At 50.7% G+C, this 69,804-nt stretch overlaps 2 protein-coding genes and 1 long non-coding RNA gene across 6 annotated transcripts; 1 reads left to right on the top strand and 2 right to left on the bottom strand.

The window, feature by feature from the left end:
- Nucleotides 1-1,719: 1,719 nt before the first annotated feature.
- CNDP2 (carnosine dipeptidase 2) lies at nt 1,720-19,693 on the bottom strand. Of its 4 annotated transcripts, none has more exons than XM_060029225.1 (12): nt 19,675-19,693; nt 16,064-16,153; nt 14,824-14,967; nt 11,302-11,464; nt 9,089-9,177; nt 7,402-7,602; nt 7,086-7,170; nt 6,171-6,331; nt 4,197-4,361; nt 3,105-3,246; nt 2,745-2,892; nt 1,720-2,352 (listed from the first exon to the last, which is right to left on the bottom strand). In XM_060029225.1, the coding sequence occupies exons 2-12, from the start codon at nt 16,121-16,123 to the stop codon at nt 2,283-2,285; spliced, it is 1,428 nt and encodes a 475-aa protein (XP_059885208.1). In that variant the 5' UTR covers nt 16,124-16,153; nt 19,675-19,693; the 3' UTR covers nt 1,720-2,282. The 4 variants fall into 4 exon arrangements, with proteins under 4 accessions (XP_059885208.1, XP_059885206.1, XP_059885207.1 ...); XM_060029223.1 differs by lacking the exon at nt 19,675-19,693 and adding an exon at nt 19,150-19,198; XM_060029224.1 differs by lacking the exon at nt 19,675-19,693 and adding an exon at nt 17,871-17,898.
- Nucleotides 19,694-40,867: 21,174 nt separating this feature from the next.
- LOC132436672 (uncharacterized) lies at nt 40,868-46,525 on the bottom strand. Its single transcript, XR_009521832.1, has 3 exons — nt 46,426-46,525; nt 45,298-45,358; nt 40,868-41,046 (listed from the first exon to the last, which is right to left on the bottom strand). It is a non-coding gene; the product is annotated as an uncharacterized lncRNA (long non-coding RNA).
- A 711-nt stretch (nt 46,526-47,236) lies between these two features.
- On the top strand, nt 47,237-66,296 carry DIPK1C (divergent protein kinase domain 1C). Its single transcript, XM_060027790.1, has 4 exons — nt 47,237-47,422; nt 56,183-56,857; nt 59,579-59,743; nt 64,026-66,296. Exons 1-4 carry the CDS (start codon nt 47,237-47,239, stop codon nt 64,224-64,226), a joined length of 1,227 nt encoding a protein of 408 aa, XP_059883773.1. The 3' UTR covers nt 64,227-66,296.
- Nucleotides 66,297-69,804: the final 3,508 nt, after the last annotated feature.

Raw genomic sequence — 69,804 nt, 5'->3', positions numbered from 1 at the left:
AAGGGTGGGGGAAGAATCTCTGCCTGGCCTCTCTCCAAGGGCTGCAGGTAATCGTCCACGTTCCCTGTCTTGCAAACGCATGGCCCAGCCTCTGCCTTCGCCTCCACGTGGTCCTCTCCCTGGGTACATTCCTGTCCACACGTTCCCCCTTCATGAGGACACCAGTCATACTGGACTACGGCCCACCCACATGACCTCTGCAAAGACCCCATCTCCAAATCCGGTCCCACTCTGAGGTACTGGGCGTTAGGATTTTAATACGGATTTTGAAGGGATGCAATTCAACCACTAACAGGCTGTGAGTCTCCAAAACACTTAGACTGTGCTGGGGAGGACTTTCAAATCACCCCAGGCCTGGGAGCCAGAGTTATCCCTGGGCGGGGTTAGTCCCTGGTCTCTCCCACATGAATGGCTGGGGCCATGGGACCAAATCCATGCAACGTCTGGGTCCCCGTCCACACTGTTGGCTCCCCAGTATGTCTTTCCTCTCCTGCAGCGATAGAAACGTCATCCACACGTTTCCTGCCTCTTGTGCAGTTAGGAGTTGCTGTGTGACTACCTGAGAAAGATGCGAACTCTGCATGGTGCCCAGAAGCGAGGAAGCCTGTCTTCCCCCATCCCTCCTTCCTACAGGCTGGGGCTGCAGGCTGGAGCAGAGGCCACGACCTTGACGTTGAAGCCGGGGAGCCCCGCCTGCCCGAGAAAACTGTCATCACCTTGAAGACTGTGTCGTCGCGGTCATAGCGGCCTCACTAATACACGTGGTTTAAGGATCCTGACAGGTCTACCACGCTTTCCTGATGCCATGGCCAAAAAGCAAGAGCAAAGGAACTATGACTTTCCCTTGGGCACGCGGAGACGCTCAGCTTTCCTTCAGGTCGGGACTCCTCTCAGCTCCTTCTCTTCTGGGTCAAGAACGCAGCCCAGTAAGTTCTCTTTTTCTAAATAAGACCAGGCAGGGTATTCTTGTTAGCGGTCAGCTTCCTGCCATGGAGTAACACCATTCAGGGTCACAGCTGGGGAATGCCTCTCCTCCCACGGAACAGTGGGATGAATGCATTTCACGAGCACCGAGTAAAGCTTCTGCCCCTAACTTGAAACTAGAGTTAAAGTGCACTGACCCTGAGCAGGTAGCTCCAAGGACTCAGTCCCCGGAGGGCGCAGGGTGACTGGTACCAGACCGTTTTCCTGGACAAGCCTCCCCAAGGCCTAGCAGCATGAGTGGTAAGGATGGAGATAAGGAGGCTGCAGCTCACAACGCTGCTGAGGACACTGTGGAGGTGACTCCACGGCTGAGGAGGACCCAGGCAGTGAAGGAGAGATCCAGGGGCGGAAAGCATGGCTTCCACTCCATCCCGTTAAGTGTCAGGTGTGACAGGGCCCAACAAACAGCACCCCAGTCCCCCATGCCAGTCCCGGCCTATGAGTCAGGAGGGTCAGCAAAGTAGACAAAACACAGACTTCACGATAAACAAGGGCCCGGTTCCTTCGGGGGAGTTTAGTGTGGCCTCCTCCATCAGCTGGGCCGGGGGACTCTGCTGTTTAAACCAGTCTGATAGGCTCTTCTGTGGCTCGGCAGCACCAGGAGTGGGGACAGGAGAGGACGAGCGAGACGGGCACTGGCGTTCTGAGCCCGAACCTCAACCCCGCCAGCCCGCACCGCATACCTCACCGCGCACAGGCACGGGGCTGCGCAGAGAAAGGCACACAGGCAGCAGCTCCTCCAGAGGCTCAGTTTTTATTTTTATTTAGCAACTCAGATTGAGATCAGATAACCCTCCCAGCAGGTTTAGGTTTTGAGGGATCGTAGTAAAGAGAAGATGTGGAACACCAGTAACAGTTAAGGTCTCGAGAAAAGGACAGAATGTGCCCAAGACAGCAGCGGACAGAAAGGATGGCCCTCGAGGCACCAGGTGCCCGCGACTCAATGCTCCAGGTGTGTGCGACCCTGGCTCTGGGGGCAGAGGTGGGACCAGGAAGCACCAAGGCCTCTCTTCAGCCCAGGAGACATCGACCAGAACTTTCTACAGAAGAACCTGTGCTTTTAGGCCTCGGCTATTTTCTGGAGACACCACTGAGAATTCAGCTGTCACCCAGGGTCGTTTACAAGCCCCCAGGACTGAACATTGATCGCTGCCGGGATAGGTTAACTCCATCCTGAGATGTGGTCTTGTGTCCACTGCCAGATGCCTGGAGAATCTGACGAGAGGGAAAGGAGAGAGACGGGCTTCCACGTTCCTGAGCGACAGGAAGAGTGCGAGGTGATGGGAGGAGGGCGGTGCTCAGTTCTTCAGCTGGGACACTTCGTACAGGTACGCAGCCAGCATCTTGGTGCCTTCAATGTAGTTGTGCCTGACAGGGAGGAACAGTCACCACGCTGGCTGGTGTCCCGAGGGCCGGGCACACATGCTGCATTCCTCCCGGAAGTGGACGTCCCACCGTCCCGGCGTGCTGGCCCTGAGTGCTGCTTGCCTTGGTTCTCAAGTCCAGTCCGACTGCCCCACCAGGGACCATCCCTGGTCCTGGTCTAAGGGAACGTGCGGCTCTCACCTGGTACTTAGTGTGAAGGGCCTTACTGGACCACAGCTGCTCCCTGTCTGTCTGGATGCAAAGTCTCCACCTTGTGTCCTAACACCCAGGGCTCTGTGCTCTCCCCCTGCCCTCCAAGCAGGGCCTTTCTTTGCCTCAGTCCCTGACTGGCCCACCCCAGTCACCCCAAGACGGCCCCTCTTTTCTGCCCTCACCTGTTGAGCTTCTCATTCTGGGAGTGGGCTCCATCATCTGCTGACCCCACGGGCAACAGCATGACATTCTTCCCCGTGGCCTCCTGAAATGTCAAAGTCACAGGAATACTGCCGCCTTCCCTGGTCAAGTCCGGCTCAACACCAAAAACTGAGGGAGAATGGAATAAAAGACACTGAGCTTTAGGGCTGCGAGGCCAGGGATCCACCACAGATCTACTGGCCCGCAACCCCAAGTCCAGACCAGCAGCCCCGCTCTCAAGGTTGGAGGTGGCACAGCCCAGCCCGCACAGAGACAGAGCCAACACAGCCACACGCCCACAATCCACCAGCGCCTATCAGCCCCCAAAGAGGACGTCTGACCTGTCTTCAGGGCTCTTCTCCCAGCCAAGTAATGAGGGTGGTTGAAGTCGGATACCCAGGGCTTCCCACCGTGGCCCAGGTACACCTTGAACTTGTTGGGACTGTCCAGTTCAGCAAACTTCTTGGTCAAGTAGCTCGTAACCTGAAGCACAGGCAGGAGAGACAGCGTCTTACAAGCCTGGCCTCTGATCTAGTGCTGGGGATCTACTCCACAGCAGTCTCTGGGGGTGAGCCCACAGTCGTCTACAATGGGTCTATAAGGGGTCTACAGTGAGTCTATGGGTCTACAATGAGTCTCATTTGCTGCTGCTAAACACTGATCTGCATAACTACGATAGCAGAAAAAGGGATTTTATCATGAAACAAACTTCAGTTATTTAAGGTAAAAGGTAATGTTTTAATTTCAAGCAATTCACCCTTTACGTAGATATCCCCATATGATGTTAATATTTAAATCCCATATAATGATAACACTTAAATCAAGTTTAAAGAAAACGCCCCTTAACTTGCTTTACAAAAATGATTACATCTAAAGCAAAAACAGAGCCAGGTGCTGACCCAGGGTCACCTCATGATGAGAAAATCTCAGTCCTAGGCTTGGAGAGTGGCCCTCAGTTTCCCCTCCCAACAGGGAAGGTCCTGACTCCGTCTCTCCATGAAACCTTCCCAGGTGAGGACGAGGGACTGCTCCCCCGCAAGCCTGGCTGACTTTCAGATACCAGACGCTGCCCCACTCTGGATTCTCCCCCTCTGGACTCTTCCCCCTCTGCCGCTCACCAGGGACCAAAGGCCCGTGGACTCCCACCAGAACACATGCAGTCCAAAGTCAGCAACTGCCTTGAGCCTCTGGATGAGGTCAGAGGTGAGATTTTAGCACGCCTCAGCAGTGACAGAGGCCAATCGCACAGGATGCCTTTTCATACAACCTTTACCTCTGATTAGCTCTGAACTGCTTATCCCAGCAATCGCTGAGCTGGCGAGAGCCAAGGACAGGGCTGCGCGGGCGGAGGCGCACTCTCCTGCTGCCCAGAGCCCCGGCGGCAGGCGCTGCACGCACGGCACGCCCTCCCTGCGCCCCCGCGCCCCACGTGCCTGCTCGGTGACCACTTCAGGAGTCATGTCTGGCACAAGCCTGATGGAGAACTTGCCGACCACCTTGCGAGGAATCACGGTCTTGGCCCCCGACCCAGAGAAGGCACCTTCGATCCCGTGGAAGGAGAGGGACGGGTACCGCCATCTGTGCATCAGGATGTCTTTCTGCAGAAAAACGACAAAGTGGGTTGGAGACGGCACCGCCTGCTCATGGAGGAGCCCGGCCGGCCTGTGGTCCACACACCGTCAGGAAGGCAAGAGCGACCCAGCAGCCGCTACAACAGCCCCCCAAGCGGGGGCCCTGCGCATCCAGGATGGCTGCAAGCGTGTCCTCTCCGCGCCTCCCAGTGAGTCCGCACCGCCCGGGTCAACAGAACTGACCACACAGGAGCCACGGTGTTCTGGCCGGCCCCACGCATATGAGGGCTGTTGCAGAGCCAGGGGCACCAGGAGGGGGAGGGAGGCATGACCCTGGCCATCCTAGGTCCTGGGCTTACAGGACACCGAGGGTGGGGCGAGCTCCCCGAGGAGGGCAAGCCAGGCCGTGTACCATGTCCTAGGCCAGTGCCCACGGACAAGCCCGGCAGTTTCTGCCGTGGGGACTGGCACAAGGCAGCCCCCCGTCTCGCGAGCGTCTACTTGACACAGCCCCTCTCGTCCCAGCGGTGGCACGCGACGTTATCAGAAGAGGACACGCCGCCGCCCGAACCCCTGGGCTTCCTCTGCGACTCAGCACGTAACTCTGGACACGTCTGTGAACCAAAGAGCCCAGTGACAGCTGGAAGGAGCAGACACGGCCCTTAAGCAGGCACCTCACGCAAAGCCAAACGTTACCGGAAGGCAGCGGGGCAGGAGGAAATACAAATGTGTCCATAGCCCAACCTTCCCCAGACTCGTCCCTACCCCGGGACTAGTCTCTCTTGGTCACGGCGTCAGGACCTAACCAACTACCGTCCGCGAGGGACCCGTCTCGGCTCTGCCTGTGAAATCCTTACTCTGCTCGGTCCTCTCCAATGTGTCCTGAGCCGGAGGGGTCCCAAGTCCTGCCTCCCCGTCCCCCCAGCGCCCCTGCAGCCTCACGGCCCCCCAGCCCCAGTGCCTCAGCCCCTATGCTGCCACACCCCCTGCCCACAGTCTGTCCCCAGAGAGGTCTCATCAGCACGTCCCTCTACTCAACACCAGTCACACCGCCGTCGTCCAGGGCAGCGCACGAGCTCCTTGGCAGACCAGAGGCCTTCCGTCAGGCACCTTCACTCCGAACCCCGGGCCTCACTGGCCGCCCACGAGCGGGATAGCTGAGCCCGCTCTGCCGCTCGGCCCCGCCTGTCTCCTGCAGGCCCCGTGGCACTCCTGTCTAAGGAGGCCTCCCCCCTGCCCCCAGGCACCAGGCCAGACCACCGTGGCCTCCGCACACCCCCTAAGCTTCTCTGCCCGTCTGTCACCTGGAGAGGTGACACTCAAGGGCCAAGCCCGGTTGTGCCCCTCCTGCCTGCCCAGGGCCTGCCGCTGCGGCTCAATGAAAGCTTAGTTAACCACGTGAACTTACATTCACACCTTAGAAACCAGAAACTAAGCTAATTAAGAGAAAAATCACAACATGATTTTCTCCTGACAGTTAAGTAAACGTTTTGTGCAAATGGTTTCCACCTCAGCACCCAGCTCCATCAGGAACGGCTTAAATCATCTCTGGGCCGGGTGGTAAAGCGACTTCCCCGCGCGTGCAAATGAGGAAAAGCCCCCGCCTCTCTGCAGACGTGCCCCAGCTCCGAGCTCTCCACAGTCGACATCTGACACGTTAAAGAGCTCCCAGCTCCCAGCCTGGTGCGTGGTGCCTTCCGGCGCCTGCACCATCCGGCTGCTCCCGTGCCCGGGATGCGCCCGAGTCCGCCCAGCCCTCAGCCTCCTCCCCGGGGCCCCAGGACCGGGGACGCTGCCAGCCCGGCGGGGGCAGGCCTCGCGGCGCCCAGGCAGCACCTTGCAGTCATGCAGCAGGGTCTCTGTCCCCACATCCCGGGCGTACTCCTCCAGGTCGAAGTCGATCTTGTCGTAGAGCTCCAGCTCCTCGTCCGTCACGGAGGCCACTGCCTCACTGATGCCGGGGACGAGGATCCTCCCCTTCCGGTCCATCAAGGAGCCTGGAGGAGCGGAGAGGATGGGCACTCGGCGTGCACGCACTTCTTAAGCCGTTTTGTTACCGTAACAACCCAGGGAGGAGAGCGGGGTCACCTTCCGTGTAAGATAAAGGGATGGAGACACGGAAGGTAGGTGAGCCGTCCATGGTCGCGGAGCAGGATACACACGGAGCAAACGAGCTCCCACAGGCCCGCCCTGAAAACCACTCCTCTGTCCATCATGTCCTGTTTAAGGCACGTCCCACGAGAAACTACCTGCTCCCACGCTGAGGACAGAAAACCGAGTAGGGCAGGGTAGACTCCAGTCCCAGAAAAGTCGACTCCATGCAGGGCAGCCGCCGCCCGCCAGGGAAGGAAACAGGACTGAGCACACGGCGGGCCGAGGCCGTGCACCAGGGGGACACCGGGCAAGGCAGCCGTGGCCTCGCTCTCAAAAGGGCTGAGTGCACAGGAGACCGCTGCGGCCAGTCACAGTGTCAACTAGACCGAGCAGACGCCCTCCAGGGACGTAAGACACAATGGCGTCCAGAGGAAGGACGGCCGTGATGCCAGGTGACAGGGCAGGCGGGGTGCCCAAGTCGGGCCACGGAGACGACGTGGGGGAGAGGGGAGGCAGAAATGAAGCATGGGGGTCTTTTAAAGGGAACAGTCAGTCGGGGCGTGGGGAGGGAGGGACAGAAGGCATGAAGCAGCCTGGAAGCAGTGCCCGCACCAACCTCCTGCCCAACTGCCACGCGGTGACGGAGCCCACGCTCACCCATCAGCATGATGAGGTCAGTCATGGCCTCGTGCACCGAGCCGCCGTACACGCCGGAGTGCAGGTCCCTGTTGCTGCATTCCACCTGCGGACACACGGCCACCCTGCTTGGCTGCTCATGGGAGCCCGTTCTTACCACGCGACAGTAAAGTGAGCAAAGAACATTCACACGACCATTTTCGAAATCAAAATCTGCTCCCTCAACAAGCAAAGCAAGGTGCTTCCTAAATGCCAGAACTCTGGAAACGCCAACCACAGGAGAAAGCGTGGGCACCCAGAGCCCTCCCAGCTGCTCCCTGCACGACTCGGCACAGACCTCGATGAAGAAGTAGCAGATGCCCCGGAGCCCGTAGGTGATGCAGGGCTTGTTCTTCCCCAGCCAGTAGTTGTCGGAGATGCAGACGTAGTCCACATCCTTAAAGAACGCGTCCTTCTGGGCAAAGATCAGCGCGTCCAGGCCTTCGGAGCCAGACTCCTCCATGCCCTCCAGACAGAAGCGGACGTTGACGGGGACTTCCTGGGCAGGAGACCGGTGAAGGAAGGTACTCAGCACGCACGGACTTAGAAGCAACAGCCAGGAAGCCACCCAATGTTGTGAAGTCACGAATTTCAAATAACCGACTTCCTCCAGACCCACCACTGGGCAGGCTGTGTGTGGCCCACACAGACCCTCAGTACCCAGGCACTGGGCCACCAGGGGACAAGCGTGGCTTCGGCCGGTCACCCTTAGAAGGACTCCTTCCAAGGAGCTCCCAGCCCGACCACATGTGCCACTCGTTGGGGTCTCTGCGCTCACCCAGCGCGAATCTGCGTCTCCAGCAAAGCTGAGCCGCTCCCTCTAAAACAAAGGCCACGACACAGACAGCCAGAGCCTCATCTGCGTGGCCACCAGCAGCGCACGCAAGAGCGAGAGAGCGCTTCCCCCAGTTCAGAAGGCGCTCCACGCACTGCAGGCCCTTTTCCTCCAGAGCTGACAGTGACCCTAAGATGCCACCTGGCTCCTGCTCGGTGGCCTTCCAGGTCTCCCCAAGGCTGTGCTGTGAGGCACGTGGCCCTTCCACAGGAGAGAACGTGAAGCCACACTTGAGCGAGGCGATGCCAAAGGCCACGGAAGGCTGGGCCTGTATGGACTCAGGTCTGCGGGGTCCTAGCTCAGAGCTGCCCCCAGACAGTGCTGCTCACCACATGGTGCACCGCCCCCCTGCCACTCCAGTGGAACAGGGGTGAGGGGAGGTGCGCTGGGCAGCTCTGCCCTGCACACGGCCACCCCTCTGCTTGGCCACGCGCTGATCCCAGGGGCCCTGGAGGAGAGGGGCCTTCCCAGCCCGAGCCCAGCTCCCTCGAACCCTTTTCAGATCTACCACCGCACGTCCTGACAAAAACGCTTGTCTCATCATTCTTATCGCAACACAAGATAAAAGCAAGATGCAGAAACTGCCTATACGTTATGGTCACAATTAGATTAAAAAGAATTCTCGAGAAGATTGGTCAGTAACAAAATGTTAAGTCTCTGAGGCCTGGATTCTAGGCACCTCTTTTTTCTCTCTACTTTTCTGTATTTTACAAACTTTCAACAAGGAGCAGATGTTTCACCTAAGGAAATATATTTTTAAAAATCAAATTTACTTTTAGGAGGATGAAAACCACACAGAGAAAGTAAGGGTTTGTCGGCTCCACAGGGCCTGGGTCACGCCCTGGCAAGCACCCACTTCCCAGGCGCGGTCAGAGCCCAGAACTCTCACCTGCCTGGGTCCCTGCTGAGTCACCAACAGGGTGACCTTGGGACAACTGTAAAACCAATGCACCTTCAATGTTTCCTCAAACTAGAAAACAACCTATAAACTGGAAGATGACCCAGCTGTGCTGATACAGCTTGGCGGGGGAAGCCTGCTGTCTCCTGGCCCGTGCTCTTTGATCTTTACGGGCTGTTCTGGGAACAGAAAGTCCCACTCTGCATCCCCAGGTGGAGCAGGTGAATCGGGCGCTAGATGTGGGCAGCGTACCTGACACGTTTTCTGGAAGGCTTCCAGGGCGTTCATCCAGCCGGCCACTGGCCCCTTATCATCGGTGGCTCCTCTCCCGTACAGTTTGCCTGGAACAGCAACCAGCAAGTTCATCAGGTGATGGTCGCAGCGCACAGAAAGGAGCACCTCTCAGTGAATATCTGACGACATTCCAGCGCGACCCCACGCAGCCGTCCTAAGCCTCTTCCTCGCGTCAGAAGCCCCGTTTCCATTCTATCAGAAGCCCCGAGTCTCCACCCAACACGACTGTTAGGATCTTCCAGAGAACTCGCCCGATCTAAGAGCAGCGCGGGAGTGCAGCCAAGGTCCCCGCCGCCTCAGGGCACGAGCTGCAAACCCAGCTCCGCGGGACCACTGCCACTTGGCTAGGGTGTTAAAATCCAGTCCACAGCCAGCCGGCAGCAGCGGGTGAGGGAAACCTGGCTGGATGCAGGTGCACCGACCAAGGAGAACCACAGTCTCACCCACACCACAGCCCAGTTTGATGAAGAACAGAACTGACGTTCGTCACGTACCTCTCTAGGTTATCACTAAAGGACAGGATGTTGCCCCTCCCCAGTGTAACCAGTCACCTCCCCTCTGCACAGCCACCTCTGGGACCCCCGTACAAAGGCAGGTGTCTGGGCTAGGCGTTGGCCACCTTGAAGGACACGAGGGAAACAAGCCCAGACCCCCCTCCCAGACCAGACACAGCGTAAGGCCCGAGGGAGGCCAGAACCCCGGGCGCCGCGTGCTCAGGGGGCCCCTCCCGGCCTCAGTCTGTCCCGGTCGGTCGGTCCTCTGTTCTCCTCACCCTTAGCCTGTTTTCAACGTTCGGCAGGTCAACCTGACCTGCCCCAAAGCGGGCGTGTGGGGCTTAAAGCCATCACTGCCTTGGGGATTTCTTTTTTAAACTAAATCTGCTTTTCACAAAAGCTAAAGAGCTCTTCTAAGACGCATCCTCATCCCTGTGGCAAACACTGACCAAGCGACCCCAGGGAGCAGGGCTGTGCGGGCCGAGGCGGACAGAGGCCGAGAGCGCCCACCCCCGGCCCGGCACGCCAGCAGCCGTGTGGGGGCAGCTTCTCCGGGCTACGGGGCGCTCCAGGTTCTTCCATCCTGCGTGTCTGTACGTCTGTCTAGGGGTGGGCTGTCAGGGAGGGGCTGAGCAGTAGGAGACCAGGGCTGGCACAGGAGGAAGCGCAATGAGGGGAGAGAAGATGGGGCCCACTGGGTCCCCCAAGAGGCACCGCTGTGGGGCAGGGCAGGAGGTGGTGCAGGACCCGCCTCCACAGGCCAGGGGAGGGCCTTGCAAGGGGAAGAGAAGGGGCGGGACGAGGATGACCTCCGTGGGGGGGGGGGGGTCCTGGTGCAGAGGGGAGGGGAGGAGGGGCGCCGCTGGGAGAGAGGAGAGGGGACGAGAGGAAGGGCGGGGGCCCAGGCCCTGGACTGAGGACACGTTAGCAAGCGCACCCTGAGGACCGCTGTGCACAGCAATGACGTGACTGTCCCTGAGCTGGGGAAGCTCCAACAGAAACTCAGCGTGTCCCGCAAGAAAGGCTTTTTTTCTTTTTAAAGACGGTCTGGACTCGGCCCAAGGGGATGAGGCACAAACGAAGGGGCTGCTCCATGTGGCGAAAGGCTGCATCCAGTGCGGAAACGTGAAGGTTCAGTTACGAAGGCAGGAGGAGCCTTTACCCGGGGCAGGTTGGGGGGCAGCGAGAAGAGGGGCCAGTGCGGGGGGCCGTGAAGAGGTGCGCGAGGTGCCCACGGGGCCCAGCCCAGGAGCCCTCGATGGCGTCGCTGAGCCATCACTGCCATCCTCACCAGGGCAGCAGGCATTGGGGAAAGGCCGACGCTTCCCTAAACCCTGACGGAGCTGCTAAAATGTGCCACGGAAGCAGCTACGAATCGGATCAGGTTTGGATCCCAGGTTTTGGGAGGCTGCACCGCCTCAATTCAGATCGGGCTTCCTGGGAAAGTGTCAGCAGCAGGAGAGGGAAGCCCAGCAGGCCCAAGGCCCCAGAGACCTGGTTCCACAAAGAAAGGAAGGCTTCTGGAGGTTTCAAGGATGGATGCACACGCATGAGGCTTCCAGAACCCAATTTCTAGATCGTGTACAAACAGCCAGCTCTGGAAAGACAACCCAGAGGCCACGGGTGTACGTCCTAAGCAAATGCCACAAGTCCTCTTCCTCGGGGAAGCGTCCCTACCGTCTCGCTCCACCAAGGTGAAGGGCTCGCTGTCCCAGCCGTCCTCCAGGGCTGCCGGCTGCACATCCAGATGTCCATAAACGCACACCGTTTTCTTCTGCGGGTCGGAGCCCAGTGTGCCGAGTAAGATGGGCGGAAGTGGTATCTCCGAGCCATCAGGGAGCTGGGGGAGGAGAGGAGGCCGTGGAGGACAGGCTTTGTGTGAAGAGGGTGGTGTTGACAGCAGATGTATCAACGTGCCCTGGACAATCTTATGTGTTCTCATCAACCACTTCTATTGCAGAGCTCAAGACCATACTGTTCAACCGAGTCATTAATTAACAAGAATACACTTTCCCATAATCCGGAGCACAGAGACTGGACTACGGCCACACCACCCCAAACGCGCCCCATCTCATCAGAGCACAGAGAGTGAATTACGTTTACCAACTGCAGGTGGCTTGGTCAATTTTTAAGGTTGATTTTCAAAAAAAACTTTTATGTAACAAAACATATTACAAAGGCTGAGTTTGGGATGCAGCTTAGTTCATTATTTTCTAAAATAATGTATAAAAACTACTGTAATCTTAAAGCAGAAGATACACTTTGAAGTTTTTTATGTAAATTACAATCACGCACAGAAAGGGCCATAGACCAGGGTATGAGGAACTGCAATTTGCAGGAGGCCACACTGCATCAAGCCGCAGTAGCTGGGACTCCTTCTGAGCCTTCTCCCAAAGGCCGCAGCCTCCCAGTCCCCTAGGAACGGGGTACAGATATTAATCACAGGATTCCCTCCTCATCTAGGGTAGAGATGCAGGTGTACGAAGGCAAGTCAGCGCCAAGCCCCACATCAAACTCCAGTCCCTTCCAACATTCACATCAGCTGGGCGTCTGCACCTTTCCTGGTAAACCACGGCCCACTAAAGGCCCTGGAAAATATCCGGCACCCCATCCTCCCCACCCTTCCTGCAGTCCAAGAGGACAACCCGAGGTCCTTACGAAGTGCCCCAACGGCAGGGAGGGTGAAAGGAGCACGTCCTGAGTTTCAACTGCAAGAGCGAGGATGAGTCACAGAGGAGCCATCACACACCTGGGTGTCAGGCTAGTTATTAGAAAACGCTCTGAAAACATACGTAACTAAACAGAACACACAAACCTAACTGGTAATGAAACTACGGTAACGACTTACAATTAAGAGGTAAAATGAGCAGCAGCTAAAACCGACAAGCAAATCAGTACAAAGCTGGTGATGGGCCGGTATAAGTGTCCTTCTCCAAACTCCCAGGGGCAGTAAGCACCTCTACGTGTCCGCGCACGCATCAGGGAACGTTCCAGGCCGCCGAGTGCTCTCAGGATACAGGATCTGTCTTTCCAGTACACTCGACTCATAAATGCCAACTTAAGTAACTGCTGCTGACCCTGCAGCTGCCCATGCGCAATCCTGGACTCCACCTCGCCACGCACGCACGCAAGCTGCCCTGGGGCTGTGTCCTCGCGAGGACGGCCTGTAGCTGCCAGGGCAAAGAACCATGCTCGAAACCAAATGCCCTGACCTGGTCACACAAGACACGGAGCGCTGCGGTCCCAGCTGGCCCTTAGCTCGCCTCATAGGAAAGTGATTTTTAAACAACAGGCTTTCTCTAAATAAATCTCTGCTCCAGGCAGCTCCTCCGAAACACTTCAGCATTTTCTAAGAAGCCACTTGGGCCCATAGATATTCATGCCGCAAATTGCAAATCTCCCTCTGGGCTTCCCCACTTACTCAGATGTCACAGGACAAGGCCTGGGCGAGGGACACAGTGATGTGTTTACAGGGAGAACGTGCTGTCCTCTCCCAGCACCTGTCTGGGCACAAGTCTGTGACACGGGGTCCTCGTGTCTCCCTCCTTTCCACCCATTCTAACAGCCACCACACGAGTCCAGCTCCCGACCCCTGACCCACTGCACCGGCGCCGGGGGCTCTTCCGTCACTGCTCTGCTCACGAGCCATGACTGTCCCATTTGCTGAGCTCCTCTGTCTGGCGCTTGGGCCCTCAGGGACGGGGCCCGCCACCGCCCGGGGCAGCGCTGGGCTGCAGGCAGGCCGGACGTGACGGCTCCTGCTCCCAAGAGCCCCAAATCAGCCCTCCCACCATCACACCGGCCCCTGAGCCTTGCCCAACAGGGACCGGGCTCCCAACATCATCTCTTCTCCGTGAGCCTGAAGGTACCCCAGCTTCTGCGCGTACAAGTGCTGACAGCCACCCCACACCTGCCCCAAGTCACCACCACCTCCAGAAAAGGGCAACACCGATGCCAGATGAACTGACGGGCAGAGGGGACCACATGCGCTATGGCTGCGCCCCACGAGGACGTGGCAGAGCTTCTCTAACAGTGATGAAAGCCGCCAGCTCCTTCCCTGATAAAAGTAGGCATCATGGAACTCCAATAGTGTGGCAGTCATTTAGTCTCTCATGGAAGGTCCTTTCTGAAGAACCGCACTGTTACATCCGTGTTAAACAGAATAGATCCATACATTTTAACAAAACAACTCTTAAAAATTATTTGCCACCTAGATTTTTTTTAATGTATTAGGAAAAAAGGAAGAGGAAGCAAGTCAAGTATGCTCCTAACAGAAACTAACTCAAAGAAACCTGGTTTAGCCTCTCATGAGTGGGCAAAGTGCCATGAAGCTCTAAGGTGTCTTACGTAATCTTCAGTTAACTATTAAGTCTGTGGTCAGAAGAAATCTCACACAAACAACACTGGACTGGGAAGCGGAAGGCCCAGATTTTAACCTCCTTTGCCATGGGCCTTTTATTGGTTCCCAGGGCGACAGAGCCCACCTGGGCCTCTGGGTCCTTCCATTTATGAAAAGAGCTGAGTGTCCATATCTGAAATCCTAGGATATGGTTTCAACGGACACATAAATCATCAGGCAAGAGAACCAAGATAAACCAAACCCAGTTATCACTGCAACACAAAAGAGCGTTGCGAACTTTGAAAATGCATGCCATGAAACATGTAATTAACACGGGACTGAAATCATCTGAAAGGAAAATAGTGGAATAATGTACCATAAAATGAGACTGTTCATTCAAGTTAGAATCTGTCAGAATCCTGCATTAAAATGCAACTGAGCCCCAAGTGCCACATAAAGTAGCCCTTTTCCAGGAACCAAGTCATGAAAAGTGCTGTTTCTACCAACTGGGGACACAGTGGGTGTGAGTGGGAGTCTCCATTAGTTTTGCATCTGATTGGCAAAGAGCAACTTCCTGGTCTGAAGGCTGACTGACCTCTCAGAATGGCCATTATGTTAACTTCTGCTTAGATAACACTCAACAGTTCTCCTCCCTGGAGAACAGTGATGAGTATCACAAATCTCTCTCTAATCCAGCTCAAGAAATCACAGTTTAGCATCCAAATCAGGCCTTCTTTGTTTGTTTGAAAGACCAGCAGGTTATCTGAAGCAAAGACATGTAAGAACTAGCCTAGTCCTATCAACTCCTCAGTAAACCTGCTCGCTGTGGCTCTGCAGCGCGGAGATTGCTGGCCGCCTACCTTCTGGTTTCCAATGTCCACCAGCTCCACGGAGCCCCCCAGCTTCTTGATGTCGGCAGCGGCGACCTCCATCATCCTCCTGATCTCACCTCTCTTCTCCGGCCACGCAGACACGCTCTGGATGGCCACCCATTCCGCAAGTTTCTGTTTGTGGATAATAAGCAGATGGGATTCTGAAAAGGTGCTCCTTGAGGAAGGAAAGTACTCACAAGTGTGCCACTGTCAGGCCCACAGAGGTCACTTGCTACCTGCGGCCACTCCATTTGGAACATGCTGCCCAGACACAGACGAAGAGCTCCATGGCATCCGCTTTTTGCTTAAGATGTAAAGGGACTGTCTGTACTGACCCTACACCAAGAGCTATACAGCATGACATGAAAATCGTTAACCATTAGGAGTGACGTGAGTGTAACATGTACAAAGTTCCACAAACACGTTTATATCTCCATCTGACAAAATTACAACTGAAAGATACAGAAAATACCCAATATTTTCAGAGTCCAAGTTGGCTTATTTATCATCCTGACGATGGCCAAGTTCTCTAAAATATAAGTTTTGGAATGTCAACTCTAAAGATTTCACCTGAAATATGTCTACCAAGGGCGATTTTAACGTATGATTCTTTAAGTTAACATCAAGAAACAGATTAATGCATAACATTACCAAATCATTTAAAACATGCTAAATGTAAAATAGTGCTTTATATCTATCACAAGAATAAACAAAAATCTTCAATTAGCTTTGCCATTTCTAGAAACATGTATTAAGAATTTCTGTCAAAAGCCAACTTATATACTGTAATGAGAAAGCAGAGGAAAAGACCTCTAGACAATACACATTTTTCAGTTACTTTTTATTTTTTTTTTTAGTTACTTTTTTTTGTGGTGAGAACACTTAAGATCTACTCAAGTACACGATACAGTATTGCTGACTATAACCACCATGCAGTACACTGGATCCCCAGAACTTACCCATCTTGTAACTGAGGTTTGTACCCTTTGGCCAACACCTCCCCAGTTCCCCACCCCCCGACAACCACCGTTCGACTCTCCACTTCTCTGAGCGCAACTTTTTCAGATTCCACATGTGAGATCACACTAGCGTTGGTCTTTCTCCATCTAGACAGTATTTTTAACACTTGATTAGAACAGCATAATTCATGTTAGCTTCTTGAAAGTTTCTCTGGGTGCCATGGAATTAAACTGAACTTGAATGCTCACTAGAATAAACATTCCCTTACCTTAATGTAGCGATCCTGATTCTCATCAACGTACTTAAACAGGGCAGTGAGGGCCGACATCTTTCAACCAGACCGCAGACCTTGGAGATTCTTGGAAGGAAGAAGAATCTGTCAGTGCTGCCTCGAGACAGGGTCCAATTGATCAACAGGCCTGGAGGCACTTGTGCAGGATCATAAACTGTACTCCACCCCCCGACCAGCACTGGATGCAGTTGTCACGAGGACTCCAGCAAGTGACCTCGGCAGATACAGTGGTTCTGGAAAGCAGTCAGAGGCTCAGGCTGATCTCCATTCTTTTTTCAGAAGGAAAAGGTACACAGAACTGTGTGTCCAAATGGAAGGTAATCGAAGGAAGGGCCTCAGTTGAAGACAATCTGATATAAATTAAAAGCAGGTACTCCCCAGGAGCACTGACATACCGGCATTTTAAAACGTTTCTTAAAATTTAATTTTACTCTCTTAAAGTCCACAACTTCCCCTTACTATTACCACAGAGGAAATAATCACTCCAAGGCTCCCAGCAAAAATGTCACATCTTGTCTCTCTGCCACAAACCAACAACACAGCAAACAAAGCCCGAGGAGAGGATCGTAATTCAGTTTAAGGAAACTGACAACCTGGGCCCAGAAACAGCCAAGACAACGTACGAAACTCCACTAGGGCCCGATTAAGATTAAAGAAACTTCCAGCCTCCCAGGTGCATTTTCTAACATCCAGTTTCTGCTCTGTGCGACCCAACACATCCTGCTCCACCTTACAAATACAGGGGAAAAGAAATCATGTGACCCATCATCTGTTTCGTTTGTTTGGCCGTGTCTCGAGGCATGCAGGATCCTATTGATAGTTCCTCAACTAGGGACTGAACCCGTGCCCACTGCAGTGGAAGCTCGGAGTCCCAACCACTGGACCGCCAGGGAAGTCCTGACTCATCTTTAAAACCTGGAATCAATATGAAGCACAGAAAATCCTGGAATGGGCGCCTTCAAAATTGGTTCTCCCCCCTTCCTCCAACTGACAACTCAGGTTCCATCACGTGGCAAGACTCAAACCTCAGCAGTGACAGGAAGAAAGTGCTCAGGGACAGGGAGCAAACTCAGCACCGCAGTGACAGGAAGTATTTCAGAACTGCAGCTGCAGAGTCACAAGACCCTACTACATCTCTGTAGTTACGGAGCAGGACGCCAGAAAAGCGCCTGCGTGTGGATACACTGGAGTTAAAGAGCATCTTTTTCTTGGTATAGGATTCTGAAGTGACTTCTAAAGACAGGAGAGACTTTATCCACTGAGACATGAAGCCTGGCAACAGATCGAGGAAGTGCAGTGTGAGTTCAGTAAGGTCAATCCTCTTCCCACACCCATAAAAGAGCATACAAACCTTCCAGCCAACTCAGAGGGTTTCAGCTGAGGCTCTTACCTCAAAGACAGGGAACCCTGAATGCAGAGGCACAGCATACAAGTCAAAGTTTTCAATCACAAAAGAAACCCTATTTAGCAGGACAATATGCTACATCAGGTACTTTTCATTTGAGTTTCTGGTCATTAAATGCCACAAATCCCACACTCACTGTGATATATTCTCATTAATATTATGTTCTTTGAGGCCCAATTAACCAATGGCCTTCCAGCAAAAGTCAAAGATTCAACTATCTAAGCTGCACCTTTTATCAAAGGAGAGTAAACAGAGACCGAGACCAACTGTTCAGCTCTGCAGGCCACCTCACCAAGGCTGGAGAAAAAGCACCTGCTCCTCTGAACTGCTAACCCAGTAAGAGAGGTCAGGCCAGGTCCATTTCTCCTTCCCACTCACAGTTCTGGTTATTCCCGTTTCACCACCACTTCTTTTTTTTTTTTTTTTTTGCTGTACACGTGCCTCTCACTGCTGTGGCCTCTCCCGTTGCGGAGCACAGGCTCCGGACGCGCAGGCTCAGCAGCCATGGCTCACGGGCCCAGCCGCTCCGCGGCACGTGGGATCTTCCCGGACCGGGGCACGAACCCGTGTCCCCTGCATCGGCAGGCGGACTCTCAACCACTGCGTCACCAGGGAAGCCCACCACCACTTCTTTTATATGCCCTGGTGAACTCCATTTATTAGGGTGAAAGCACTGAGCTGGAGTGAGCAAAAGCAAACATTTACCCTCTCGAAAGAAATGCCAGCCTCACTCTCCTCTTGGAATCTAAGGTTCTGGCGAGTAACATAACTTCAACAGTGAAACTAGTGTGAGAGGAAGAAGTGATACGGTAGCACCTGGAACCACCCAGCAATGCCTATGAATGATTCTCCCAGTTCTGAGTGCCCCCATCCTGTCCCGCCCTGATTCAAGGCACATGGTACCCTAAACAAACGCCTGAATCATGGCTTCAAATCTGTGTAAAACCACTGAAACAGCTGTGGAGACGTCTGGTTTGCCCAATCTAGACCTTCAATCCAAACGTACAGTTCTACAGAATTACTTCTCGCCACCTCTCCCTGCAAACTCCAGGGACGACAAAGGCATGAATAAAACCTGCACCAGATCCCTGAGCCAGCACTAGGATCCCGTGTCGGCGGCGCAGGCGGCTCGCAGGCCCTGCCCGCGAGGCCCAGGGTCTCAAGGGCTCGGTGCAGGCCGAACCGGGACCAGGCATCACTCCACTTGACAGGTGAGAAAACGGAGGCTGCCTGAGAGCTGCCAGCTGCAAACTCCCAGCCTTAAATGTGGGCGGGGTCTAGAGACCCCTGACCCCGGGCCTCTGACCCCCCGGGCGCTGGCCGTCCCGCGACACCAAACTCAGGCTTCCGCCAAGGGCTCTGCTGAAAAAGACAGGCTTTAGTTTTCTGCGGTCCTCGCCGAGGGAGGGTCGAAAGACCGGCACGCGCGCGTCCTCCCCGTCGCCCCAGAGCCCGGACCCCCGAGCGGGCCTTTTGACCCGACACCCTCTTCTCCCGTCAGGCCGGCCACACGCGGAGCGGGCCTGTGTCCTCGGCCCCACAGCCGCGCCCAGCCTCCCCTGCTCCCCCGGAGGCGGCCCGGGGCCCCACGCTCCCGGCCTCCGCCCCGCAGCCGCCGCCCTCAGGAGCCTCCCCGCCTAGCGGTCCATAACACCACCTCACAAGCCCGCCGCTGCCGCCTCGCCGCTTCCGTACCACGTGCCCCGGTCACGCCCCCGGCGCGGGCCCGCCCCGCCCACCAATCCCTGCCCACCAATCCCCGCCCTTGTCCGGAGAGCTGGCGTCGCCCCGCCCCCGCCGCCGTGCCGTCCACCAATCGCGGGCCTTTCTGGAGACGGCGCCGCCCCGCCCCCACGGTCGCCCCGCCCCTCCACTGAGAGGTACGGGGGCGGGGGCGCGCGGGGGCGCGCGGGGGCGCGCGGGGGCGCGCGGGGGCGCGCGGGGGCGCGCGGGGGCGCGCGGGGGCGCGCGGACTGAGACCCAGGGAGGCGGGGTCCGAAGCACCTGCCTGGGCGGCGACATCCTTCCGTCCATCGCCTAGTGCTTTCACAGTGAGGTCCGAGAAGAGGTCTTTAGTGCAAGGTGGTCCGAAGTGGGGGCGCCCACACACACCCCGAACCCTCCCGCCGAAAGCTCCCGTCCCCGCAGGCTCCTGAGGGGCGCGCGTTGCAATTTCACATACCTTTGGCACTTCGCTCGCCAAGCCTTCACCAGTACCATTGCTGAGAGGGGGAAATATTTTAGTATTTCGTCTTCCAATAATCCTAGGAATTAATGAAGAAAGTAGACCCACCATTTACTTATTCAGCATCTACTACTCTTTTTAACCCTTACAAGGATCCTTGGGGGTACGATTATCTCTGTTAGAGTATTCCCCCAAAATTTGGCAAAACTTTTACCCCTCCCACATTCTTTGTTGTTTTAATAACAAGTTTAATAGTTGCAAGGGATGTAGTTTCCCACACCCTGTAAATATTTTGAAAGAAACTATTTTGAAATAAATTTTTACATGGTTTGTTTTTCCTTTGAAATTCTATTTCCATCCATATCCCTCACAGAATTTTGTCAAATTATAACACGTTTATACTTGAGAGTCTTTTATTGATGATACTATCATACTTCTCTGCAACAGAATATGTATAAAAATTTAAATTAGTATTTACTATAGCTAGAAAGTTCTAAGTGTTAAATCTTTCCTCTGGGCTAAATTCTCATTACAATTATTAGTAGTACATGATTGATTTAAAAAACCACCTACATATATTATACGCTTTGGTAAAGAATTTTTAGCTATTTAAAGTAATTTATTGGAAATATATCCTTTACTCATATCTATTAGGCTTTAAAAAATTAGTTCAGTTATCTATAAATGAGATTATTGCTCGAGTGAGACAGTATTTGGTGAAAAACACAGCCAAAAACACTGATTTAGAATAAAATCCATAATACATTACTCATATATTAAAATTTTATGGGCATGTGGTAGAAATAAATAAGAGCAAAGAGGAAGCTTGGGTCCAAGTAAAAAGTGAATGTGCATTTACAGTAGCTAATAATCATTTGACAAAAGTTAATGAAAATGTTTCTCCTGCAAATCTGAATAAAAGTTAAGAAAATGCACAATTTAATCTTGATACAAAACTCTTTTACTTGGAAATATAACGTTAATTGTCAGAAGGTGGAACTTTCTATCTCCTACCCCCTGAAATAAAGCAAAACATGCAACAGACAGGTGGTCTTGAGTGAGGAGGCGTTCTCCCATAACATACTTTCAAACTGTATTTCAAATTGTCCCTTTGTTTGGAGCATTTTGGCTTTTAAAGAGGTAATAAATGTACAGCACTTAGAACGATGCCTGGGGTTGAGTGTCTGGGTCTGCTCAGGCTGCTATAACAGAATATCAAAGACTGGATAGCTTATAGATAACAGAAATATATTTTGAACAGTTCTGGAGGCTGGAAGTCTAAGATCAAAGCGCTACCAGGTTCAGTGTCTGGTGAGAGCCCGCTTCCTGGTTCATGGACGCTGTCTTTTCCATGCAACCTCACATGGCAGAAAGCTCTCTGGGGTCTCTTTTCTAAGGACGCTAATCCCATTAATGAAGGTTCTGCCCTCATGACCTTATCACCTCCCGAAAGGTCTAATACCAAATACCTCCAAATACCATCCCCTTGGGGATTAGGTCTCAACATATGAATTTCGGGAGGACACAAACCTGCAGTCTGTGTAGCTCTGTCTTGTAAAGGAATGCAGGAAGGCAATAAGGACAGCAGGTGGCTCCACTGCCAGCAGGTTCTCAGGTTTATCTGCTGTAGGAGAGAGAAAACATGGAACTGGGGCAGCTGGAAATTGGTGCCCTTAAAACTTTCTGAACCCTTCTTCAAAAGTCTTCTTGTGCCCATGGGTATTTCAGTCTGAAGATCACTGCCTTACCCAGCGATTAAGTAAATGAGCTAATATTTAAACCTAAGGGTACACAGCTGGAAATCTCCAGCAGGTGGCGATGCAATCCAGTCCTTGGGTAAAGGATGCTTTGCAGATTGCTCGGTATTGACAAATCCGATCTTAGTTTAAAGAGCTAAGTAAATAGGTTTCACTTCTTTGCTGGATTTTTTTGGGGAACAAGGACACTATGAGAGAAGACAAAGAAAGAGTTATGTGGTCGGGTGACCAGAGGTTGGGTGCTTCAGAAAGAGAAATGACATGACTTATTCTGAGAACGTAGGGAATACCACCATCACGGAAGTTACTATTGATTACAGATCCATTGATACATTAGATCGTCCTTCCAATCACCACGATTTTCAGTTCCCAGCACGGTCACAGAGCTTAGTCTCCAGACTCCCAGGCAGCTCTGTTTAACCAAGCTTAACTAAGCACACAGACCATGGGAGCACCCATCACCCTGGAAGTTTGAGAATTTTCCTGAGCACAGGGGCCACTTTGGAAAGCCTAATTGTTCTCAGAAACCCAGATGCAGAGAAGTGGTAGGTCACCACGTTAGATGCCTGCGACGTTGGATGGCACAAACAGAGAACAGCGGGGGAGGAGGCTAGGAGGGGACAGCAGACGCCAGCCTTGCTTCACACGCCTCAGCCCCAAAGGGGCTGCTGAACTCCAGTCCCCCCACAGTGGTCTCTGTGGGTCTCCCTCAGTGTGTCTGTCATACACCGCCCCCCATTCTTTTTTTTATATATAAATAACTTTATTTTATTTATTTATTTTTGGCTGTGTTGGGTCTTCGTTGCTGCGTGTGGGCTTTCTTTAGTTGCAGCGAGCGGGGGCTACTCTCCGTTGCGGTGCGCAGGCTTCTCATCATCGTGGCTTCTTGTTGCAGAGCACGGGCTCTAGGCACGTGGGCTTCAGTAGTCGTGGCTCGCGGGCTCTGGAGCGCAGGTTCAGTAGCTGTGGCGCACAGGCTCAGTTGCTCCACAGCATGTAGGATCTTCCCGGCCCTGGGCTCGAACCCGTGTCCCCTGCATTGGTAGGCAGATTCTTAACCACTGCACTAGCAGGGAAGCCCACCGCTCCTCATTCTTTATGACAGGGACCAGGCAGCCCTTGGAAACTCAAAGGCTGAGACTGAACCGTCTAGTGGTCTCACCGTCCCCATCCCAGGGAGATGGAAGGTCTGATCCAGAGCGGAAGCAGCAGCATAGATGTAGCGGCCGCAGGCTCCACGTAACCAGGATTCACGTTTCATACTTCACCCGCCTTACGCACCCCCCCACATCCCCAAGTAGAGCATCCAGGAGCCACGGTTGGTGTCCTCTATCCTCCCTATGAGCTGGGGATTAGGTCTCCGCCCAGAACCCCTCTCTCCAGAGCAAAGGCTCTCACAGGCAGGGCATGCAGCAGTCTTTGTGGGCAATAGTTTTTTACTTAACAAATACCTTCATGTCTTCCTATTCCTGACCCAGGAGGATATTTCAAAAATAAGATAGAAAATGAGTTGGGAAAGGTAGGGCAGCTTCTACTGAGGACACTCTTCCTTTGTTCTGATTCCTCACCGGTTACACATCACTCCAGGGTAAGGCCCATGCCCAGCGTGTCTTCTGAGGCCCGGGTTTAGGCCCTTAGTTCCCAGGGGAGAGAGAAGCACACAGATGCTAAGACGGAAGGGGCTTCCTAGAGAGAGATGCCCACAGACCGTTGGGTGCCACGCACGGCCACGGCCACTGGATGGCCAACGTCCACCCTGATGACCCAGCAGTCACCCAAGGAGTCCACGGCACCCTTGCCTTTGGTTCCTGCTCCCCATGAGTCTGCTTCCACTTTCTACTCGGACACTGAGAATTCATTTCCTTTGCTTCAAGTTGACATTTCTCAAAAGAGAGCATATGACTGGTTTAGCAAGTCACCATTAGGAGTCAATTCCCCTGCCAGAAGGTCTGGCCAGGTTCTAACCAGGCCAGCAGCCTGCATGATGACAGCTGCCTCTGGGTCGGTCTCCCCAGCTGGTGCAACCCCAATCTGGCCAAGGGGGCAACGTCCCAGCTCAGCGCGGCGCTCTGTGCTGCAGGAGACCAAGACAGACGCGGTCTGCAGTTGACGGTGGACAGGGTGGCATGACTGAGGCCCCTGCCTGGCCTGGCCCGTTCCCCAGCGTACAGGACACGGAACAGGAGAGTCTTCTAGCAGGTGGGACTCTGGGGGCAGTTGGCCCTGGCTCTCTGGGGATTCGGGCAGAAGTGACAGAAGCTTCCATTCCAATTTGGGGTCAGGTCAGGACGCCATCCCAGCACTTGAAGAAACAGGACTGCTTTTATCCTCAAGACAAAAGCTACCGCCGACTCAGTACCGACTTCTTGACTTAATGGTTTCCAGGACAGCACTTTCATCCAAGAGCCTGGAGGTGCCACCCTGGGCAGAGAAATGTGAGTAGGCAGGTAAGAGACGGAAACGAGAGCTTTTAAGTCACTACTTTGAAGAAAACTCCAATTATTCTGACGACTCCCCCCTCCCCACCCCCCAAACTAAAAAACAACTAGAACAGCAGCAGCTGCAGCGGAGCCTGGTCTTCACCTTTGAAATCAGCGTTTCCTGCTCTCTGGCCTGGAACAATTATGTGACACCTTAACTCTGAGTATATTTAAGAACGTCAGTTGAGTGAATTCATAAACCCCCCTGCAATTTCCTCTAATTCAGTGAAGTCTATGTTGACTATGCCAAAGATTTTCAAGTTCAAAGAGCCTGAAAGAGCTTCAAGATATAAGACTTTGCTGTTTCCCCTAATATTTATGAGCTTTTTACAAAGGTCAATGAAAGCACCGTGAAACTGGAATAAGTATCCACGTGCCACGGTTAACATTTAGACTCCATAGTTCTGGCTCTATGCCTTGTGCTGTCACGTCCAGGCATCCAGGACAGTCTGCTCTCTGTTTTACGGCAAGTGTTCTTAGCCATGTATTTTTTACTAGTGATAGAGTTCGGCTGTTGTGTATCTGAAAAGGGGCTTTGTTGTCAGGTTAGCGCTGAATTTTCTTTTTTCATGTTTGCCTTTTCAGAGATATGTTTTTGTTGATGATCTCAATTGCCACACAGATCTTCACAATGTAACACTTTTGGAAAGAGTGTTCTGAAAATCACGGTTGTGTCATATCAACAAGAAGCTGTAGGAATTGAGAACGTTGAATGTGGGTCGCAAGTCCTGAATTAGTCTAGTGCCTGACACACAGCAGGTGCTCACTAAACGTGGAGAGTGAGTGGACAAATGAATGGACGGATAAAGCTGTTCTTTCTATCATTCTTTCCTCCCCTGCCTGGGATGGTCCTCTTCAACAGGTGTATCTTATAGGTGTAGTGACCGGGAAGGAAAGTTACAATGCTTTCCCTTCCCCCAGTCTTCCTGTGTTGGATGTCTTCCGTCTACAGGCGTGACAGCATCACCTTGATTCTTACAAAAACCCTAAAATTCATGGATTCATGGAATCCATGAATTGACCTTAAAAAAAAAAAGTTATGACTCTCAATATACAAAAAAGTTAACTTTGGCAGAATTTCCAAAAAGTTTCTTTTTTACTGTAGTAAGAACAATAACATGAAATCTAACCTCTGGACAGATTTGTAAGTGCACAAATAGGTACCATGTTGATCTCTTGGGCTTATTCACCTTGCATAACTGAAACCTTATACCCATTGAATTACATCTCCCCATTTCTCCCTCCCCAGCCCCTGGCAAGCACCAATCTACTCTCTGTTTGTGAGCGTGACTATTTTATCGATAGATGCCTCATAAGTGGAATCATGCAGTATTTGTCCTTCTGTGTCTGGCTTCTTTCCCTTAGTACAATGTCCTCAAGGTTCATCCTTTTGTTGTATATGATAGAACTGCCTTCTTTATTATGGCTGAATAATATTCTGCTATACGTACATACCACATTTTCTTTATCCATTCATCTGTCAATGAACATTTAGCTTATTTCAAAAATTTAAAAGTAGAACTACCATACGATCCAGCAATCCCACTTCTGGGTATTTATCCAAAAGAACTGAAATCAGGATCTTGAAGAGATATTTGCACTCACATGTTCACTGCAGCCTTATTCCAATAGCCAAGACATGGAAACAATTCAAAAAGTATTTTAATTACCATTTGGCATTTTTAAGTACAGACTTCACAAAGTCTTTCATTTTTTTAGACTTCAGAGAAGAACATTAGCTTCTTGTCCCATAAAGGGAAACAGTGGCACAGCATCTGTAAGTAGGTATCTGACCAAGGAAAAAGAGAACCGAAGTCATGGTGGCCCATGATCTGAAAGGAACGCAGGGCCAGCCCACCCCACGTGCCAGCACAGGGAGTTAGTTTTGAGACCCCATGTCTCCCGGTCACAGCATACCAGGGTGCAAAGGTCTGGAAGCAGGGATGAAGAGGACTGCTTAGCAAGTTTACCTGTTAGGCTTCTGTTTATACGTCTACCTTTATTATGACACTAACTTCAATAAAAATGATGTTTCATTTTAGTCTTTTGCATCTATTCCACCCTAATAATGTGTGCCAATTTCCACACCATCATGAGAATTTCAGACTGATCTTGGAGCTTTGCCATTAATAATATTAATTGAGATTTGTCATCTTTTATAACGTGACAAATTTTCAGGACTCACCTGTGAGCTGGTGATAACTCTTCTGGGTTTATATCCTCTCTCTTGGCTGCAAGAATACTATTATTCATTTCTCAATTATATTTTTAAAATTTCCAAATAGTTAAGGGTTATATTTACTAATTAATCAAGAAGAAACTTTTTAACGTTTCAGTCTATTCCCACACTCCCCATCTTGCACTGATTATTTAGAAAGGGTCCAAATGCTGAGTCTAATTAAAAGCATACACCACTTGTTGCAACTTACTTCAGATTTAAACTAAAAATTATGAAACATAATGGAAACATGTTTGCTCACCAGAAATTATACCCATTTAGCAATAACTCACAGTAGATTTCTGCCAAAACAGTTCTCGAAATACATGTTCTATTTTGTGCTCCATGATTTGTTCCATCTTCACCTATTTCTAAGCCAGTGCAATTAGGTGATAAGCGTTTCCATTTTCCTTTTTTTTTTGATTGACCGACTCTCCAGTTATCTTTCTATTTCTTATCTGAGAAGCAAAGCATGTACTTGAGGATTTTTAAAAATTCATGATTTGTTTACATTTCACTGCCAGTTGGAGGCTATTTCCCAGTTTGTTTTTTAAGTGAGAGGAAGAAAAATACCCAATAAAACCTATCCTGAATATAAACAGTTTAAAGACCCCCAGATAAGCAGAGGGAAATTGAAGTGCTCTACTGTTCCAGCAAACATCAGGAATTCCGTGTGTTCTGAGTGATAACAATCTGTCCAAAGCTGGAGGAATAGGTGGATGGGGGGTAGGTGAGGCCTGCTAAACAATTCTCTTTATTTACTGCCCCCAAATCTGCAAACCCAGACTGAAATTTTCATTTTCTTCTTTGGGAAAAGCAACATAACCAAACGTACAGAGAAATGTCCAGTTATGCGACAAAAACGTCTGCTCACATTCAGATATTTGCCACCTTTGGTGTCCACAGGAAGGTTTCAGAAGGCTGCTTGGCCCAGAGCATCGTTTTCAGCCTCAGTTATGTCAGTACATTGCCTCTCCCGGACGCATTTGCACTTAGGTCTTACCTCTGACTGTGAAACAAAGGCCGAGTCAAAAAGCTTCAGCCATCAACACAGGTAGGGCTTTCCTCTCCTACTACTGCACATGTACTCAGCCACCCTGGGACTGTTTCTCAAAGTGACTTATTACATGCATGTTAGGTTCCCGGGGCTCCTGCAGCAAACTGGGCGGCTGACAAACAGCAGAATTGTATTGTCTCCGGGTTCTGGAGGCTAGAAGTCGGAAATCAAGGCTCAAGGCTCTGGGGAGGCTCCTTCCCTGCCCCTTCCAGCTTCTGGTGGCCCCTGGTGTTCCCAGGCTTGCAGCTGCAGCCCTCCAGTCTCTGCCTCTGTCTTGCCATGGCCTCTTCCCTGAGTGTGCATGTGTGGCCTCTCCTCTTCTCAAAAGGACACCAGTCATTGCATTTAGGGTGCCCCCCCCAATTCAGTCAGACCTCATCTTAATTAATTACACCTGCAAAAGACAGATTTCCAAATAAGGCCCTGCTCTGAGGTTCCGGGCGGACAAGAACTCGGGGGCACACTACTCAAGCCAGTGAACGTGTATTTCACAATCACGTGCGCACAGTACACACCCCGCTCCGCGGGTCCCCGTCCTCGGGGAAGCCGCAGCTGCCCTCATGCCACTCTGCTGGGTCTCTATCCACTGAGTGAGCCCAAGAGACACCCTGATAGTCAGTGTCCAGAGCAGCTTCTGACTCCTATTCGAACTCCAGAAGGAAGAAGAGAAACAGAAAGAGGAAGAAAAATAGGCGGAAAATGGGGAAAAGGAATACCTAGTGGAGAGGAGGTCCCGAGGCAAGGAGGGGACAGAGCAAGCCGGGCGGTCAGGCTCACAGCGACCACACGTGTCCCGGTGGTGAGACCTGCCCACCCCCAGGTCCTGAGCGCACCTTTGGGGCCTAGTAGTGCAGGTGGGATGATGGCAGAGGTAGAGTTGTTACTCAACTGGGGTATTTGTTAGTAGGGCCCATGGTGCGTCACCACCCCACCCCACCCCCATGTGTGTCAGGAGCTCCTGGAAGATAACAAGGCTCTCGCCGCCCGCTGTCCCTCCCCAGGGGGCTAAGGACACCACGCAGGTCATCACACCGAGGAGGCAGCCAAGGCTGGACATGTCGGCACGCGCTTGGCTGATCGGTACCAGTAGAGCCAGAACATGATGGAATATTTGGACTAATCGGAGAAGTCATTTACCTTGAAATCAGTGACGTTCGAGATTCAGGGCTCCTCTCCCGCAGGCCCCTTCTAAATAAATAAGTATCCGGTTTTGTGTCTAATTTTTATTCACAGTTCTGTGTTCTTTTTCTTAAAGAGATCCCCTAAATTCTAAGATGTCAGGTCCCATGAACTTGAGTCCAGGCTGGGCTGACGAGGGAGGACAGAGCTGCCCAGACCTCCAGGCAAGATGTGCAAGGCCCCCCAGCCTGCATCCAGGCTGCTGCCTGGAATCCCCATTTGGACGACATGTGGGCTTCATCCCAGAGGTTTCTGCCATCTCCTCGTGATTTAAGTTGTGCTATTTTTAAAACACCCGTTTAGCTTTTCACTGTACTTAATCTTACAGAAAATAAAATGGAAGAAACCACGTGTACTGGCATTTCTGCTGTTACTGTTAGCTTGGCCTCTTCATTATCTTCGAGAACTATCTCAGCCTATGGAACATCCCCCGGGAAGATTTCGGAAACACGGTGTCTCCCTGTGGGCTCATGGCGGTTCTCGTGCAGCCGGCAGGGCTGGGAGCCAAGATTCCCAAAGCTTGCAGGCTCCCAGGTTGGGGGCTGCCCATAGGATCCAAGTTTGTTTGCCTGGCATGGTTGTGTCATCAGAAGAGGCCGTTAGGGGAGAAGTGGGGGGGATTTCTCTCCACCTGGGGAGGGTGATGCGGGGGAAGATGAGCGTGGATGGTTTCTTCCCTCGGCTACACTTCCTTCAGGACCGGTTGCTGAGATTCCTAGGGAAGGCCCTCCTGCCTCAGGCGCTGTGGGTCCAGCGAGGATTCTGAGCATGTGGGGAGAGCAGGGGAGGGAGGATGCCGCGTGTGGACGGGTTCTGAGCACCTGTGGGGAGGGGCCCCAGGACCAGACCAGGTGGACCTGCTTTTCCATGGGCAGGAGCTGCTGCAGGGCTGCGGAAGGAGCCATTCTCAAGCCTGCACCCCAGGCCAGCAGATGCCTGGCTCCTGAGCCCCCCGATGGCAGCTCCCACAGGCCCCTTGTTGTCCTGGTGGTGGGGGAGTCTAGGCTGAGGGATTCGGCAGGCAGGGCCGCCCATGCGGCAACAGGTATTGGAGCTGAGGAAGAGCCAGGGTACGCGGGGACTGCCTGCAACCTGCGGACAGTGTGGGACCCTAGGTCACCCCACTGGGGACACTGAGAAGTAACGGGGGCGCCACGAGGTGGGTGTTTATGGCACCGAGCAGTCTGGGGAATTGTGCAGCTGTAACATATAGAGAGAGAGGAAGTGCATCCTTGGTCTGTCATCAGGGTCTGCTCAGACCCGGGACATAAGGCCAGCAGTAACAGGAACTTCTTTTTCAGTTTGGTGGGTTAAAGAATTTTGTCGATGCGATCCAAGATGACAAGTTTCCAACTGAAGCTTTTATTTGAATAGATGGGGTTCCATTGTTGAATGCTGCCGGGAACCCTGAACGAAGTTTTATTTCTTTTTAAAGCATTTGTTTCCCGTTGGGCAAACATGGGCAAGGTAAATGAAGTGCCGGGTTCAAAGCCATCATCTGCTCATGGATGATTTTGCAAGTTTTCAAACTGTAAACAGTTGCTGTCACTCACAATTCAAGTGCCACTATTCATTGTGGTTCAAAAAAAAAGGAATTGGAACTTGGTTTTATGGATGTGAGGAACTCATCCTTAAATTAACCCAAGATGGAATTTCTGCTAAATGTTGAAGTGCTCCAGTTTTCCCTCTACGTCTGTTGACAGTTTATAGGAGACAGTTCTCCAAGTAAAAGACGTGTGCATTAGTTTCCCGTGGCTATTGTAACCAACACAGACCTAGTGACTTAAACAACAGTAATTCATTCTCTCACAGGTCTTTAGGTCAGAAGTCTAAAATCAAGGCGTCAACAGGGCTGGCTCCTCTGGGGGCTTCAGGGGAGAATACCCATCCTTGCGTTTTCCAGCTTGCAGAGGCCACCCTTGACCTGTGGCCCCTTCCTCCTTATTCAAGTGCATCACGCCAGCACCTGGTCCATCACATCTCCTTTTCTGACTCCGACTGTCTTACCTCCTTTCACAAGGATTCTTGCGAGTGCATCGGGCCCCAGGGTAGTTCAGGATAATCTCCCCATCTTGAGATCCTTCCCTTAGTCACACCTGCAAAGTCCCCTTTTCCATGGAGAGAGTCACGTCACAGGGTCTAGAGATAAGAACGTGGACATCCTCATGTGTGTGTGGTGGGGGTTATTACTCAGCCTCCCACCACGTGTGAGGTATTAGTGGAAAAGTCTCCTGGGAGATGAACAAGCTCAGATCAAAGACCCAACTCGAGGGACCCTGGCGGTCCAGTAGTTAAGACTTTGCCTTCCGACACAGTAAGTGCAGGTTCCATTCCTGGTCGGGGAGCTAAGATCCCACATGCCTCACGGCCAAAAAAAAAACACAAAACATAAAACAGAAGCAATGTTGTAACAAATTCAATAAAGACTTAAAAATGGTCCACATCAAAAAAATCTTTAAAAAAAAAAAAAAGACCCATCTTGAAAGTCCAACATTGCAGTGTCCAGACAACCACGCAGGGTCACGTTCCCGCCCAGGGAGTTCGGCTTAGCCACTAGCTGCTTCCTTTTTACTCTACTCACATCCGTGGAAAAACCAGAGGAAGTGGCTGGGGCAGGGGTGGTCTGTTTCCAGAGCTTCCTGTGGGCCAGATGTGGACCCTGCAGAAGGGAACCGTCTGGATTATGTGGAGAGAGAATCTACCCATGTGGAGAGAGATTGGGTAGAACATCTGGAGGAGGGGCCCCTAAAACAGGGCAGAACATGGAGTGTAAGCACCAGAGGGAGTCTTGGACCACCAAGGAAACTGTGGGTCACAGACTCCCAGCCCCAGCAGCATGTTATCTCTGAAGATAAAGCATCTCGAGGAAAGAAATCAGCATTTGAAATATGCCATCTCTCGAGGGCCCCAGTGTCAAATGACAGCCGTCCTCATCCTCTAGGGCCTCTTCCTCCGGAGGCTGCCATATACGTGTGAAAGTCGCCCTGTGGAGTTGCGTAGTGCACAGTCTGAGGCACGATTTCTCACCACAATGGAATGAAATAAGAAACCAATAAATGAAGACAATTTGGGAAAGTCACAAATATGTGGAAATGAAACAACACACTTCTTACAGGTCAAAGAAGAAATCATAAGGTGAGTTATAAAACACGCTGAGGTGAATGAAAACAAAACTACAACATGCCAAAACTTAGGGGCTGCAACTAAAGCAGTGAAATAAAGCAGGTAAAGGAGAGAAACGTAATATAGCTGTAAACGCCTGTATTAAAGAGAACAAAGATCGCCATCAACAACCTAATCTTCTATCTTAAGAAGAAAAAGAAAAGTAAACAAAATCCACATCACTCCGAAGAAAGGAAACGATTAGAGATTCCAGCATAATAAATAAAATAAGGAACAGAATGACAACACAGAAAATCAACAGAACCCAAAGCTGGCTCTTGGGAAAGACCAGTACAATCGACAATCTCTAGCTAGACTGACCAAGATAAAAAGAGAGGTGATGTAAGCTACTAAAATCATGAATAAAAGAGGGGACACCACTACCAACTCTACAGAAATAAAAAGCACAGTAAGGGAATCCTATGAACAACTGAATAGCAACAAATTAGAAAACCTCAATTAAATGGATAAATTCCAAGATAGGCAGAAACGAGTAAAAATGACTCTAGAATAAATAGAAGATCTGGGACTTCCCTGGTGGTCCAGTGGTAAAGAATCCGCCTTACAATGCAGGGGACTCGGGTTCGATCCCTGGTCAGGGAACTAAGATCCCACATGCAACGGGGCAACTAAGCCCACGTGCCACAACTACTGAGCTCACGTGCCTCAGCTAGAGCCTGCCACGCATCCTGGAGCCTGCGTGCCACAACTAGAGAAGAGAAAACCCGCACACCACAACTAGAGAGAAGCCCGCGTGCCGCAACGAAAGATCCCGTGTGCCTCAATGAAGATCCCGCATGTTGCAAATAAGACCTGACGCAGCCAAAAATAAATTTAAAAAAATAATAAATAATAAAAATAAATCTTAAAAAGAAAGAAATAGATCTGAATATGCCTATAACAAGTAAAGAGATTAACTTAGTAATTTTTAAACCTCCCACAAAGAAAAGCCCAAGTTGGCTTCACTGGTGATTTCAACCATATGTTAAAAGAAAAATGAAAACCAATCCTTCATAGCTCTTCCAAAAAAATAGAAGAGGGGGAAATACTTCCAATATCATTTTATGAAGCCAGTATTACCCTGACACCAAAACCAGACAAAGATCACAAGAAACGAAAACTATATGCCATATACTTTACAGCATATTAACACAAGAACCCTGAAAATACTGGCCAGCCAAATGTAGCAATATGTAAAAAGAATTATATAACATGACCAAGTGGGATTGATCCCAGCAAGGGTGTCAGTAGAGTGAACAAGATGTTTCAGAGCCTGTATGTGTATGCTGTATGTTTATATAAATATTTATATATTAATAGCCTTAAATACTTGTATCTTTTAAAGAGAAGAAAGTAAAAACTCAGTGAGCCAAGTTTCAAACTTAAGAACTTAGGAAAAGCAAACTATAGTTCAATTTTTAAAAAAGGACATTAGGAAAAGAACAAAAGAACTCCAAAAATATCTAAGAAGGGAGATAATAAACAAAAGACCGTATATTGCCAGACAGAAAACAACGCTCTAAGAAGGCTGATCAAGCCAAATGTGGTCCTTTAAAACTTCTGGTAGATTCATTAAAGAAAAAGAAGAGTGGTTATAAATAAATAACGTTATAAATGGAAAAGAGGACGGGACCAGACAGAGGAGCTATTAGAAGGTATAATAATTTACTACATGCGGCAAGAAAAAATAGAAAGCCCCAATAATCCTGTAACTATTAAGAAAAATAGGAGTAATTAAAAATCTTCCCACAAAAGAACCATATCCAAAAACTTCTGCCAACTTTTCAAGGACCAGCTCATTCCAATCTTATGCAAACTCTCCCAGAAGAAATGCTCTCCAAATCATTCTATGAGGCCAGTATCATTCTGATACCAACGCCAGATAAAAACAGTATGTAAAAGGGAAATTAGAGCCTTATTTTACTCATGAATATAGATGAAGAGTTCTAATAAAATATTAACTGAATCTAACGGCACATTAAAAAAGATAACATGCTATGATCAAGTTGGATTCACAGGAATTCAGAGGTTCTTTAATATTTTCATGTCTATACATTTGATTTACTACATTAAGAGATCAGATGATCATATATGGTTACATATAACCATATATGAACATCTCAATAGATGCAGAGAAAAGCATATGATAAAATTCAACATCCATTCATGAAGGTACCTTAACTTGATAAAGAATATCTGTAAAACACTTGCAACATAAGTCGTCATAAATGGGAAACAGAATTATTTCTTTTAAAGCTAGAAACAACACTCTGGAAACAACAGGATCTGTGGGCTGAAAATACGGAATCTGTATGCTGCAAACTAAAAATGATGAAAGAAATCCAAGAATGCCAAATCAATGGTGAAATATATTGTGTGCATGGATTGGAAGACTCGTAATAGTAAAGGTGTCAAATCTTCTCAAAACAGTCTCCAGATTTAATGCAATTCAGAGCAAGAGCCCAGCAGGATTATTTTGCAGATAAAGACAACCTAACTTTAAAATTCACATGGAAAGGCAAAAGAATTAGAATAGTCAAGTCAACTTTGAAAAAGAGGCAGAAAGTTGGAGGAATCACACTTGTCCCTACTTTATGACTTACTATAGAGACAACAGTAATCACAACAGTGTATATTGGCAAAGGGATAAGCACATAGATCAGTGGAAGAGAACAGAGTCTAGACTTAGACCCACATAAATATGGCCAAGTGAATTTCTGACAATGGCAAAGAAGTAGTTCAGTGGAACCAGGATAGACTTTTTCAAAAATGGTGTTAGAACAATGGGACTCCCATACGCAGAAAAGGGACCCCGACATCCTTTGGCTTTATTCAAAAATTAACTCAAAGACTGCAATCAGCTGTTAGGAGAATGAAAAGACAAGCTCCTCACTGGGAGAATATACTTACACACCATGTAGCCATTAAAGGACATTTATCCAGAATACATAAAGAACCCTCAACTTCAACAGTCAGAAAACTCAGTTAAAAATTGGGAAAAGGCTTGAGCAGACACTTTACTAAGGAGGATCTACAGACAGCAAATAAGCCATAAAAAGATGTTCAACACCATTAGATGCTAGGAACATGCAGACTAACGCCACAGTGTGTTGTCTGCAAGCCTTACAGGCCCCTTCGCAACAATGTCGTCTCAGAGTGTAAATTCCAAGAGGCCAGGGGACTTGTTCCCTGTTACAGTGGCTGGAATAAAAGAATACTTACAATAGCAAGTCCTAGTGAGGATGCAGAGCCCCTGGAGCTCTAAGCACTGCTGGTAGCGATGTGAAGTGGCAGAGCTGCTCTGGAAGACAATTTGGCAGCTTCTTGTAAAGTTAAGCAATCTCATTCCTAGGTATGAGATTCCTAGAGAAATAAAAATGTATGTTCACACAAAAACCTGGACGTGACTATTCATAGCAGGTCGATTCATATTCACCCCAAACCGGAAACAACTCAAGTGTTCTTCAACAGGTGGATGGGTAAACTGATAACATTCATACAATGGAATACGACCCAATAATGAAAAGGAATAAATTACTGATACATGCAACTACTTGCATGAATCTCAAAAGCATGATGCTGCGTGAAAGAAGCTAGTCTCAAAAATGTATGGCTCTGGGGCAGGAGACAGATGGGCCCCCAGGGCAAACAGTTTGAGTTCATTCCTTGTGGACCAATAGACGGGAATAACAGGACAATTGAGAGAGGAGGCTGGGCCCTGCCCAGGTAGAAGATAAGATACCACATATTCCTCATTCTTGAAGTCAGGAGACCTCCCCGACTGCATGCGCAGAAAGGCTCCTTGGTGGTCAAAAGGGGAGTGATGCCAACTGACACTCACTTACCCATAGGCCTCTTCCGTGGGATCCATCTTGGCTAAGAGATGCGCGCGCACACATGGGAAAATCCTGAGATACACCGAATATGGAGTCTGAACCAGGCAAAGCAAAATGACTGGACAAAGGAAACACGGAAGAAATGCCCCATGTAAGTGATTTAAACTGTTGCGACGGCACGACTCTCTCTCTGAGTCCGCCCGTGTGTCTATCCACACGTACTCTTTTTTTCTCCTAAATAAATACTTTACTTGTTTCACTATTTTCCATCTTTGTGGGAATTCTTTTTTCTGCAGAGCCGTAGAGGCAGGGCCTTGTCACTAACCACTGGTCTAGTGGCTAGGATTCGGTACTCTCACTGCTGCGACCCGACCTCAGTCACTGGCCGGGAACCGAAACCCTGCTTCAAGCCGCTGCAGGCCGAGGCCACCCGAGATCAGTTCCATTTCCATGACGGTCTCAAAAGGACAAAACTCAGTGATTACCAGGGGATGTGGTGGAGGGGCAGGGCAGCATGAGGGGGTTTTTTGGATGGTGGAATTGTTCTGTACATACGGTTACTTGATTCTATATATACACGTGTGAAAATTCATAGAATGGTACACACGTTCACACAGAAGTCAATTCCACTGTATGTTGCTTTACAAATCAAACAGTAGAAGCTAAGATCAGTTAGAACTTGCACAGGTTATTCCCATGTACTTTCAATGATCAGCATCAGAAAGGCCCTCATTATAGCAAAATTCCTTAAAGCGCCCAATACCAGTTGCCCATTTTCTTCAGTTATACAAATGAAATATGTGACTCAGTCACAGGGAAAAATAATGTAGTAGTAAGACACGGATGCTTATTACTACTACTTCTAAACAAGACTGACAGGAGGTTCAAAAAAATTAAAGACAGAAGGATTGGAAGGGACGGAATCACACCATCATTACTTGCAAGTCGGGAAGAAGGGAGGCTAAGAAATACAAAGAAAAGAGATCACACACACCCCTCCTCAGCACAGATGTTCTGGTCCGAGGCTGACCTGAGCCAAGAAAGGACGGGATTTGTAAGTGAACTCTGGAGCACTCCTGTTCCACAGGATGAGACTCTTCACTACTTAGAAAATAGGCTATTGTTTATCGCCGAAAGTGACGTCAGCAGCCAGGAGCATTGAAAACACTACATGTTATGGAAAAGAAACACCCAGAAATCTGCTTCCTGATTGCTCTGAACCAGATCAGCTCATTCATTGTGCTGGTGAGATGTTCAGTCTCTGATGTGAGGAGGGGACGGAACCCTGGGGCCAGGACCTGCTCTGAGACTTCCCCACCCTGGTTCCCTTCAATGCATCTACCATCCAGGGCTGCTGGAGAGGCGGGCAGCGCAGGCAACTTCCCAGCTCAAAGTACATGAAACCAGTACCTTGCCTGCCTTCTTGGAATTCACAGTCTAAGACGACTGGGATGTGAGGGGCAGGCAAGGCTCAGGGACGAGTCAGCAGAAATTCCCCATGAAAACGGCAATCTGTGAAAGCAAAAGGGTAAGTGCACTTGGCGGAAGGAGCAAGTGGGTAAGGGAAAAACTTACATGACAGAATGAGAAGACCTTGGCAGTGAGACTGGAAAGGGGGCCGGGACGCTGGCAGAAGCTGCTAGTGAGGGAATTAGGTGAGGTAATCGGGTCTGCACGATGAAAAGACAACTTCCCCCCACCCCTGAGGCTAGAGTTATTTAATTATTTGCATTGACTGGCATTGGTTGTAGGAGATTTTCTTCCTGAGTAATCCTGTACCTTGGCAAGCACGTAAAATATAGTTTTTGTAACTTAAAAAAAAAAAAACATTGCTGGTATATGTTAGCTGCAATCAGAACGGCCATGATCTGTGCTTTATAGAGAATCCGTTTTCTGATTTCACAGAAGCGGCCGTGCCTTATCAGAAGGCGCACTTTCGTTATCGCTTGTTATTTTCCTTTATTAACAATCATGCATTCTAGCAGGGACTCATGCAGCCGTACGTACGCCCATGTTCATGGCAGCATTGTTCGCAATAGCCAAAAGGTGGAATCAATCCATGTGTCTATGGACAGAAGAATAGATAAGCAGAATGTGGTCTATCCATACAACAGAGTATGATTCAGCCATGAAAAGGGAGGAAATTCTGACACAGGCTACAACATGGATGAACCTTGAGGACATTATGCTCGGTGAAATAAGCCAGACACAAAAGGACAAATGCTGTAGGATTCCAGTGACAAATGCTGTAGGATTCCAGTTTATGGGGTACCTGGAGTAGTCAGACTCATAGAGACAGAATGTAGAATAGTGGTTGCCAGGGGCTGGGGAGACGGAGGAATGGGGGTTATTGTTTAATGGGACAGAGTTTCAGTTTAGGGAGATCAAAAGTTCTGGAGATGGTGGTATTATTTGCACAACAAAATGAATGTACTTAACGCCACTGAACTATACACTTAGAAATGGCTAAAATGGTAAATTTTATGTTATATATATTTTACCACAATAAAAAAATGCTTCCCAATGGGGAATTATATACCTTTCAGTTTATCCATTCACATACTGAAGGACATCTTTTTTTTTTTTTTTTTTGCGGTACGTGGGCCTCTCACCGTTGTGGCCTCTCCCGTTGCGGAGCACAGGCTCCGGACGCGCAGGCTCAGCGGCCATGGCTCACGGGCCCAGGCGCTCCGCGGCATGTGGGATCCTCCCGGACCGGGGCACGAACGCGCGTCCCCTGCATCGGCAGGTGGACTCTCAACCACTAAGCCACCAGGGAAGCCCTGAAGGACATCCTGGTTGCTTCTAAGTGTCGGCAATCATGACTAAAGCTGCTATAAACATCTAGGTGCAGATTTTTGTGTGGACACAAACCCTTTGGGTAAATACCAAGGAGTGTAATTGCTGGATCATATGGTCAGAATATGTTCACTTTTGTAAGAAACTGCCACGCTGTCTTGCCGAGTGGACGGAGACCTTTTGCGTCCCCACCCGCAAAACACAAAGAGTTCCTATTGCCCCACGTCCTCACTAGAAGGACGGTTTTGTCGGTGCTTGGATTGGGGCCATTCTAATAGGCGTGTAGTGATAGCTCACTGTTGTTTTACTTTGCAATCTGCTGAGCACATACGACGTTGAGTGCATTTTTCAGTGGGGATTGTGAGCACAGGCTTAGGACACATGGATGGCACGAAAACTCAAAATATGTGTGGAAAGTATTTCATTTTATTTTGGATTTTTCATGAGAAGCAATGGAATAATCATCACGGGGAAAGCTAAATTTGTTAGACTTCCAAGCAGTTAATTTATGCTGAGGGTTATTTTTATGCTGACTTAGTTGGGGGGTGGGGTGCCACCACCCTTTCAGTGCTTTGGGGGCCACTAAAGGTCTCAGCTGGTCCTCTGAGGCCTCACATCCAGGTTTCCATCCAGGATGAGGGCCTTTCCTCTCCCCAAAGGCAGCCTCCAGTCCCACCTCAATAGAGCTATGAGTTACCTTCTTGGACCAGGAAGCCGACTGCCACGTTCCAGACCCAGGGTCCTGATCGCTGTGTGATGCACTGCCTGCTGGGCTGTTCTGTCCCCCGCTGCATGGGCCCCGCCCCAGGCCCTCCGTCTGCACCTCCGTGTCTTCACTGTGGAGGCCCGGGTCCTCCTTCATTACTGGTGGCCCCTGCTCCACCCTCAAGAGTCAGCACCAGGGCCACCTCCTCAGGGTCTCACCTGACTCCCCTCCCCTCGCTCCACCCGCCACTGTCTGAACACCTGGGTGTGTGTGTGTGTGTGTGTGTGTGTTTGACAAACCTGGTTCTCCCACCAACTGGGAAAAGCAGTGTCTCTTTGTCTTGAATTCCTCGGCGTCTAGCCCGCTACCCTGAGGAGGTGAAAGCTGGGAGATGCTTTCTGGGGAGTGGGGCTCAGGCGGCACAACCTCTTGGATGTAATAGTGCGATCTTTTTCACTCACGAGGCCACCGCTGTCTCTCAACAGCACTTGGAGAGCCAAGGTTAATGGGAGGGGAGGGGAAATGGGGGTGACTTGACACTGTGTCTTCTCATAGGCTGACATCCAATAACCTGGTGAGAAGAATCTCATCCCAGAACTATCGGTATTTTCAGGATGCATATCTGGCAAAAGCATTAGGCTCTCCCGACTTCAGCAACCTGGACCCACCAGAGCTGAGGGCCTTCTGCTTTCAGCTGCTGGTGAAGGAGACCCCCTTAACAGGACCCAGCTCTGAGCTAGGTGAGCAGTTCCAGCTGCAGACTATTTCAGGCACACTTTAGGGTGGAGCACGCTCCCTGCAGAGCGGCATGTCATTCGCCAAAAGGGAAATAAGTTCTGGAATGTCACCCTTTCCTAAGAGCCCTTGTGTAGGAGTCTCGAGGCCAAATCGCAGGCTGCATGTTTTCCCCGCGAGGTGCTTTCACGGGAATGTGATGGGCGTGATACCGGTCTTTCTCGTGCGCTTGCTCGAAGACAGCACCGCACACACGATGTGGGCTGGAGCAGGCGCTCCGGGTGGGAGGGAGGAGTGTGATCAGTCCCATCGCTCCCCTCGTCCTGGAGGGAAATTCCAACCAGCAGCTGTGTCTTGAGTTGAAATGAAAATGCAAGAAAGGAGGCCAGAAGAAGGGCAGAGATTTCCTAAAGTTTGTCCCAAACAATGTAGTGCAACTGTGTGGGGGGTTAGGAAACTCCAAGGCTTATACGACCAAGGCGAACCCTGCAAGGAACACAGTGATTTGTTCTGTGCAAGGATTTCGGGCCAACCTTAACACACAGCAAAGGCACCAGCAAAACAGCACAGCAAAGACTGCAGTGGGTGGTTCCAGAGTCTCACGTTCAAGACAGCTCAGGAAACCATGCTGAGTGCCTGCCGGCCTTTAGCTCCCATCCCTTTAACCAGCATCACCGGACCGAATTGCAGGACAAGGAAAGAGTGATCACACAAATCGTGGGGTCACTTCTGGCCACGGAAAATAGTACGATGACTCTTCGTGAGGAAAATGCACTTTAAGATCACAATGAAATGCCACTTTACAGCCACTAGAACCAATATAATGAGTGTTGGCAAGGACGTGGAGAAACTGGAACCCTCGTAATTTCTGAGGGGAATGTAAAACGGTACAACCACTTTGGAACAGTTTGACAGTTCCTTAAGCTAGAGGTCAATTTACATAAGACCCAGCAATTTCATCCCTACGAATTCAAGAAAAATAAAAACGTGTGTTCGCATAAAGACGTGTACGTAAAAGTTCATAACGGCATTATTCACAACAGCCAAAAAGTGGGAACAACCCAAATGTCCAGCAACTGATGAATGGATAAACAACGTGACTTGTCCATACAATAGAACACCATGCAGTAATACAAAAGGAATGGAGGACTGACGCTCTTACCACACGGATGAACCTCAGAAACACGAAATTGAGCGAAAGAAGCCGGAAGCAAAAGACACCTGTTGTACGATTCTATTTAGATGACACGTCCAGAGAGAAGCAATCCTGCAGAGACAGATCAGTGGCTGCCTGGGGCTGGGGGCGGGAACAGGCAGCAAATGCAAATGGGTGCCCGAGACAGGTCTTTCTGGGGTGACAGCAATGTTCCCAAACCGGATGGTGTGAGTGGTTGCACAGCCCCTGTACATTCACTGAAGATCACTGAACTGTACGTACACCTAAAACAGAGGAAATTTCATGTATGTAAAACGTGCCTCAATAAATCTGTGAAAAAATAATGACGATGGCTACAGCCCAGCAATCTGAAAACCTAAGGTGTGGAGGGTCTCTGATCTAGGAGGCTACCTGCCCTCAGGAAGGAGGAAATTGTGTCCCCTCATCTTCCAGGCAGGAGTTGGGAAGGGCAGGAGCTGTTCCTGAGTTTCGGGCAGATGGTGAGAGGCTTTCTCTGGCTCCTGGTAGATGACAAGGATGAAAGAGAAAAGAACCTCTATCATCCCGTGGCCTGGCCCACAGCCCCTCCCCCCCGGGGCTCCCACTCCAGTCCTGGCGGGATCCCCGTGTGCCCGTGCAGCGCAAGGCCTAGCAGGTGGTGCTGGGTCCAGCAGAGGTTTGGCAACATCAGCCCCAGACCTGTCCTTTGGCAGGGTCCCTCAGAGGGCCTGGGGAGTCAGGAAGGAACAGAGAGGAGCAGAGATGCAGCAGATCCTTCTGCAGAGAATTCCACGCTGTAGAGCATCTGCTCCCAGCAAAGGAGGACTGAGACCCTGTGTCATTCATCTTGACATCTTTAACACTAGAGTAGCGGCACTTACAGAGTGAATGAATGAATGAATGAATGAACTTCCACCACGGTAAGCATTATTACAGGAAAAGGAACAAGGCTGAGAGGTCACAGAAGACGAACCAGCCCTTACAAAGTGGTTCAGGATGGCCAAGGGCTGCACCTCTCAGACGTCCAGCATCACAGCAGCTCTTGAGACTAGAAGCTACTGATCCCAGAGCCCTGATGTCTGCTTCTCTTCCTGTAATTCATCTCCTTAAATAAAAACGCTTTTTCATTACACAAATAAGGCATGCCTGTCTTACTTAAAATTAGAAAATTAACAGAAGAAAAGAAAAATCACTTGTCATTCCTCCAGCTAGAGATAACATACATCATGATGTCTCTTTCCAAGACTTTTTGTGTCTATAAATAAGTATACGGTATGCTTTTAAACACTAAGATGGAACATAATGTTTTGAAACCTGCCTTTTCACTCCATGACGTATCATGAATGTCTACTGACCAAGACTCTGTCCATTGTAAATGTCAGAAACCCAGCCCAAACTGGCTTCAGCCACAAAGGGAATCTATCCACTGGGTAACTGAAAAGTCAGGCGCTCACACGAAGTCCTGAGGAATCCTGCAACCCATGCCCTCCTTCCTCGAGGCTGGCCTCATCCTCCAGCAGATCCTCGTGCGATGGCCCTCTAGCCCCCGCATCCTCAGAGCCCGGCACTGGCATCCTCAGGGGGAAGAAGCCTCTTCTTTCCCTACGGTTCCAACAATGCTGAGAAGTGAGTCCCTTCCGTCCCGCTGGCCTGCTGGGAGCCCCGGACCAGCCCTGCGGTTGGGAGCTTGTGTCTCTGTTCTCCTCAGTGGGCTTTCTCACAAGCCCTCACCGCCGCTGCATTTCGGAACAAACCATAGGACTGAGCGTGAGAGGTGTGGTTCCCTAAGAAGATGTGGGGTGTGCACTGAGAAGGGAAGGTGCAGGGCCAGGAAAAAGGACCATTTCTCCAGTAACACCTTTCCTATCAACACAGGCTTCGTGTCCAACCTCTGGTGACAGTACACATGGTTCCACTGGTGGATGACTACCGTTTATCAACCCAACCCCTAGGACACACACTGAGGTAACTTCCAGCTGTTGCTGTTAGCAACCATGCGGGAAAGGAAATCCTAACACTCCATCTGTGCCCGCATCCTTCACCTCTTCTTAATTCTCCCGAATCACGGTGAAACAGTTACTGATCTTTATGAACTAGATGATCTGGGGAGTCTAGGCAAAAGTGCGGGAGAAGCCCCACTTTTCTGCCAACCGTTCTAAGCTCTTCTCTCCTCGGCTCTTGGAACCCAGGCTTCTGGCTATAAAGGGCTCCCAGAGAGACCTACACCCAGATCTCCCATCCCCGCCCCGAGGCTGGTCCCAGACAACGAAGTAACTTCTTCCTTTCCAAACAAAACTCTCACTTTAAAACAGGCGGGTCTCGCTTCGGAGGAAAGCAAGGTAAGCATCTGGAAAAAGTGAAACCCCAACCACGGAGCAGCTGAACTTGCTGAAGTGTGGGATGAGTTTGAGGGGAGATGTTCTTGAGTGGGGAGGCAAGTTTGTCTGGCTCTCATTTTCTTCAGGCTTATCCTCCCTCACCCCGCAACCCCGCAGGTGATCGGAAACTCGCCCCCTTCCGAAAGGTGGCCTCCCCTTTCCTGCACTTTGACCCTTGTGCAAATGTGGTCGCCACTGCTGGGAGAGGGCCACAGAGACCACGGCAAAGCTGGGCATGAGCTAGAATCCTATTCCAACTGTAATTTTGCAAATGACTGGTAAAGCTGATAAATGTTTGAAACTTTCTTGGCCTGAGGCAGGATACGTCAATAAATGATTGTGAGGTGCATAGAACACTTCACCCCCTCACTTCTAAGGTGGGCAATTCTGACATGGAAACAGGCGTTAGAATATAACACCTAGAAGAAGGTGAGTCAGCCTCTAACCCTGTCACTCCCACTAACAGATGATAGTAAAAAAAAAAAAAAAGGCCATTACCCTTTTCTATGAAATATTAGATAACAACATTCACTCAATCCACCCTACCAGGTTGCTAGGCCAATCGTATGAGCTAATGTCTGGGAATATACCAAGTACTATACAAACACAGGGCTATTTGTTGTTGTCAAAGTCCTTTCAGGAAGAAAAATACTTTTATGAGCTCATAGAAATGTAGTAGAATTGAGCACTAATAAACCTATTTGTCTACTATAATCAGAGCCGAAACTATAGAGTTTTACGTTTTCTTCCAAGAAAGGCCTATAATCAAAATATTCATATCCTGTTCTCAGTGACAAGTTCAACTGCCAAGAGATGAGTTCAGAATCCAAAGCGTACGTTCAAACGTATTCCTAACCCTGTGACATGTCTGGATTGCTCCATTTAGCCTCAGGAAATCAGAGAGAAATATTTATGTGTTAAAAGCACTTTCTCAAGAAAAATTCCAGAGTGCTCGAAGTTTTCTGATCCTTCAGAGGAAAAGCTAGGATACATATTCCACTCATTTCTTTAGCAGGTCTTTAAGGACCTCCTTTGATTCAGGTACCAGATTTGGTGCTGGGAGACGCTGTCCTTACCCTCAAGTAGCCTCTGGTCTGATGGAAGAAGTAAGTGAACAAATACAGTTTAGTCTAAGTGCTTAGTTAAAGCAGACGCACCCTGGTTAGTACATTCCCTCTGCTTGGCTGTGGTGGTGCCTGAGTGTGGGCACAGGGCCCTGGACCCCCGGGCCCCCATCACCCGCTCAGAGGACTTTTTGCCTTTTTGCCTCGTGCGTCTCCATCTCCTTCAAGACAGAGGAAAACCACCTTGTGAATATCTGTGTGACCAGAGTATGATTGGCAGGGTCACTGCACTCAAGCCATTTCTAGTGTTATGACTTCAGTTTTCACAGTCTGGGTAAGGGAGTGGGGAAAAGTGGTTCTTGGATTTCATACAGTTTTTTGAAGGAGTCAAAGACTCTTCAGATCAACTCCATGTGAAGCCTGCACTGAGCCAAGCCGCTCCGCCAGCTCTGCCTGTCCCCTCATCCTGACCTGCAGGCTCCCTGCCAGGTCCTGCCAAGGCTGCCTGGGAATTACGGCTGGTGCTCCCAGCACGCTGGTTCCTGGGAGATGAGACCAGACTCGTTTTACCTTGCTTGTTAAGCCAGAGCTTCACGTTTTATTGCTAATGTAATTATTTGTTTAGTTGTTTGCTGCTCTAGGGGAATATCTAGTACCCAGGGTACAGCTGGCCTGTAAGGCACTGTCATGTGAATCCCCAAAAAAGCCCCCTTTGCACAGGTCATTTAAAAAGGCATCCCCTCTAGTCGGATGGGGCGCCCAGGAAAAGGGCCTGGTGGCATGGGCTCTGGTGGACTTCAGCCCCATCCACCCCTCCGCGGCTTTGTGCAGCGTACAAACCGCACGAGAGGGTGGCAGCCGGTGTAAGTTCTGCATTCTAAGCGTTTTGTTTTGGCTCTAGAGAGTACGATACCTTCTGTTTTAAAACGATGCTCATGTATGTCAACTATATTTCAATTTAAAATATGCTGAATGCTTAAAGGATCTCTTTACTGTGGGATTATCATTTTCTTTGGTATACTTTTCTTTATAAAAATGCCAAAAGAAGTATTATTAATAATGTATTTTTAAAACTTATGAAAGTAGAACTTACCTTGCAAATCCTAATATCAATTTTGCTTTCATGTTCTGCTTTTCCCCTGTGGTTTGCACACCTAGGTTTTAAAGGAGAAGTGTTAACACTTTTGTATTTTATTTTTCTTCCTATTCCTGCCCCCTCCCAATAAAATTCTTGGGACAGGGAATCAGCTTTACACCATCAAGCCAAGATTTTTTTTTTTTTTTGCGGTACGCGGGCCTCTCACTGCTGTGGCCTCTCCCATTGCGGAGCACAGGCTCCGGATGCGCAGGCCCAGCAGCCATGGCTCACAGGCCCAGCCGCTCTGCGGCATGTGGGATCTTCCTGGACCAGGGCACGAACCCGTGTCCCCTGCATCAGCAGGCGGACTCTCAACCACTGCGCCACCAGGGAAGCCCCAAGCCAAGATTTTAAAGCAGCATCCTAGGATGCCTCCTTTACTCCACAACTGCAATATTTTAAAAGAAGAGACCAAGTTTTCATAGAGCCAGCCTAGGGAAATATTCCCACGTGGTTCTTCTGGTGGGGTGTGCCCTGTGTGGGGGGGGCTGGTAGGGTGGAGGTGGGAGAAACGGTCACACAGAAGGAACTCGAACAGGCACTACTGTTACCAGCCAAGTGATCCCCAAATCCCAAGTGTCTGTTGCATTAGGGAATAGCTGCGGGGTACCCAAAGTGTTCCTGAGGGCTGAGCATTTGTTAATTGGATGCTTCATAATTCCTGGAGAACTTCACCAGTGGGCCACGAAACTGAAAGCTAAACCAGCAAGTTGCAGAATAGACAAGGTTAAGAAGCCAGTTCCTCAGGGGTGATTACAGGATGCTCCATCAGGGTGAGAGTAACTCCTGTTAGCCCCTCACTGCGGGTGGAGGGTGGGAATATGTGAAATTTAGGTGCAGGGCGGTCAGGTAGGGCCTGACCTCCCGGGGACGGGCTGGCTGTACAACAGGCCTTGAATAAGCTTTTGTTGAGTGAATGCAGGAGCGGGGGCAGCATTCAGAGGCCTTGGCTGTGACAGTTCCCCCGCCCTGGCTCTCCGTTTAGGGGAGAAACGCTTTTAGGGAGCGGAGGGCAGCTGGGGTGGGGTCAGGGAGGGCTGGAAAGAACCAGGGGCAGCTCTGAAGGCCAGGGCTCCTGCCTACCTCATACGACGACTGCGACGGAACGTGGAAGCCTGCTCCCCAGAGGACGTTGCAGAGACACAGAAACACAGGTTTAGATACATTCAGTGAACGACTCCTCCTCGCCAGGGGGAAGGGAAACGTTTAAAGAGTGCGGCGCTTTTTCACCCCTGGCAAGGACACCCTGGAGTTTTTGGCAGTCTGGGAGACGGCGGTGGGATTCAGGAGCTGCCTGGGAAGGGCGGGCGGGGGCCGCCACGACATTCCCAGACTGTCCCGGACCCCCGACTCAGGATCTCACCCCGGGAAGCGCTCGGAGGAGACCCAAGTGGGGGTATGGGGGGTCAGGGCTGCAGCCGAGGGCGCCCAGGGGTCCGAGGGGCGGGGGTCTGTAAAAGAGAGTGCAGGGCGCCGAGCAGCCGCCCGGAGAAGGGGCGAGAGCTTGTCTTCAGGGGAGCCAGGAGTCTAAACGGGGCGAGCCTGACTCTATGCAGAGTCGGTACCAGGAAGGAGCTGGTCTTCTTGAGGAAAAGGTGCAAAAAAAAGTGCAAACGGTGGCGGGGTGCGGCGGGCGGAGCAGGGCGTCCCGCGCGCGGACACCCACTTGAACCCCGGCTGCTCGGGCGGGCGCGGGTTGTTGCCGCGGGACACCCCCCTCATCCCCGCCCCCCAGGACGGGCCAGGCGCCCGCGCTGCCTCTCCCCCGCGCCCCCTCCCCTCCGCCCGCTCTGCCTCTCCCCCGCGCCCCTCCCCCGCCGGGCCGCCGAGCCCAGACGCGAGCGCGGGGCGCAGGGCGCGGGGCGCTGGGCGCTGGGCGCGGGGCGGGCGGGCCATGGCGCGGGCGCGGGCGGCAGGCTCGCGGGGCCGGCCCGGGTGGTGCGGGCGGGGCGCGCTGCTGGTCTGCGTCGCGTGGACCGCGGGTTGGGTGCTGGCGGCCGCGCTGCTGCTCCGCGCGCACCCGGGCGTCCTCTCCGAGCGCTGCACCGACGAGAAGAGCCGGCGCATCCTGGCCGCGCTGGTAGGTGTCGCCGCCGCCGCACTGCCCCGCGCCGCGCGCCCCGGGGGCAGGGCTGGGACACCCTCCACGGGCCCCGGGAGCCGGGGACTTGGGCACGGCCGTGGACCGAGGGGAGGGGACCCGGACACGGTGCGTGGGATGCGGTCTCCATCCCGGGAGTCCTCTGTGCGCGGGCGGGGATGTCTCCCCCCGTTTCGCCCAAATTGGTCCTTTGTCCCAAGAGAGTCTTCCTGCCCGACTGCTCTCCCGCCGCCCCCAGCCCGCGCTCCTAAAGCAAGTGTTCGGGTCTGTTCCCAGTCTCCCGACTCGGACAGCGGGGCTCGGGGCGCGGGCCGCTGAGGGCTCGGGTCGGGGAGCCCACGCCCCTGCCCCTGGACTCGCCGTTCGGTCGCTCCAGCCGCTGTTCGGCGAGTCCAGCCTGGGCTGCACCTCGCCGAGCCCCATGCAGACGGCTCGTAGGGCCCGGCCCCCGCCTCGCTGCGCCCGAGAGCCGCTGCTCTCCCCGGCGCGGTCTGCGGGACCCAAGACAGAGCGCGTTCAGGCGAACGGAGCGCGAGGGAGGCGGTCGGACCCTGGGGTCCGAGCGGGGTCTCCGGACAGGGGAGGGCCTGGGGGCTCCATAGCTGAGCCCGGCAATTAGGGAGAGAAAGAAACACCTGGGTTTGCAGGCTGCTGCTGCGCGCTCTGGGCCCCAGAGGCGCATTAGTTGATTCCGAACGCCGGCTGCTCTTTGGTCTCTCTGTTTGGTTCGGAAGATGAAGCGCATTAGGAGACTTGGATAAAGGCAGGAATCCCTAAAAGGAAGGCCAAGGTGAAGGTAAAGGCAACTATTGTTACATTGATTGAGTGATTACTCACTTCCTAAAATACTGACCATCTCAGTATTTGGTGTGAAAAGTGATCTATTTTCTAAGAGATCTTCAAGAAACTCATGGGCAGTTTTCAGTCCAATTGCTTACATCTGGGTGAGCCTTCTGAGATTGTAGGTTTTCAAAACGTGGTAGCATAAAGGCTTTCAAGTAAATGATTTTTTTTAAAAAGTGAGCTTGGAAAAACTAAAGGAATGAGGTGAAATGGACAAGCTAGACCAAATCATTTTCCCTAATTGAGTCTGACGTGTCCTCATGAATTGATCATAACGTTGGTGAGATACTCATCGATTCCCTCCATCCTATCTATCAATAATCTATCCATTTATCTGTTCATTGTTACACTGACGTTCTATCAAGTTTTCTTTAAGTTACAAGAGCTCATTGATTTTCCTCAATAACTCCTCTAAAAACTCCTTTCACTGATAAAGATTTTTTTCCCTCTGTTTTGGGGAGACTGATTGACTAATTATAGTATAAAATGAATAGCTTGGCCAGGATGACTACCCATGTACCAAAAATAATATAATAGTCTTTTAGATTAAAATAAAAAACAAACACTATTTTTTCATTTCTTTACCTTTGGTTAAGTGAGAGAAAGCCTAATGGAAATTAAATAGCCTAGTATAACTTAAGTCATTGCTCCTCATAACTTTCCCAGCATTCCAGCTCATAAATTAAAACCAATTCTGTTTGGAGGCTGAATCAACATGTCTCCTGTGGCAGCCAATCTTTTCTGTTGCCAAAAGGACAATCTGAAATACCATGTCCGTCTGTCTGCCTGAAGTTCACCTGACCAGTTCTCAATGACCTGCTTTTGGGGGGAGCGTCATTTGGAGGCCCCCTTTGAGGCCGCCATTTCTCACGCTCTGCTCAGGACCTGACTTTCCCTTTCTACCCTCTCCATTCTGGATTTGCTGGCGGGAACCCCACCCAGCACCGTGGCTCCCTTTCACCCAGGACACTGTGAACTAGACTGAGGTTTGAATAGGACCCCAGTCTCCACATCCTAGACTCTGCCGGGCCCTGGCGGCCACGCAGAGGCTGGCATTGTGGCACTGTGGCCTCCCAGGACTGAATCGAGCCTCTGTCTCTCAGCTCCGCCGGTCCTTTCAATTCATTCTGCCTGGCTTTTATCCTTAATAATAAAACTGGCTGTTATTTTTCTGACTGGCCTCCAGACTCTCATTAGCTTTCACTCTGAATCCCAGAGCACCAAAGGAATAGCCGCAGCTGAGCCAGAGGGAACCCCTTTCCCTTGGGCAAAGCCAAGGGAGTTGTGAACCTCTGAGCACGTTCCCGGGCCCTCACGCCAGGCAGGTGGAGAATCTGAGGATGAAGCTGAGGGGCTGGTTAGGAGCGGGGAGTCATGGGCGCTGGGGCCCCCCCGAGCCTCACCCCACCTCTGGAGGGGGCCCCGCACACTCCAGTCTCAAGAGAGAGTGTTGGAAGAGCCAACTGGATTGGTTCCAGAGTCGAGCCCAGGTCTTCCAGCTTCAGAATTTTCTGGGCAGACGGCAGCCCCCCTTTTTCCTGCGGCTTTTCAGCTCATTCCGTAATCAAGACATCTCTGTGAGGTTTCCAGAGCCCCACTTTCCCAGGGAACCGTGTCAGCAGGCTGTGCCAGGCTGACTAGCGTTGGGTCTGACCGTTCACAGGCCCTGCTTCCGGTTCTGCAGGCAGAGCGCCTCCCAGGGCGGCGGGGACGTATGCTGCGGGTGCCCGCTGAGGCTCACTCGGGGCAGGCTCTGTGCTAAGTAGTTTTACACGTATTAATTCATTTAATCTCAGCCTCTGCGGGGTACGTACTTTTACTCCTCCCATTTCACAGATGGCGAAACTGAGCCCCAGAGAGGTGAAGTAACTTGTCCCGATTCACACGGTTACTGTGTCGTGGAGCCAGGATGTGCCTCTGATAGTAGAGACCCCGTGACAGAACTGGCTCCTCCAATACTGAAAACCATAAGTAACTAACAACTGGGCATACTTAACCCTTCTATAGCACATCACTTTCAAAGCATCTCAAAAAGATTCCCACAGACTCTCTGTTATTCAGAAGGTTTAAGTCCCTTCCGGCTGGTTAGGTCTTGATGTGACTTAACTTGGTTGCCTACATCTGGGATTTCTTTTTAACAGGGCAGGCTTATCTTTCTTTGCTCTGATAGAAACCCAAGGTCCCAGTGGGACTACAGCATCCAGGGCACATACCCAGAGAGATTTTATAGCAGGGAACGACTCTGCTTTCCTGAGTGCTTTGGCCACGTATGTGATGTCTATCTTCTAAGCTGTCCAGGGGTCGAGGAGGCTTGCAGAGTGGCCTGGCTAATTGCTCTGAGGTTCTGCAACGCACAGCGTGACTGCTCCATGAAGGAATTCCACCGTGAGATATAAGGGCTGCTAACCGCATAGGAACTTAATTCTCCTTAAAAACAAAAACAAACACACAAAAGAAAACCCAGCCCTTGGGCATGACCTCTGAGACCCTGTCACCCGTTTCCCAGACTAGAGAGGACAGGTTTTGTTTTTGCCTGAGAACCGAGATACAAGCCAGAGAGGGAGGTTCTAAGTAACCATCACTGAGAACGCTTTCTACAAGAACTGGGGCTGCTGGGAGTGTGCGTTTGCATACAACCTATAAGAAGTATGAATTCGCTGTGAGTTTCATTAATTTTTAAAAAATGCCAGTTAACTACAATGAGACTTTATTAACTTGGTTTTTTTCCCAGCTTATCTTAAAATCTGATACCTGTGGATTTTGTATGCACACACATTTGGGTACAGAAATGTACCTGTTCAAGATGGCAGTCAGGGCCTCCTCATATCCAGAGGAAAGTGATTTTTTTTTAAATGGAGCTAAAAGTACATTACTTCTATTGAGTTTAAAAAAATTAGCTACCTCAATAGGACATGCTGCTAATAAGATAATTTCACTCTTGTCTCTAACACGATGACACTGCTTAACTAGCTTGTAAACTTGTAATCTGTAAATTTACTGGTTTTTAAAAGCCGAGCTAAGTCTTTCTCTGAGTTTAGCAAGCACAGGCATGCAAAAAGATCCTACAGAACTCACTGGAACTCTGGTAACCAGAAGAGCCACAGTGGATGAATTTTACATTCTGTATCAGAAGAGCAGGGACTGATGTGCCCAAAAGGCTTCATCACAAAGGGTGACGACAAAGAGCAGCTCTGCACTAACTACCCCTGCGATCTCCCGTGACCAACGAGGTAGCCGGGGCACGGAACGTTAGGTCAGAAACCTAGGACAACACCTCCAGTAGCTGGTGGCCCGGAAGGGCTCTGGGCGCCCAGCCCCACTGCCCACCCTTCCTGATCGGCAGCTTCCCTGCAAGCTGCCAGCCATCTGGAGGTATGCCTATACCTCAACATGCTGACCTTCAGAAAAAACAGCCAAAGGTAACGTTCCCCTCCAAAATCAGCAGACTATATGCCAAATGTCCTTGCAGCCCGTTTGGAACTGCCTTCTAAATTTGCAGGGGCAAATCTCGTATGGGTTCAATTTGAATTCGACTTCATCGACGCGGTACAGTTTCGTAGAAAACACCATGCTGTGGGGAGCCAGCGGGGGCCGGGGATGGTATGGAGGCTCACGGGGGTTATTTAATGGAACCTGGGGCCGAGGAGACAAGAATTCCCACTGGCAGGTGGGGCGGCCTCCCAGGGAAGGTGGGTCCGACCCTTGCAGGGGGCAGCATTCTGTCAGGTGGAGACAGAGCAAGTGGCATTTCTGGCAGGACGCCCAGTCCCTGACGCAGGGCACTTGCTCTAACCCTGCCCTGTGCTCCCCTGAACTGTCCGGTTCTCTGAACACTCGAGCGACTTCGCATCTGTGGGTTCCTCGGCAGGTCATTCCCTGCTCTCTCCCTCCTGGTCCGCTAGGCAGACTCGCAATTCATCTTTCAAAACTGAGCTCGAGTGTATCTCTCCAGAAAGAAGCCTCCCCAGCCCCCTGCCTTCTAATGACCAGGGCTGGAGGGAACTAGAATTCAGAGACCACCAGGTCCTCCGCACCCATGACCTTGGTTGACCTTTACAGGTCTCCCACGACACCGTGTCATCATTCCATGTTACAGACTTGGAAACAAGCCACAGGCCAGCAAGAGGCTGAGCCCAGAGGCAAACCCAGCTGGCCCCAAAGCCAAGCCTGGCCATGTGCCTTTCTTGCTTACACTCCACTGTCACTTGAGGAGTCTGAAAGGCAGCCACCTCGTTCTGTGATGCCTGAGCCTGAGCCCGGCACCTGTAGCTGGATCGTGGCTCAGCTCACACACAGCACTGTTAGCTGGAAGGTGGCTGGGTGCGCCCGAGGCAGCTTGCCCACGGCCACTCCCCACCCCCGGGGTGTGGAGCGGGCTTCTGGGCCCACAGGTGTCTCTCATGGCCAGTGACAATTTCGGCCGCAGTTCTAGATGAGGAGAGTGAAGGCCCTGGGCAGTCACAGCTGACACCCTCGGCACTCCCCGCTCTCCGGCAGTGGCCCAGCCAGGGCCCACACCCCTATCTCGCCCTCCCCATGCCTCTCCCCTCGGCCCAGCACAGCAGGATTCTGAAGCTCGCAGCTCAGGATCCATCTCCTCCTACCAAACTCGATTGTATCATCTGCTTTTCTTTCTTTTCCAGTTCTGTTCTGTCCTTCATACAAAAACACCTTTGATTAAACTACAAATTTGATGACACTCTAAAAAGGATTATGGAATTGAATTAAACCATTTTGGATATACTCAAAGGGCTTAGGGGCTTCATAAGGCAATCAAGAAATAAATGTTGGGCTTCCCTGGTGGCGCAGTGGTTAAGAATCCGCCTGCCAGTGCAGGGGACACGGGTTCGAGCCCTGGTCCGGGAAGATCTCACATGCTGCGGAGCAACTAAGCCCGTGCGCCACAACTACTGAGCCTGCGCTCTAAAGCCCGCGAGCCACAGCTACTGAGCCCGCGTGGCCACAGCCAGTGCTGCAACAAGAGAAGCCACCGCAATGAGAAGCCCATGCACTGCCACGAGGAGTAGCCCCCATTCGCCGCAACTAGAGAAAGCCCACGTGCAGCAACAAAGACCCAACACAGCCAAAAATAAATTTATAAAAAAAAAGAAAAAGAAATGTTGCCTTTTCTTGTCAGGCTTGTTACAGAGATGTGAAACTCTGTAAATACCAGATAAAATAGAACAGAGCTGCAGCAGGTAAAATGAACAGCCCACATTACTTCCGTCACTCACACCTTTTTTACTCTTGGGAGTCTCAATCATTTAAACCTTGCATTCCCACCTTACCTCTAAGATTACCCTGAAAGGTCTCAGAGGAACCAGAATCCGCTGATGCTTTCTTCCGAGGCACCGTGATATGGAAGCAATTCCAAGCAGAGAGAGTCACTCAGAGGGTCCTGATCCTTTGATGCTCCTCTTACGACCCCACGCCTTGGAAAGAGGTACCAGGATGAAAAGTAAAAGGATGGCATTTGACCAAAATGGTGTTAAGTTAAATTGCAAGATGTACACAGCATCAAGTGTATTTAAAACAGTTTCATGGGTGTTTATTAATACAGCTGCATTATGGTTGTCTGTTTTCCAAAGACAAAAAGCGAGCCCCAGGCAGACAGGGCGCACTCCCAGACTCCAGGATCGGGACCGTCGCGTGCATCTTTGGGTTTGGCAAGCCTGACATCCCCACCGCCCAACACGGTGCGGCGCCGAGATCTAACGCGGCAAAGGAGAAGCAGCTTGTGGGAGCCCCTCAGCAGGAAGCTGGGGGGTCAGGTCTGATGGCTTGTCTTGGTCCTTTTGGGCTGTTGTCCAGTTACTGCCTGAAACGGTCCCTGAAATCCAGATACTTGTTTTAAGAACAGGGAGTATATCTTTTTTTTTTTTTTTTTTTTTTTTTTTGCGGTACACAGGCCTCTCACTGTTGTGGCCTCTCCCGTTGCAGAGCACAGGCTCCGGATGCGCAGGCTCAGCAGCCATGGCTCACGGGCCCGGCCGCTCCGCGGCATGTGGGATCTTCCCGGACCGGGGCACGAAGCCGTGTCCCCTGCATCGGCAGGCGGACTCTCAACCACCGCGCCACCAGGGAAGCCCAGTATATCTTTTTAATGAGCGTTTTGGTTATATGCTTTCAACAAGTCACTGGGAGTATTTATAAAGATCCACCATCCCTTATCCAGTGCTCTGCGGCCAGGCCTGTGTTAGAATTCACACTGTTTGGGGTGTTAGATAATATGCCGCATATATATACCTTCTATTTTGCATATGAGGCAGCACCCGTAATCAGACAAATCCAGCTGATGAATACCTCTGCAGCGAAGTATACGCAAAGTCACAGGTCAAATACACTCAGACCATAAATAGGCTCTCATCTTTTCAGTCGGATGTGACACTCCATGAGGGCGAACGAGCCACGGAAGAACTTGTAGTTTTCAGAGCTTTTTGGATTTGGGGATTACTCACATATCCAAGCATTGGAGGTGTATTTTCCGACTTGAAGGAGCTGTATACAACCTCCTTGGGGTTACTAAAGCCGAGCAGCACAGAACAGCCAGAGAGTCTGGCCAGCATATAAGTACATACCTGACCTGCCTCTGCCCACGTGGGAGGAAGAGGCGTCTGGGGGGAAACAGGTAGAGTCAGGAAATAGGCTCAACCCCTAATAAACGTGGGTCCAGAGGTTTAGGTTTCCTGAAAGAGATAAAAAAGAAAGAGAACAGAATAATAATCCTCCCTTTCAATCGGTTTCACACTGGCGTCTCCTGCTCCCCCTCTAGCAGGTCTGAAGGCAGGGCCTGGCTGGACTGTATTCTTAGCGCGGATGCTTGCAGTGTCGTGGTGGGGTCACCAGGTCCCCCGTGTGGCAGGAGGGCCTAAGAGCCTGACGTTTAGGAGAAGTTCCCCATTTCAGGGTCCCCGAGTGCCTTCCTCACCACCCCCAGGAACCGAACACCCCCCGCTTCTGGAATTTACCCTGCAGGGCTCCTCTTCTGCAGGCGCCCAGTGCCTGCCCTGCCAGCCACGAGGCCTCTCCTGCCTCCTGTTTCCTGCAGTGGGCTCTCCAGACCCCGCAGGCCCCCAGAGCCTGCTGGCCTTATAGCCATACCACTTCCCGGCGACCACAATGGGTGCAAGGAGAGGTTCTAGAGGAAGGGCCATTCCTGGGGTCGCCGGGGACCCACCTCCCGAGGTCTGGCTGACCTGTACTTGACCGGGGGTTGAAAGCTCTCTGGGTGACCCTGACGTGAGGCCAAGAGTTGGGAACCACGGGCCTGGCCCAGCCCTTTCGCTGACAGTCAAGGAAACTGAACGCAGCTGCCAAAGGCCTTTGCCAGCATCACCCACCTCAGCTGGGAGTGGGGGAGGGCAGAGACCTGCTTCCTAAGACCTGGGCCTGGGCCTGATGGAGAACAAACTTGAGGCACTCTTTCAAGTCTTTTTTTTTTTTTTAACTTAAATGTATTTATTTATTTTGGCTGCATTGGGTCTTCACTGCTGCGCATGGGCTTTCTCTAGTTGCAGCAAGCAGGCTCAGTAGTTGTGGCACACGGGCTTCAGTAGTTGTGGCTCACGGGCTTCAGTAGTTGTGGCTCGCAGACTCTAGAGTGCAGGCTTGGTAGTTGTGGCGCACGGGCTTAGTTGCTCCACAGCATGTGGGATCTTCCCAGACCAGGGCTCGAACCCGTGTCCCCTGCGTTGGCAGGCGGACGCTTAAGCACTGCGCCAGCAGGGAAGCTCTCAAACCTTTGACTTCATAATTCCTCTCTGACCCGAGTAGCCTCGTGGTTCACTCTGGTGAAGATGGTCTGCACAGCTGTTAGGAGCGTGCTGGGTGCGGGGACCAGCCTTGTGTCTATTCGCTGCCCCTCCGCGGTGTAACCGACTGTCCCCTTCCTTCCAGTGCCAGGACTACCGGGGCGGCGCGCTCGGCGGAGACCTGTGCGAGGACCTGTGCGTGGCGGGGCAGCTACGGTACCGGCGCTGCCTGTACTACGAGCGGGGCAAGAAGGTGCTGCAGGCTGACTGGCGCGGCCGGCCTGTGGTCCTCAAGTCCAAGGAGGAAGCCTTCTCCAGCTTCCCGCCGCTCGGCCTCCTGGAAGGCCAGCCCGAGGCCGGAGGCCAGGGCTTCCCGGAGGCAGAGCTCCTCCTGCTGGCGGCCGGGGAGGTCAAGAGCGCGCTGGGCCTGGAGCTGGCCGAGGGCGGCCTGGGGCGGCTGGGCCTGGGGCGGCGGGGGCCCCGGCTGCGGGGTCAGCTGGCCAGCCTGTGGGCGCTGCTGCAGCAGGAGGAGTTCGTCCTGCTCAGCCTGCTGCGGGGCCGCAGCCCGCACGCGCCGCCCGTGCTGGGCTCCTGTGGCCACTTCTACGCCGTGGAGCACCTGGCCGCGGGCAGCCCCCGCCTCCGGGCCCTCTTCCCCCTGGACGGCGCGGCCCGCGGCGGCCGGGCCCAGGCGCGCGCGCTCAGCGGCGTGGCGCTCAGCTTCCTGGACATGGTCCGCCACTTCGAGCACGACTTCTCGCACCGCCTGCACCTCTGCGACGTCAAGCCCGAGAACTTTGCCATCAGGAGCGACTTCACGGTGAGTGGCTGCGGCGTGTGTTTCGCCCGTGGAGGGCAGACTTGGGTCTGGGTGGTCCTAAACGAGGGGGTTTCTGAAATCAGGGGAGACCCTGCAGCGTTATGCAACCTTCTAGCCAGGACAACTCCGACCTGCCAAACCTTCCGAGTGGGAATGACAGAATTTAAAGAACAGAGGCGCCTGCCCGGTGCCGAACTGGGAGGACGGCCGCTCGCAGCGGGAGGCGTGGTCTGTCGTCCTTAAGGGCTGCTCTGTTTTCTCCAAAGCGACTTCGCGTCTTCTTAGGGCTATTTTGAAAGCAAGCAAGTTGTGCAGAAAACAGTCTTCAGGAGACAAGGAACCTCGGAGGATGAGGAGAGAGGACGGCCTTTGGGCGCTTTTGTACAAAGGCTCCGTAGGGGGACACTGTTTTCAAGGTGTCCATGCTCTAGGATGATGGGCAACTTTTTCTAATACTTTCCTCTGGAGACGTTCTAGTTTCCCTTCTGTGGGTAAGACTTCTAGAGGGACAACTGGCGTTTTGGTGCCTCACACAAGGGAGAATCCTGCCCGGGTGGACACGTCAGCCTCTGCAGGCTCTGCAGAAGGCAGGTGAATTTTATGTCCCATTCCAGGCAGTGCAGGCCTACAAAGAAGGGACCGAGGTGGAGAAGCAGCAGCAGGAGGCCCGGGGCTCCGGGGTGGGATGCGGCCCTCTGTGTTTTAAAAGCAAGCTCGCCAGGTGATTCTGATGCACACTCAGTGTGAGAACTAGCAACCGGCGGACCAGCAGGAGGGTTCCCCCTTTGGTCCGTGTTGCAGTGGGGAAGGAGCGCTGTCCTTCAGGTAACGTGTTAAGAATGGATGACTCGCAGTCATTCACTTTCTCGGGTCCCCCTTTGCAGGTCTTGAGAATCTGTCCAGCGGTTGCAAAAGAACTAGGAAAACATCTTTACTTCTTGCTCCCAGACTGTTGCCAGAAAGTGCTCTTTCCTGCTCTAGAGGCACACTTTTCAGTGGAGAACAAAATAATCCTCGTCAATCCGTTCTAGTCTGATGCTAGGACGATGTCTGAAGACGATGCAAGTTAGGTAATTTTGTGCAGGAAAAATTTTAGGATTCTCCCGATGTTATCTAAGAAACCTCAGGCAGGTTTTTCTGTTCATTTTGTTACTGTTCTTATTTTAGGTGCATAGAGTTATGCTTCCAGGAGCTGTAATCCATTCTACAGCACACACTAAAATTAAAAAATAAACCTGGCTCTTCCTGGGAGATGAACAGGGAACAATCAGAGCCAGAAGACAAAAGTAACAGGGAGCTGAAATTCCACCGGGGCCCAGGGGAAGCTGGGGAGATGGCCAGGAACTATCAAAAGAAATGTCTTGTAGCCCCCCAAATAAATTATGAAAGACAACAGACTCATTAGCACAGCCTCATATATTTCTAGTGTATTAACCAGTATAAATAATGAAATGAGCTATTTCTTTTGTCTGAATAATAAGATAGGAAAAATTGATTAAAATGATAATTTCTGTTTGCAGAGCCTGGATTAGTAATTAGACAAGGCTGTTAAATAGGGAAAAGTTCCCTGTTCTTTATTTTCATTACTCTCCACATATTTTGAAATAAAGTATTTTTCCCTCCTCTGTTTTACTGGATAATCCCCAAGAAGCTTTACTGCATTCTGGCATCAATCTCGAAGGAAAAAACAGAAACAACAACCTGGGAATGTGCCTCCTGACTTTGCAGAGAACGGAGATGTAAATGAACACTTTTTTGAGACGCTACCAAAGGGAGAAGGCCGATATTTTGAGGTTGATCTGTGAAGGCTTGTGAAATGCCACAGACTCCATTAACCTCATCGAGTCTTCTAATAGCTCTTTAATACCTTGAAGCTATACACTGCTTGATTTGGGCAGAGTCCAGGTTTTCTCAAGTTTGAGCTCATCTTTTTTTTTTTAAATTCAGGTGGTGGAAGAACATCTGCAGAATTTAGACATTATTCTTTTTCTGGTTTTGAAGTCTATTTGGGTTGACGCTAGGAAGATAAATCTGAAATTCCAGGGGCTCATCACATTTTCACGCTGATAGTGGGACTTAGTTTTTGATGCTCCTGGACCAGCGTCTGTATGTATCGACCCTAATTTAAGAACTTTGGCTTTGCCACTCCCTGCACTCCCCCAGCTCTCCACAGCTGGAAACCAGTCACCTCAGGTAACAGACAGCATAAATAGACGACCTACGTACTGCCCACCCCACTCTCACCATCACACCCTCCACCTGTCCCTTGAATGTAGTTTTCTTTTGTTGCTTATATTCATAGGGATAGATTATCTGTGTCTCACAGCTTTTGTGTTCCTGAGCCTTGAATGTCAGAAACCAAAGTGATAAAGCAACAGAAGGGGAAACCAATTCATTTTAAAGATATTTCAGAGATTCAACTTTTAAATCTGAGAAAACTTTTAAAGATGAAAAGTGATACTAGTTCCACATGCTAGGCTTTCACTGGCGACCACAAAGGTCCTTTCTGCAGTTAAAGCCTTGCCCATACCATTTATGCCGGTGGCTTGTATGTCCCCAGCACAACCTGGCCCCTCTTCCCTGCTGGTAGATTTCTGTGACCCCTGAAGTCTGTGACACTTGCACCTGCAAAGGGGAACAGGGCTGGGGTGATACTGCAGGGCTCCCTCTGTGCTGCGGCCTTGGGGTCCTCTTGAGAGGCGTGTGCTGTTTCAATTACAGGTGGTGGCTATTGACGTGGACATGGCCTTTTTTGAACCTAAAATGAGGGAAATTCTTGAGCAGAACTGCACGGGAGATGAAGACTGCAATTTCTTTGACTGTTTTTCAAAGTGTGATTTGCGAGTGCATAGGTGTGGAGCCCAGAGAACCAACAGCAACCTGCAGGTGAGCAATGCTGCTGTCCTCTCTGGGTGGGGGGGACCCTGTCCTCTCCGGGGGGGGGGACCTGTCCTCTCTGTGGGGGGGACCCTGTCCTCTCTCAGGGGGGACCCTGTTCTCTCTGGGTGCCTCTGCCTGCCACACTGTGACATCCCGGTGATGTAGCTGAAGGTCATTACCCTTGCCATGTCACCTGGGCTCGATGTGTCCAGTAAGGGCAGGGATGGTGGGAGACAGGGATCATTTGTTCTTAGTCGTCTACCCCGGAGGTTGTCGGCCAAGTGACCCCATGGGGCTAATGGATGGTGCTCCCAGCACAGCCTTTACTGGGTCCCCCAGAGCCATGGGGACTTGGGTAGCCCTTCTCTCTAGGTCTAATTTCTGCATCTACACACACACACACACACACACACACACACACCCAGAATGAGCACCCAGAGACTGATTCACCAAGGATAAATCTAGAAAAAGGACAAAGCAGTCCTGAAAACTGGCCAAACCAGAGAGGGTGGGCGACACCACAGATCCAACAGGCAAGGGGTTAGGCCAGCAGGTAGTTAATAGAAGGAGAAAGTGCATGGGTCCCACATCCAGGAGACCAGTGACAAGTAGGAACCCATCCTGGCTTCCAGCTCTAGGATCCAGTCTAGAGTGAGGGAGACCCAGATGTGGGGCTGGAGAACCCTGCACTGGGAGGACATCTCCCCTCTTCCGGCAGAAGCTCCCTCCGGCCCTCACTCCAGGCCCTCAGGTGGGTGTGGATGAGCTGGGCTCACAGGTGCTGACCACAACCAGGAAGAGGTCATAGCAGGGAAGCTGGGCGCACCTCCACGACCGCTGATCTGTGCTCTAGCCTCAGCCTTCCTAGTGTTCCATTCTCCTAGCCGGTCCACTCCGCAGTCTCACCTCCACCGCAGTCTGTGTACAATCCTCCAGCCCATAAGGCCAATATAACCCCGGTGCACACCTGGTGATGGGGCCAGAGCCTGAGGCTGAGTCACGCCGGCACAGAGGACTGACCTGGGGAGACCTGGACAGCTGTGTAGTTAACCTGGCGGTCCTGGACCAGGCCGAACAAGGCCCTGGCTCGGCAGCCTCTACAACTTAACGTGGACTCACACCCTCGGTGGGTCTGCAGCGCAATCGTTCTTCTCCAGATGTGGGAACAATATGCTTTCGCTAGAGCATCAACCACCCTGTGACCTCAAACCACAAAGTGGAAACACTAACACCTGCCCTCTGCAGCATAACTGGAGACTAGGGTTGTATCCTTAATATATAAATGGCTCTTACAGAGCCGTTAAGCGGTGAGAGGTACACACACACAAAACTGGCAAGAGAAGAACATATGACAGATACACGGGAGCTGAAGTGCAGATGGACAGAGAACCTGGAAAATATTTAATCTTACTATTCAGACATGCAAGTTAAAACCCAGCGATAATAATTTTTTACCTTTAACTATTGGGAATAGTTGTTAAAATGCTATTAATTAACAGGTGAGGCTTCAGAGAAATCGAGGTAAGAGTCTGTATTGTTAACATGATTGTGAAATTCTACATCCCTCTGGAGGGTGCATGACTGTTGGAAATACTCTCTTTAGCTGAGCAATTTCATTTGAGCACCTTTTCTGGTTACTGCCTTTGAATAAAGACCTAGAAACGAAATTTCGCTTCCTTTAAGGATATAAGAAAATATGAAGCATTCATTAAGCAAAAAAATGCAGGTTACAAATCAGTATTTACCCATGATCTCATTTTCGTTAAGTAGTACGTGATTGGGAAAGAAGATATGAAAACGTCAAAAGCAATTACTTACGGATGATAGGATTACAGATAATTTTTATTTTCTTCCTTTTGCCCTATATTTTATAAATTTTCTACGGTGGTATGTATTACTTTTCTAACTTACACTTTTACTCAAAAAAAAAAATCCCTGCCCTGCATCAGTTGATTGACAGATCAAAGGAATAGAATTTTTAAAAATTGCAGAAGTATACCTGCAATGACATATGGGTATTCAGTATGTTATAAAGGCAGCCTCTCAGGCCAGTGAGAGGGAAGCTGGGTTATACAGTGAGTGGTGCTGGTAAAGTGGGTATTCAGGAACAACAAATGATCACATTAACTTCTGGTCCACTCCTTATATCAAACTAAACTTCAGACGGCTCAAATACTTACACCTAAAAAATGGAATCCTGAATGTTCCAGAAAAAACTGGGAGAATTTAAAGTACTACCCTAGAGTTCGGAAGGCCTTTCTGAGTACAGAACAAAGTTCAGAGGCTATAAGAGGAACAACTGACACATTTAACCATTTAAAAAAAATCCACATGGCAAAAACAAAACAAAGTTACAAAAAATATGAGCAAATTTAAAGGTTAAATGAGAAAATTGGCAAAATATTTGCAACTGCTCTTACAGACGAGGAGCATAGAGGACAGAGACAGCCCTTATCTGTCTGAGACTCAGAGCTGCTGAGACTCACGGCATCCCCCAGCATCGTCCTTGGCTCACGGTAACCCCACATCCCAGGGGCAGCATCTAGTGATTGGTCAGTGGGGAGGGGGGAAATGCAAAGCCCAGCCCCCTGGCCTCTATAAGGAAAACTCTGTAGGCCATTCCAGTACCAGAAGTTTTCCTCCTCCCTTAGTTCCATGGAAAGATGGTTCCTGAGAACGCCCCTCAATAAATCCCTGCATGCAAACCTCCACCTTACAGTCTGCTCCCCAGGAAACCAATCTAAGCAGGGGGTTAATGTCCTTAATATATAAAGAGCATTTACATATCAATATGAAAAAAGTTAACAATCTGATGGAAATGTGGGCAAAGAACATCACCTTGACCACTCACTGGAAAGGAAGCACAGATACTTTCAACCTGACCGATAAGAAGAGCAATACAAATTAAACCATTTTCATTCATCAGTTAACAAAAAAGAAAGACGACACGTGTTGTTGAGGGCATTCTTGTCATACGCTGCTATGACAGTGTAACTCGGTACAACTTTTATGGGGTTAATCTGGCAATATCTATCAAAACAACAAATATGCATACCCCTTGGCCCAGAAATTTCATTTCCAGAAATTTAGTCATATGCAAAATGAAAAAGATATCTGCAAGATATCTACTGAAGCATTTTTCATAATAGCAAACGTTAGTGAACAACCTAAATTTCCGCCAATAGGGAACTAGCTAAATAATTTATGATATGCATTTGAGGTACAGCCATTAAAACAAATGGAATATCCTTATAAGGACTGATTTGGAAGGCTCTCCCTTATATTTCGTTAAATGGGAACGGAAGCTACAGAACAGTGTGTGCAATATACTCCCATCCATGTAAAGTAAAAGAAAAAGGAAATGCATGTATATTTATAGACTCTCCAGAAGGACATTCATGGGAGTGGTTGCCTCTCAGAGCCAGGAGCCGAGTGTCTGGTTATGAGGAGTGGGATGGAGACTTACAGCCTATCTTTTGGGACATTTTCCATGTTTGCCCCTGAAAATGTATTATCAACTCAAAAGAGAAATAAGATAATTTGTTTTTAAACAGAATCCTCAGTCTTGCAGAGGTTGGGAAACACAAGTCAAAATTATAGAAACAGTAGCTCTATAAAATTGAGGCATTTGTTAACTGAGTCTAATATAAAGTGTGACATAGAAAAATGGAGCAGAATATTAATTAGGCAGCACTCCATCCAACAGGGAGGAAACCATGACGGCTGTAAAACAGACAGTGTGTTTAAATGGAGAATTTAAAGAGATCTTCAGCCTCAGTGAATTTCATACCCAAGGAGAACTAAAGGCTGTGAGATAGTGGCTTAATTTTTCCTTCTCCTAAAATAAAACTCTCAAAGCCTCCTCAGAAAGAGTCTGCCGCCTTTCCCTTCCAATATACCTTTTTTTCAGTGAGCCTCAAAGTACTATCACGTTTGCATACCCCTCGTCACCAGCGTGTCCTGGGGCCCTCAGGACAACCCTGCCAGGTGGCGATGACTGTCACCGTGACCAACCTATGGATAAGAAAGCGCGCCCTCAGGGGTGCGGTGACGGCGGGGCTGGCAGCCTTGGGCCTGCCCAGGGCCCACTTCTTATGCAGCAGCTCCCGCCTGTGACTTTCTGCTGCAGTGTCCTCAGTCCTTTCTGAGTGTCACCCGGAGCTTCCCCCTCGGCATTTCCACCACAGCCGGGGTGGCCTTTTCCCCGCTGGGCGGGTTAGGGTCCAGGAAGGGCCCTTCCAGGAGGCCCCCGGGCCTGAGCTGACCGCCCCCTCCCGCCCTCCCCCAGGTCGTCTGCGACAAGATCCTCCGCCACTGGTTCTCCTCGCCCCGCGGCAGCCCCGCCGTCTCGGCCCCGCTGCGGCGGCAGCTGCGGGCGGCGGTGCTCGAGTGCGCGGCCCCGGGGGCCCAGGGCGCGGCGCCCCGCGTGCTCGCGAAGCTGCGGCGCCTCCTCCAGGCCGCGCTGCGGGAGCTGCGAGAGGACGAGTAGCCGCGGCCCCCGCGCGGTGAGGGAGCGCGTCTGCAGCGCGGATAAGGGCCTCGGGGACGCTTACTGTGTGCGGAGGGGGCCCGCCCGGCGCTGTTCGTCCCTCAGCCGCCTCCTCCCTCTGCTCTGCTTTGAGGAACCCTCTGGGCCTCGCCCGTCACCCCTTCGAAGTGACACAAGGGAGGGGGTCCCGGCGCCGGGTTCTCGGAAGGAGGCTCCGCTGTGCTGGAGCAAGAGCCCCGCCGGCGCCCTGCAGACGTCACCACGTCACAGAGCGCACCTGCGTGCGCGCACACGCGCATGCGCGAGGGTGAGTGCGCACGTGGCCGTGAAAGTTGCGCAGGTGTGTGGACGTGTGTGCACGCGTGTGTGAGCGGGTGAGGGTGTGGGCCCTGTGCGCCTCCGGGCGGGGAAGGTGCCTTCGCTGGCGTAACCACTGGCACCGCGGGCCTCGCTAGCAGAGAAGAGTCATCTTGCTTTTGGAATTGAAAACAATAAAAAACCCAAGTCTCATCTCTGGGAGCTGTAGTTTGTACTGGCAAGGGTGTGAAAGCACAGTTTACAGTGTTTTTCATTTTGAGGAATGAATGGATTTTACGGATTGTAACATCGCTTTTAGGGAGCACTTCATCTCTTATCACAGTACATCCTCCCTGGGAGCAGGGGTTGCAGGCTTGGTGAATTCAAGGCAGAGCCAGGGCCAGGTGGCCTGTGCTCAGTGCCTGTCTGTGACCCGGCGCCTCTCTGCCGCTCCAGTGAAGACCAGGCCGCAGGCCCCGTGTCACCTGTTGGCAGAATTGTTTCCAAGGCGTTCCCGATGCTGTGGCTCTGCTGCAAGAGAGCAAACGGGAGGAAACCGCATGCTGGTCACTCTCCGGGTCGGGCATGTGGAGCCGGCCAGAGGTCTGTCCACCTTGGGGGGACACAGCCCTAGTCCACATCTGGGGAGGGTGAGAGCTCAGCAAACCACCACAGGCCACCCTCAAGGTAAACCCAGAAAGACGCCAAGAGAGGATTAGGGATTCTGTTGATGGTTTACAAACAGGAGAAGACAAATTAATCTGAAGTTTTAAAATATCACAAATTGACAAATTCCAAGTATTTCTTTTTTCCTTGCCCAAACCCCTTCTGATGCAGACAAAGAGCAATTGCCTGTGTATGCTGGTTCAGCTGCATCTCCACTCGCCCAGAGGAAGGATGTGTGGGGGGTGTAGTCTAAGGCCCCCCAGTTCTAACTCTGTGACTCCCCACACTCTGGTTGGAAGGACCCCTCCTCTCCCCCATCACCACTGGCATTTTCCACATGACTGAATTTCATCAATGGCCTCCTCTAAACAAATATATGAACGACCCACTCTGCCTAGCAGGCAGTAAAAATCCACGTCTGTCATTTTTGTGGCAGAAGTAAACTAAAACTAAAGTTTGAGCACAGGCCCTGGATTAGTAGATTCTAAAAGAAAAAGAGAATTGGCTGCGGTGTTCCCAGCGGAGGCGTGTTGCACCTGAGCTGTGCTATTCGAAGTTGTGTCTGCAGTGGTGAGGGTCTTAACGAGCCTCCGGGCCCTCGGGGCAGGTTCTCTTTCTGAGCCAAAGGTTCCCACAAAAACAGTGAGAAATAGACGGCCAGGGAGGGAGGCGCAGGGGCTTTGCGGTCTGTGCCCTCAAAACAGTCCTCTTTTGCATCCTGAGGGCACATGGGTCTCCTGTGGTTGCCCTGGGGTTACAGCCCTTCCTTGGCCTTTGAGCTAACCGCCCAGGCAGCGGAGGGAAAAGGTTCCTTTTCACTTCAACCAGAATGGAAACAAATGTTTCTGTTTGTCATGGAGGCTGTGCAATATGTAATTACCCAACACAATAGTGTTTTTATTGTTGAAAATTGCAGTTATTCCTTCCCCTGCTGTCTGACCACCCATCTCACACACAAACACACACAGACACACACCACGCCCCTTTCCCATCCCACCTGGAGAATTCCCTCTATGGCAGTATCTCTTAGACTGTGGTGAAGTTCAGTTTTTGTTTTTTTTTTTTCAATTTTCAAATGCTTGCAAAATAATACTTTTATATAATACAATAAACAAACACTGTATCTGTATTTAATATTTTCAATGTGACAAGTGAGATTCTTTCTTGCTTATCTGATTAAACCACCACCGTATTTGTAGGGGGAAATGTCTCCCTAAATATTTCTATGTTTTGTTTTAATAACATGCATAGTAGACAAAACACGCTCAGTACTGTGTGGACGGGACTCTAAGAGATTATAAAGTGAGCTCAGCAAGCACGGTTTATTCCTTTTAAAGTTTTATCCAAATTAAAGCAAGTAAGTGCTTTATTCATTTATAAACCCTCATCAGAAGTCAATTTTCACAATTTATCTTAACAGATGACAGTTAAAATGATCTTTTGATGAAATGATTCCAGATTTTATGCCCTGTTGGATTACAGGTGACAAACCTTAACTGCACAGAAATTGTAGGCAGCTCAGGCCACATGCTATGACCACATGATGGCTGAACTGTTCCACGAGGCGTGGACGATGTCAAGTGGCCACAAATGTTTCTAACCCTCCTCTCAGTCCTTATCTCCTCACAGGAAGTGAGTAGCAAGCAGTTCACAGATGTGCCACCTCCAAGAAGTCCTCTAGGCTTGCCTCCCATGGGTCTGCCCCCATGTTTGGCACCAGCCATCTGGGAACACCCAGGACAAACGCCTAGCATTTTAACTTAAATTATTGGAAGAGCAGCTATTTTAAAAACTTGATTTGGAAGCTGTTTTTTGAGCAGCTGGGGTGGGAGAGTTAGGCTGGAAATTTCTGAAACCAAGGAACATAAAGAAACTGTAACATTTACTGTGCTAGTAACTGCAGTGTAGGGGAAGAACGCCACTCTGGCTCTGTAACATATGTGATTTCTCCCACCTTTTGGGTCCTGAAATCTGTGTTGAAGACGTTGATTCTTGACTTTGGCCTCAATCTTACTCCTTGTGCTTTTCCAGCGGACTGTATTTCATTCCTCTTAAAGATCGCTGAAGTGAAGCTTCATGAGAAATCCCATGGGAAAATGTTAAGAGCAGATACATTTGCTGGGCCCACTCTGAGTCCCTTGGTGGGGCACCTGATGGGTGAGGAGTTCCGGTTTTTCTTCCTGTCTTTGGGAGAAAGACATGAGCCCTTCTCTCTGCTTCTTCCTCGTGGTGCTCTGGGTTCAGCCTTTCTCCCTTTCCTCTTCTAAAACTGCCAGCATCCCCTGTATTTCCCACGAGTCTATGGTATTTTGTTATAGCAGCCTGGGCTGACTAAGAGGACTGCCCTGCCCTGCACGCTGCCCTGGACGCTGTCCTTGACCCTCCCTGAGAGCGGTGGGCTCAGCAGTGCCGGGATGCGTGGCAGAGAGCCTGCTAGGGTGTGAGCGGAGCAATGCCGGAGCTGCCAGGGTCTCCAACTCCCACTTACCTGTGAGTGCCCAGCTCCTGGGCAGAGCTGCTGATAATGGCATTGGCCGTGAAGAAGGGAGCCAGCTGCTCCCCAGTAAGTCTGAGCCGGTGGGAGGGGTGCCTGCGGGAACGGTCTCTCCCTCACCTCCTAGGGCCCGCTTCCCAGTGCAGACAGCGCGGACGCCCAGCTAGCATCTGTGCCTCCGCGTGTTGGGAGGCTCTGACCCTGCGAAGGCCTCCATGCGCAGCTGCTTTCCTGCAGTGTCCGTTTGCTCTCAGTGCCCTGAGCTTAATGCTTCAGAAAGACACTGTAGCCAGCGCTGTGTGCAGGGATCAGGGAGGTGCTTGTGGCACCTCGTGGTTAAGAAACTAAACTGGGGTATTTGGGCTCACTTGGTTGCTTTGTCCTTTATTTTCCCCAATAGAAACCTGAGAGGAGGAATGGAATGCATTGTAGTTATGAAGCAAGAGTCAGGACAGATGGTCAGTTCTGATGTTCAAGATGTACTAACTTGAAAAGTACACAATTAAAGCATTTACCGAGTTGTTTTATGGAAAGGGATGTGCTTAATGGAAATCACAACTGCCTTGGCAACTGCAAGGTGATTGGTCAGCACATTTCTGGAGAACAAGGAAACAAAGCACATTTAGAGAACTTTCTGGAGAAAAGCACTGTGAGAAACACCCCACTCTTCATTTTTATGTTGTTCCAAAGCAGCTTGTCATCTGGATAGGTTTTCACAAGAGGAGTGAATTCTCTCTTAGCTGCTTGAAATTATTTTCTCTCTTTAGGCCCAGCTTTATTTTATTGCTGTGTGTCAGGATATACAAATTGACCTGGCATTTGAATGAAAGTAAGTACGTGCTTATTGGAAGGCTCCCGAACTTGGAGCCAGAAGCCTGGGGTTAAGGTTCTGGTTCTCATGCTAACTAGTTGTGTAACTTTAGGTGAGGCGATTACCTTCTGCCTCAATTTTCTCACCTGCAAAATGTGACATAAATGTTCTTCAGGAACTGAATGAGATAAAGTAGGTGAAAGAGTCTGTGAACGTGGCAGGGTAGATTCATGCACAGATGCAAATGTTTCCCTGTAAAAAATACCTGCATTTTCATCCATTTTCTGGCCCATGCTGCTGAAGAGGGCTCCCCAAAGAGCAGGACAGAGCAGAAGCGGGTGGAGGCCGGTGGGGTCTGCTGGATGTGGCCCTTTGTGGGGCTGGCTGGAGCAGAGCTGGGAAAAGGCATTCATTCCTTGATAGGCATAGAAATCATCTCTACTTACCGCTATTTTTTAAACTCCCCAAAGTCAGTTTTTCTCTCATCTTTTCAGTTTGCAACTGAAAGAACTCTTTCTCTCGTGTCAAGAGTAAGGCCTGGCTCATAGAAGTCACGCTGAAAGTGTAGCTGGTTACGAGTATGATTCGATCACTATTACAACTTCTACAAAAGCCACTCGTACTGCAACTACAAAGGAGAACTGGCCCCAGACAATCCTGGAGGGAAGAATTCTACTTTGGACCCAGTCTGGCGCAAAGCAGGGTCTCAGTCACAAAATTCTGCTGACAGAGACATTGGAGCCTCTGCCACCATGGCAGCTCCATCTGAACGAGATGGGTTGACAGAAAACTGTGGAGTAGTGATTCTCTGGGAGTTGTCCCAGAATCATCTGGAGGCTTCTTCAAAGTGAAAATTCCTGGGTCTGGAATCAGGGTCTCTGGGGCTGAGGCTGCCCCCAGCCCCCATGATTTCCGATGCACCCCAAAAGCTTGAGGATAGCTTCTAAGTCTATCGTTGCGGAGGCCGTTACCAGTTGGCTCCCAGGGGCCTTGGCTGGAGTGTGACGCCTACAGAAGGTCTATCCTCCAGCAAGCTCCTCTGAGCTGCAGGGCGTTGAGTCTGTTTTTCTACAAAGGATCATCTTTACATAAAATAATGGCCTGCCGACCAATCACTTTTGCATAATAGACACGGAGGTACGACTTCTGTCCTTCCAGCTTCGATTCCTTAACACCAACTGTCACCAGCCCGTTTACCAAACTCCCGACTGGTGGTCCAGAAGCACCACGCCCTGGCCCTTCAGCTGCCTGTCCTGGCCCTTCAGCTGCCTGTCCTGGCCCTTCAGCTGCCTGTCCTGGCCGAGGAGGTG

The sequence above is a fragment of the Delphinus delphis genome, chromosome 13, assembly GCF_949987515.2.
Source record: "Delphinus delphis chromosome 13, mDelDel1.2, whole genome shotgun sequence".
Classification (NCBI taxonomy): Eukaryota; Metazoa; Chordata; class Mammalia; order Artiodactyla; family Delphinidae; genus Delphinus; species Delphinus delphis.
This window is presented reverse-complemented; position numbering and strand designations above follow the sequence as displayed.

Bases quoted from the DNA above. Each gene is read 5' to 3' on its own strand.
- CNDP2 (XM_060029225.1), bottom strand. From the start codon at position 16,123: ATGTCGGCCCTCACTGCCCTGTTTAAGTACGTTGATGAGAATCAGGAT. The intron at 11,465-14,823 runs GTAGGCGGCCAG...CTCCTCCCCCAG, and splicing joins TGGACATTGGAAACCAGAAG to CTCCCTGATGGCTCGGAGAT. The intron at 4,362-6,170 runs GTGCTGCCTGGG...GTTTTTCTGCAG, and splicing joins CCCTGCTGCATGACTGCAAG to AAAGACATCCTGATGCACAG.
- DIPK1C (XM_060027790.1), top strand. From the start codon at position 47,237: ATGGCGCGGGCGCGGGCGGCAGGCTCGCGGGGCCGGCCCGGGTGGTGC. The intron at 47,423-56,182 runs GTAGGTGTCGCC...CCTTCCTTCCAG, and splicing joins GGCGCATCCTGGCCGCGCTG to TGCCAGGACTACCGGGGCGG. The intron at 59,744-64,025 runs GTGAGCAATGCT...GCCCTCCCCCAG, and splicing joins GAACCAACAGCAACCTGCAG to GTCGTCTGCGACAAGATCCT.